Consider the following 62,733-nt stretch of genomic DNA (forward strand, 5'->3'; position numbering starts at 1 on the left):
CTATGGGGTTATGATAAGTATAATAAAAAGAGCTGAGAATCTTATGCCAAATCCACACATTGTTCTATTGTTTTTTAACTTGTTTTAACTTTTCACTGGAATAATTGTTTTCTGGAGGATCTTATAGTGTAAAGTCAATGAAAATATGAATCATCAGTATAGTCTAATCAGATGCAATTGTAACACCCTAATTAATTTGGAATAATTTCATAATTTACAACAGCATAATTGGAAGGACAAGGGTCCCTCCCCTTTTTTCATAAAGTGGTTTGCATACCAGCTTCAGTCATACTAAAGAATGATTTACCAGAATAAGGAAAAATCACACAGAGAGATAAGTTCTATTTGCATAAAACAAAGTTATTCCAAAGAGCCTTCAAAATAAGGAGGCACCTTTTATTCCAACTATTTTATTTAGTGCATGTTACTGTAAACAATTTCAACAGTAGACAAATTTATAAAGTGTAAAGTGTAAGTCCCAGGTAATCCCCTGCTAGTAGCTACTGTTAATGGTTTGAAACCCCTTGAACTTTAAAATACATATTCATGTATGTGTGTGTATATAATATATATTTGTGTGTATATATACAGATATAAATAAATATACTGAAGTGATAAAGATTAAAATAAAATATAGATGATCATCCAAAAAGAGATTTGAAAACTGGGCTTCTTTCTATACTCTATGACCCATTTTTCTGAGTGTGTAAGCTCTGAATGGCAGCTGTCATTCTGACGTACTTTTCATTTTCTTTTGGCAACAAGACCTCAATTTTGTTGGCCTTAAAATTCTCACTTCTTGACAGGTGCCCGTCAGAACTACATACCTTCCCCTCACATTTCCTACATTTTTAACTGCTTCAAGCTTGTCAGGACAGATCTGCTTAGTCCAGCTATCTGCTAAACTTCATTTTGATAACCCAACTCATTAAAAAGTACTACTGAAGCCTCATATTTATTTATTATTTGAACATGACTCATGAAGGCATCATTCAAATATCTGATTGTACTCACTAATGTATTTCATAACACACATAAATCCATACCTAGGCTTTTTTATGTTCTCATAATGTCTCCATGTGCTCAGCCACCTATATTTAATGAAAACCTATCTTCCCACCCCCCTGGCAAATTTCAAACATATGTGGAGCTATGTAATGCACAGGCACAGACTTTCTGTGTGACCTTGGACAATCTTGCTCTATCTCCTGATTGTATAAATCCATAGAATGGAGAACCTTGTCATGCAGATTGCTTTTCAAAAATATTAGAATAATTAGAAATAGTGCAGTGATTTGGATTTATCAACCTAAGTTGTACTATTTTAGAGATGCCAATCATGCATCATGTTCATGAACTCTGTTAAGCCATTAAGGAATCACTCAGCATGTATCACAGGCTGCCTTACTGACCTGAAGGAGTAGGATATACTCTTTCCTGGTCTCTGCCTGTCTCCTCTGCTCTTGACTTCCCCAGATCTCTGCAGACTGGTATGTGGAAGGTCACAGACTTGGGGCAGGGAAGCCCTTAGCCAGCTTTGGGTACTGTCACAACTGATTCACTTGGTTTGAATCTATCTCCCTGTTGGACTATCCTGAGACATACACCTCCTGGGCTAACCATAGGATTCCTGCATTTGTACCTGAATTATTCTTACTAAAGCTGACCTTCTTCATATCCAAAGCCAATTAGTGAATGCCCTTGTTTCTGGATTTGTGCTTTGTGGTCAATCAGGGCATCCTTGCTGCTTTTCTCTCCATCCTCCGCACTGTTTTTGCTCTAACAGGGGGTGCCTGCACATAAATCTCCAGTACTGAGATCCCTTCTCTCTCTCTTTCTCTGGAGGCCCCAGCTAATACAAATGGGCATCTACTTTGCCCATGGTTCCATGTTCCTGCTTAGGTGATCTACACAGTTCCCTTTTGAGCCTGGGGCTTCTATCCTCCTGACCAGTTATCCCATCTTAGGTCCAAAGCTCAACCCCTCAAAACTGCCACACAGCTGGGCTCTCTTCTTTTGAATGAATTTCCAGTCCTGTGTCCCACCTAATTCTTGAATGAATCCTTCTAACTCTTTGTTGTCCTCTCTTCCCTACATGAACCTGAGACTTCTACTCCCTTGAGCTCTCAGTCTGTGGGTATCCACGCCTGCTTCCTACAACCTGTTACCCTGCTAATGGGTAGTGCTGAACAAAAAGTTCTCTGGCCAAATAGCTTTAGAAAAAGCTCTGTTAAAATGGTTACTCAGGCTCACTTTTTTGTAGGACTTACCTAAGCCTTTAATATACTAATATGAATCCATGAAGGTGAAAATAATAGTTCTTCTAAATATATCTGTTGAAGGAGCATTTTTTCTACAAATTTTCTTAAAGGCCTGGTGTTTTATGAAACACATTTTGAAATGCTTTTTTAGATTAGACTATGGTCTCTTTCAGTTTTACAGATTCTGATTCAATAATTGTTCACAAGAAATATTTGGGGGGAAAGTGATTGAAGTGGAAAAATCTGTGTTTAGTCAACCCCATTCAAAGAATAAAGAAGCACTGTATTTTGATTACTTGGAGGTTGTTTTCTATAATAGAGCAAGGAGAAAGCAGAAGATTAACATTATTTTATTTATTCCATCCTTGTGAGAATATTTATTGAGACTTAACAGCATGCCAGACATTACTGTCGATGCTGGGGTTTTCATGATGGATTAGATCAGTACTCTCCCTGCCCCCAAGAATCTTAGAGAAATCAGCAAGAGTAAGATATCCTGCATGTCATTTAATATTTTGTGCTGAGTCTGTGCGTCAGAGGTCTCATTTTTAAGTTTTCCTTCAAGTTCTTAAAGTTTGTGTACATCCCCTTTTGTAGTAAACTGGATTCAGGCTCGTCATCCTTCTATAATTAAAGAAAACTGGGGGGATCCATGAGCAAATATGCATAGGCACACAATATGCAGCAAATATATGTACACCAAAACACATACAAACCGTACTCACAGATCCTGCCGAGATCATCTTTATCTGAGTAAAGGTAAAAATAAAACACACCATTGACATATACATGCTGTTTTTAGAGCACTGTCCAGAACACCTATATTTTAAAATAACCAGGGGAACTTGTGAAAATTCAGATTCCTGGGCTCTGCTCCAAATATTCCGATTCAGTAGGGCTCAGGAATATGCATGCTAAAGTAGTGCCACTTAACATACTTATACACGCCAACATTTAGGAACTTCAGATTACTGGTTGTGCACTGAGAGCGGGAGCTTGTTGCCAAGCGGCCCTAGATTGGACAGAGGGACTTACCTCACCCTGGTTGCAGTGAGGGTTGTCAGGATAGAAGGCAGGCACCAGGTCTCCCAGTGCGACCAGGTAAAGAAGGCGCCTGCAACATAGCAATGTTCAAAAAGCACCAATCCCTTTTCCTCCATGGTGCCTCAAAGAAAACACAGCTAACAGCTGTGCACACCTGGGCTTCTCACTGTTTCCTCCCTACTGTCAGATGTTTTACTTTGTTTCCATGTGAACTCACTTATGAGGAGATCCCTGGATTCTCTCCAAAGAGTGGGAGATCCACCCCCAGGCTTTGCTTTCACTATTATTTTTAAATTAGATTCAGGTATTGATAGAAATCCAAATACCAGAATGCAGAGGCTTGTGAGATTGGTCTTGTCACGTAACACAAAAATTCAAGAGCGTACTGGTTTCAGATCAAAACTCTAGAAGCCTCCATCACCACATTTCCTGTTTGTAACTGAACAAAGTACACACGAAAGATTTCAAGACACAGAAGAGAGAGAAAACTGAGGTACAGTTAAAGACAAGTTTTACTGGCACACTACTTCTAAAGCGACAGAGCAACATTACTGAGGAAAAAAAGTTTGTGGGAGCATTTTTAATCCATATATTTGCCTTATGGTTACATAAGGATTTCTCTGAGAAAAGAAGCATGCCAGGTAAGCGGTATTTTTAATTCTTTTGTTCTATTCCTATGCCTATAAATTCACTAAATAATTTCCATGTCCCCATCCAAAAAACACCTAACATTTGGGAAGTAAATCAGTTTACATGTTATTTTTAAAGTGTGAGATAGCCTTTAGTATAATTAGAAAATACTTTGAAATATTTTACTGAATATAAGTTGATTATTTTCTCTTAAAAGAAAAAAATGGGAGGTTTTATAATATAAAGCTAGTTGTAGCTTTCACTGGTGTTCACTGATAACTATGCCATTTAAAGTATCTGTTATTTTTAAAGAAACTTGTTGATCATGCGTATTCCTCTTTAGTTTAGTTATAAAGCTGGTTAGTACTAACCACATTCTAATTCCTTTGAGTTTAGGGATTTTATTACCTTCCCAGACATTAATCCAATTGTCAATATCAGAGAGCTGACCATTCTGCAAAGGCCAGTGAAAATTCGATTGCTTGCAACATGGATTACAAGGGTTGAATCCCCATCGATTAGCTGGATGTCTGTTCCATGTTGATAGTTCATTCCTCTTTCATTGTTTTACATACTTTTTATTTCTTTAATAAAAATCTTTTTGTTGTAAAAGAAACCACACATATAAAGTGGGAGAACTATGAAATATACATGAAAAAGAAAAAAATTTCCACAGCTCCCATCACCTTAAAAATCATAAGATATTATGTTGTATTCCCTTCCTACTTTTATTTCTATACATTCTATATGGTTTGCTTTTCCTACATGAAATAATAATGAACATAAAATCATATGTCTAGATTTTTTGCTAACATTAGAACGTAATGATTTCCCTTTTTATGAAAACTTCTGCCTAATCATTTTAGATGAATGTAGACTATGACATTCATTGGGTTAATAACAGCTTCCTTAGTTGTTTTTTTATTGTTTGACATCTGTGTTGTATCCAGTTGTATTATATTTAAAATGACAGAAAGTTGAAAATCTCTATAGCTTTTTCTATATTAAAGATTATTTTCTTGGAAATTCTAGAGTTGAAATTACTGAGCAAGAGGTTATGAACACTTTAAGTCTCATTATTACCAAAATACTTTTCTAAGACTGCTACCAAGTAACTTTGATCCTAGCGTGTGTCTCCTGAACAGTTTGGTATCATCTAAAAAAAAAAAAAATCTTTACTGAAAAAGTGTAATATGCTAGCCTATTGATAATACTTACTTTGATTATAATAAGGCTGAACACTTTCACATGGGTTTTTAAACTATAATCATACAATTTGTGCATTGTCTGATTACATCTTTTGCTTAATTATTGTGCTTTATCATACTTTTAAGATCAATTTGTATGAGCCACTTATAGGGTAAAGATATTATATATAATCCGTGAATTTGCTTTCCAATGTTTGGTTTGCCAAATTTTAAAAACAATTAATTGGATTAATCACACAGCTGATTAATCGCATGATACCTACGTAGGATACATACGATTTTTGCACCTGTCTTCACTTTTTTCCAGGTTCATAGATTAGCAAAGAACAAAATCAATTGTTGCAGTTTTGCTATGCCCTGGAAAAAATAGACATGGCAGTACTATTTACAGTGGCCATGAGCTGATGGTGTTGGGGAACTCAGGAAGTGTGGGAAGGTCAAAGGCAGTGAATATGGCATTCAACTATTTCCAGGATTACTTAATTCTAATTTTACGATAGATGTGATAAAATTTCATACCATTTCCAAGTTTAGATTTTCCCTTTCGAGGTAACATAGGAGTTCCTCCATGGTCGGTTGAGAGCTTCTGCGATTCCACAGAAGAGATAAAAATACCAAATGTTTGCTGTTAAAGACTCAGATCTTAAAAGGAGAGGGGGAGAACAATGTGAAAGAAGAGAGTCAGATTACAATATGTTTTACATTTAGACAGGCGAGGTTAAAAAAGAAAATAAGTGTGAAAGAGTGAAATTATTCCTGGTTAAGTAAAACGAGGTATGAAAAGAAAAAATGCAAATCTTTCCTTTTCTTCTACCTACATGCTTTATATTCGCTGCATCAATCAATGGGCCAGTATCATAATTCCTACTGTGTTTCTGCATGCTCATAAAATCAATATTAGCTGAATCAAATGGCAAAAACAATTCTTGTGGGCTACCCTTAGTGTAAAGAGTGTGCCACGATTTAGTTACACATTGCTGTTTTTCAAAAAAAGAATTTTCATTGTTTTTACTCGGTTTTCTTTTCCCTTGAGCCTCAATCTCCTTTTTTGAGGACAGTAAGCCTTTCCTTTAGAGACTAGGTAGGACTAAATTATGAATCATCTTTTAAACTGAGATGTTCTTTAAATTAAAGATGGGTCAAAGACAACGTGTTTCATCATTTAATTTAGTTAATGTTTGCAGTGATTTTAAGGAAAGTCAATTCGGGAAAGATTGTCACTTACTAATCATAACTCTGAGAAATAACTGTGCACAAATTGCTAGTTGATAATAAATATCATTACCCTCAACCCAAGGGTTTGTAAAATTAAAAAACAAAATAATCATCATCATTGTCATTATCATCAGCATCATTACTGGTCACATTTCTGGGCATTTTAAATTTCATTTAATTTTCTCAGTGTTCCCCAACTAGAAAGAAGAGATAAAAAATTAACAGGCCTTCTTAAAACATTAAAGTAACATAGTAGTTAAAATTTTGTTGGATGAAAATTCCCAACAACCAGGGCATCTTCCGAGGATATCACTAAGGTGCTTCTCCAACAGAAAACAGTAAGTACAGAAATAAAATGAAGGAGTAAATACAGGAAAAGAAAGACTCATCAACAGCAGGGATTTTGGCAACACTTCAATCTTAATAGGATTTCTCAAGTTGACCAATCCTAATTAGAGTTTAATTATAAAAGTGCCAAGTAGCCCAGTATTGGAGGAATTATACAGTCTTAAAATCTGCCCCCACCTCACTCCACATGTATGCTAACAAATTCAGTAAGTGTTGCTGAAGAGCAACCATGATGTACTAGAAAGAGGGACCTTGATGTCACACAGATGGGGATCGGACCTCCAACTTTACAATTGGTTTAGTGAGGTTCAGTGATATGTAAGAAGTCACACAGCTCATAAATGACTACACTCTTTCTTTCTCTACACTTCAAAGCAGACATTCCAATGCCCTGTATTGCTGTTGTCTGTCTTTCCATCATAGTCCTTCCTCGACATACACCACCCACTTTTCAAATAACCCTCTGGTCACAAAAGACACGTATTTAAGGTTGACAGATTTCAAATTTGGCATTAAAAACAATATTTTATTTACTCAAAAGCCTGGGAGTAGATTTGAGAATCCCTTCCAGTGCTTCTATCTATGACTCTAATGCCTTTTATTGATGGGGTGATTGTGATGTAAGTGGTGGGGGAGGGGGGTGGGATTTGTGGATACTGACAACGTGTCACAAAGAGTCATCAAGAATGCATCTAGTTCCACACCAAACTATCATCACGGCAAGAAAGTTGCTGTATAGGTAGAATCCATGGGGATTGTTATATCAGAACTTTTTCTTTGAACTTTCTGGGGTGTCTAAAGTAGATATACACATTCATGGGATGCAAAAAGGAGAAGGTCACTGCTCTGACAGAGTTTGCAAGCAAGAAAGAGAAACTGTCATGAAAAGCCGTATCTTATATACTATAAACGTATGCACTGGTCTCAGTTACAGACTCCCTGAAGGAGAAACAATTAAGGCATTATATGTATTGCTTTTCTGTTGTTAATTGTTTAAATAAAGGCTTCTGTAGGAGTCATATCTGTCAGCAGAAAGACAATACATTTGCTTTAGCTAGGCTTCCCTCCAGAGTACATGCAAGTGTGAATTCTAAATACAGTGGCTGCCAAGTACTCTTGGCTTTAAGGGAGTCAGAGGTCTTATAATTAAAGCTACTACTATTAACCCTTGGCAGTTGAATGCTATATAGAAACTTAAATTATGGTTTTCCTAGCTGTCATTGCCTCACTAATAACTTCTTGAGGCCTTTGGCTTTTTAACAGTGTAATAGCTAAATTCAAATTGTGTGGGAGGTCTTTTTAAATTGATAAAAGCTTTTTAAGTGAAAGTAACTATAATTATGGAATAATAATAGTAAAGATTCCGTTTGTTGGGCAAGAATTTTTGAGCACTTTGTGAATCCAGCATTGTAAGAAGCATTATCTGTACCGAATAGATATCCACATGCATATGGAGATATACTGAATATGGATAAAGGGAGGTATGAAAGTGCGTGTGCATGTGTATTCGCATCTATATGGATCTGCCATTCAAGTTGAAAATCTCCACCATGTAGCTACTCAATACCTTCTCATCTGTGTATGTTTTTTTGTTTTTCAAAATGGGGGCATTTGTTGACAATCAAAAAATTATGAAAGCTGGGGTGCCTGGCTGGCTCAGTCATTATAGCATGTGACTCTTGATCTCAGGGTTGTAAGTTTGAGCCCCACATTGGGTATAGAGATTACTTAAAATTAAAATATAAAAAAAACTATTAAAGCTATCAAGAATGTCATGAAATAACAAAGCTTCTAAATGAAAAGCTTCCTGTTTAAAACTCAGATCACATTACACAAGGAAAAAAATCTTGGAAAACAGAAGTCTGGATAGGGAATTGCAGACCCCCAAAATCAATAGGAAAACCAGAAACTATGCTAAGTATACCCTACCCTTCAGAATTTGGCCTGTGTTTTGGCCTTACTGTTCCTGACACATTTTATGAAAATTACCAGGACTTTCCTTAAACCCTTTATGTAAAATGTAGGCACATGACATTGATTTGGTTGTTTCTTTGTAGTTGAAAACAAATTATCTTCTTGTCCCAATTAATGGACTGATAGAACTTTTTCAGTGCTCCTTTTAATTACAAAGAATAAAGGGAAACTTCTAATTGAAATACAATTTTGTGCAAATGATAGGATATTTTATAGCTAGAATCAGTGTAATTATAAAAATAAGATTAAGGGTTTTGCCTTGAAGTATACCTTTTTACACTGTGCTCTACTTTATTTACCCAAACCATAACCATTTATTGAATCTATACTAAATACTAGACGCTATGAGAACTAGAAAGAAAAAAAACACTAAAGAGAAGGTAAATTGTTAGTTCTCTCAAGGATAAGTTTTAGAAATCTATTATTCTTTTTATTTATTTATTTGCTTTCTCGCCTCTCCCCTAGAAAGAGAGGTAATAGATGTATATAGCACAGTATAAAGGGTAACCAAATAGATCAAGACAAAGGAAAACAAGGAGCAAGGGATACGATTAAGTCATAAAAAATAAGTATATCATATTATCCAAGAGATTTTCTTAAGATAGATTGTGTATCAAACGATACATATAGACAGATGGCCAATAGCAATTTTCACATGAACTAGAAGAGCAAAAATGTGACAGTCCTTGAGGAGATCCTCAGCTTCTTCTACCTGAGATACTGAATGACATATTAAATAATATCTTCCAGTCCATAAAATTCTTATAATTAATTAATTCAGTAGCAAGTTTTATACAGCTGGTTCTTTTTCTTAAAACAAGATTTATTTTGCCCTGATAACGTAGACAGAAAATGTACAAAATGTAAGAGAACAAACAGAGTGACAGTGTTTAAATTTTTATTTTCTGACTATAACCTGAAGTTCAGTATTCTGTTGCCATTTTAGGGCAGATTGTCAGCTGAGAGGGAAACCACTTTGATATTCTCTTAAAACATTTTGGGAACATAACTGGGACATGTTCCCAGAATAGAAAGCCATCAAAGCCCATTCCGCTTTCATTCAGAGGTAGATCCAGGGACAACCTATAGGCAGGGTCAAAATTTCCTTCCAAAATCAGTTTTGCATCCTTTCAGCATGTGCATGATTGAATGATCAAGGTTCCAAAGTGTATGTCATAGGATTTGATGCAATAATTCTAGACTGGACAATTTCTTCTTCTTCTTCTTTTTTTAATTACAAATTTTCTAAAGTAAATGTTCTTTAAAGTTTTTACTTAAATTCAAGTTAGTTAACATACACTGTAATATTAATCTCAGGTATAGAATTTAGTGAGTCATCACTTACATACAACACCCAGTGCTCATCACAAGCGCTCTGCTTTATACTCATCACCCATTTTGCCCATCCCCCCACCCATCTCCCCTCCAGCAACCCCCAGTTTGTTCTCTGTAGTTAAGAGTCTTTTATGGCTTGCCTCCCTCTTCCCCCCGCCCCATCTTCATCTGTTTATTTCTTAAATTGCACATATACATGAAATAATATGGTATTTGTCTTTCTCTGACTTATTTCGTTTAGCATAATACTTTCTAGCTACATCCACATCGCTGCAAATGGCAAGATTTCATTCTTTTTTTGATGGCTGAGTACACACACACACACACACACACACACACCAAATCTTTATATCCATTCATCAGTTGATGGACATTTGGGCTCTTTCCATAATTTGGCTATTGATGCTGCTATAAACATTGGGGTGCATGTGTCCCTTCCAATTAGTATTTTTGTGTCCTTTGGGTAAATACCTCTAAATACCTAGTAGTGCAATTGCTGGGTCATAGGGTAGTTCTATTTTTAACTTTTTGAGGAACATCCATACTGTTTTCCAGAGTGGCTGCACCAGCTTGCATTCCTACCAACAGTGTAAGAGGGATCCCCTGTCTCTGTATCCTCACCAACATCTGTTGTTTCCTGTGTTGTTCATTTTAGCCACTCTGACAGGTGTGAGGTGGTATCTCATTATGGTTTTGATTTGTATTTCCCTGATGATGAGTGATGTTGAGCATCTTTTCATGTGTCTGCTGGCCATCTGTATTTCTTTTCTGGAAAAATTAGACTGGATGATTTCTCTTTTTTTTTAAGTTTATTTATTTATTTTGAGAGAGAGAGCACACACATATGAGCAGGGGAGGAGCAGAAAGAGAGGGAGAGAGAGAATCCCAAGTAGGCTCCATGCTGTCAGCACAGAGCCCGATGCATGGCTTGATCTCAAACTGTGAGATCATGACCTGAGCTGAAATCAAGAGTCAGCCACTTACCCAACTCAGCCACTCAGGACCCCCTGGACTATTTCTAACACAAGACTACAAGTCACCCAATTTAGCCAAAGGTAAATTGTTAATACATCTATCAAATGCTTCATTTAAAACAATGCAACTTTCAGGTCAACTCTAAAATAAACTAGCTGTGATATGTGTTCTTAGGTAAACTGTGCTATATTGTGGCATATAACTAGTAGGCTGAAAAAAATAATAACAAATATTTGCCTAAAACAATAATTATAAATAGTTATACTTTGCCCATTCTTTTGCTAACAATAACCAGAAAAAACAACTATTTCATGAGGCCATTCTTGATTTATGAAGGTAGAACCATGTTTTCAGCATAAAGAAAACCCTTATTTTTCTCTTCTCATAGTAGGACAGTGTGCATTTTTAATAAGTAAAAGTAAAGATATTGATGGGTCTTCAAGGCAAAAGTTGAGGAATGAAGGCATATCCCACTTCATGCTTCTGAAAGTTATTGTGTGTTCTGTGAGGAGATTATTTCTATTCATCCTGACTCTTAAGTCATTAACATCCCAGTTTTATGCAGGCATATATTTCCTAGGGTTGTAGCTGGCTCATACAGCTTACCTCAACTAGTGGTATTGTTTAAATTCCTTTCCCAGAGAATTCGCTGACACTAACCAAACTCCCCAAAGACTGATTTTTAAACAAGAAAATAAAATTTTATGTTTATAGTGGTGTACACCCCATAAATTTAATTAGATACCTAGCTGTTAGCACCAACTTCCTTGTATCAAGTTCTTAGAAAAAATATAATAATCTGTAGGTTTTTTGGTAAATGTAGGTTCAGGGCAGAGAGAATTAGGATGTTGTTCATGAGTACTTTCACCAAGATTACAGCGGCCTAATGTGTTACTCTTCTTTTCACAAGGATCTATCTCATAGCTGCTGGGAGGTAGGTCTTTTCTCAACAGCACTAGAGACAAATGTACTATGATCTTCAACTTGTCTTTCCTAGATTGTGAGTGTGCCTAGACCTCATATTTGATCAGAACTTTTCTGTTGGCCCTAGTCATTACATTGTCTGTCTTTATTCCACTTGTCTTTTATTTAGTCAGTTGACACGTGTTCAGTGAGAACCTACTTTGTGCTGAATAGGTTACAGAAATAATAACAGGAGTCTCACTAGTAGGGAGATGAGAATAAGAATAACGATAGTTTCCAGTTACGAGTTGACTAAGTCATGGGAATAAAAGGTACAACATAGATAATACGGTCAATGGTATTGCAATAGTGTTGTGTGGGGACAGAAGGTAGATACACTTGTGGTGACCGTATAATGAATAGAAACATACATCTGAAACTAATGTAACCTTGTGTGTCAACTACACTAAAAATTTTTGAAAACGATGCAATAGCTAACATTTATGGGGCATCTTACTGGCGAGGAACACTCTTCTACAAATCTCCTTACATGTCTTAACTCACTTAATCCCCACAAAAATAGGTAAAATGAGGAAATTGAGGCATGAAGACCAGGATGAATATGGCGTTCTTTCTGTCCTTTGGGAAGTTCACAGTCAAGTAGGAAGAGATTTTTACACATAGATGGTCATCTCAATATTTGTTGAAACGTAGGGGGGTGTAAAAGATGTCACTTGGTGGGGGACAGGCAGCATAGAGCAAATGCTTCAAAGAAAAGGTAGTCTTGAAGGATGACTATGAATCTGTCAAACAGCTGAGGAGAAAGGCATTTCAGGCAAAGGAGCAAATATACAGAGACATAAGGACATGAAATGTAAGTATGGTATCTATTGAGCATCATAAGTGCTTCAGAACGATTGGAGCAGGGTATATTATTGGGTAAGTATAGCAGATAAGTCCTAAAATTAGAAAACTTAAAGCAACATTTTGTGGAAACAGTTCATGGTAAGGAAAGAAAAGTGTTGTGATGTTCTCTATGCTTAGGGCAGAGATAAGAGCAGGTGCCTTCTCATGAAGTACCCATGTCACAGGCTCCAGAGAAAAGACAAAGGGACAACTTCCTCCACAAACCACGAAGGAGGAGACTACATGAGACAGTGTGTGGGAAGATAGTAGCTATCAGGATGGGGGTTGATGTAGTGTGGCTGAACCAAAAGAGCCATAAACATAAAGTCAGGGCCAATTAACTAATAGGATCACAGGCCAGACCAGCCTGAGAAGGATCTTCTTAATATTGTGTTTAAAAAATTTTTTTAATTTTTTTAATGTTTATTTCTTTTTGAGAGAGAGAAAGAGAGAGAGAGAGAGAGAGAGAGAGAGAGAGAGAGAGCCCTGCAGGGGAGGGGCAGAGAGAGAGGGAGACAGAGAATCTGAAGCAGGCTTCAGGCTCTGAGCTGTCAGCACAGAGCCCGATGTGGGGCTTGAACCGACAAACCGTGAAATCATGACCTGAGCCCAAGTCTGCTGGTTAACTGAATGAGCCACGCAGATGCCCCTTAAAAATTTTGTTTTAATGTTTATTTTTGAGAGAGAGACACAGAGCAAAAGCAGGGGAGGGGCAAAGAGAGAGGGAGACATAGAATCCGAAGCAGGCTCCAGGCTCTGAGCTGCCAGCACAGAGTCCAACAGGGGGCTCAAACCCACCAACAGCAAGATCATGACCTGAGCCCAGCTCAGATGCTTAACTGATTGAGCCACCCAGGCACCCCTTAATATTGTGTTTTAAAACCTGGGCCATCAACGGGGCATCTGGGTGGCTTAGTTGGTTGAATGTCTGACTTCAGCTCAGGTCATGATCTCAGGGTTCATGAGTTTGGGCCCCTTGCTGGGCTCTGTGCTGACAGCTCAGAGCCTGGAGCCTGCTTCAGATTCGGTGTCTCCTTCTCTCTGCTCCTCTCCCACTCACACTCTGTCTCTCTTTCAAAAAATAATAAAATAAACATTAAAAAAATTAAAACCTGGGCCATCAAGATATCAAAATCCTTTCAGATGTGTATATCTTTTGACCTCACAAATCAAGAATTTTTACCTGAGGGGTGCCTGGGTGGCTCAGTTGGTTGAGTGTCTGACTCTTAGTTTTGACTCAGGTCATGATCTCATGGTTTGAGAGTTTGAGCCCCACATTGGGCTCCATGCTGACAGCATGGAGCCTGCTTGACATTCTCTCTCTCCCTCTCTATCTGACCCTCCCCCGCTCACCCTCTCTGTCTCTCAAAAATAAACTTTAAAAAAAGAATTTTTACCTGAAATAAAAAATTAAGGTTGGATATATAGTTTTAGCTACAGATATTCATCACAATACTGCTTATATAACTAAAAATCACAAGCAACTTACATGTCTAATGATAAGGGATTGTTTAAATAAATTATAGAAAATTCATTCAGTGGAATATAAGGCCGCTAAAAGAAAGGAAAGCATATTTTATTTATAGGAAAAGAAGCACACTATAAATTGTTGGGGTGAAAGGAGATAACAGTATATTCAGTATAATTGAATCTTATGTCTCTGTCCATAATCATTTCTATACAGAGAAAAATAATTCGAAGTATATGAACCAAGGTTTTCACAGTGATTGTCTCTTGATAATAGGATTATGGTTGATTCTTAGCTTTCTTTTTTTGCTTGTCTAAGTTCACTAATAGTTTTTAATATTGAACACGGATGATATATATAAGTCTGGCCTCTGGGTAGCAACTAAAGTTCATTTGTTTGTCACCAAATACAGTGACTGCAAAGGGTGAGTGATTAGAATGTACTAGACTGAATAACCTGAAATGATAATTGTGAGCTATCTTGATAGAAAACATAGTGTGTGCCCTCAAATTACCTTAAAATGTGAAAGAATCTAGAACTAGGACTTTTTCTTTACTAGAAGAAAAGAAGTCTTTAATAACAGAATTCATGTATATAACCATTAATTTGATAACAAAGCAGAAATTAATACCTCTGTGTTGTGATATAGCAAAGAAGGAAACTGAGACCCATCTGGGAACTAAGATGGCTTGTTGGCCTCATTCTTCACAATTCTGGTTACATTAACCACCTGAAAAGGACTATTATCAATGGGAGGTAGAGAACAATCTTTCTTTGAAAGCATGCCTTAAAAATTCCCTTTAACCCAGCAATTGTATTCCCAGGATCCTCTTTCTACAGATAAGCTCACATATGTGTTAAATTCCTGTCCAATGAAGTTTGTTGCATTATTGTTTGTAAGAGAAAAACGTTTTAAAAAATCAGAATATCCATCTTAGAAAAATGGGTAGATGAATTATATTACAACAGCACTGTGTTATTCCATGCCACCACTACAGATAACATAACATGGTAAAAATCCTCCAGACGCACTGGTAAGTTTTTTTAAAAGGCTAATTAGTATAATATTAGTGACCCATTTATGCTCTAGTGGAGAACCTTATATGTTATTCTATATTTTGCTATTGCTAGAATTTTTAAAATTTAGACTTAGTATGAACTTGTGTTTTTTTCATAAACAGTTAAACATAAAAACCAAATAAACAATTCTAGGAATGTAGGCAGTATCGTGCGATACCTAGAATTAGTAGTACATTTTAAATAGTTAATGATTACTGTGTTGTAGAATTCTCATAAATATTTATGGGATTATATTCATAATGAATAAATAAGGCCTTTCCAAACCTTAGTGTTTTTAACCAAATTAATTTGTAGGTTTATTGGAGGATAAAAGACTATTCAAGTCTTCTCAATTTTCTAAGACTCTATGAAACATAAAAATTCCCTTAAAGAAAATAAACCACCCATTTCACCACCACCATCAGTTAACTTGTCCCATTTACTAATTAATTATTTTAAAATGTTTGTAAATTATGTACATTATATATGATACTACAGAGCAGAAGACAGAAATGGTCCTATTCTCTGTGGAGTTTATGGTATTCTGAACATTTAAATAACATGGTGCAAAAATAGAGACGAGGTAGCAGACATTAGTGAATAGATTTGCTGGTGTTTAAAGAGCCACAGACGGGGCGCCTGGGTGGCTCAGTCGGTTAAGCGTCCGACTTCAGCTCAGGTCAGGATCTCGCGGTCCGCGAGTTCGAGCCCCGCATCGGGCTCTGGGCTGATGGCTCAGAGCCTGGAGCCTGCTTCCGATTCTGTGCCTCCCTCTCTCTCTGCCCCTCCCCTGTTCATGCTCTGTCTCTGTCTCAAAAATAAATAAACGTTAAAAAAAAAAAATTAAAAAAAAAAAGAGCCACAGACTAGTTCAAACAAAAGCAAAGTATATATAAATAAACAATATGCAAATTATATGCATATATGTATATGTACATCTATATCATAAATGCATATATATTTTATATATTTAATTATATATATGCCTATATTCATTTAAAAATAAATATGGAAAGAAAGAAAGAAAGAAAGAAAGAAAGAAAGAAAGAAAGAAAAAAAGAAAGAAAGAGGGGCGCCTGGGTGGCTCAGTCGGTTGAGCATCCGACTTCGGCTCGGGTCATGATCTCGCGGTCCGTGAGTTCGAGCCCCACGTCAGGCTCTGTGCTGACAGCTCAGAGCCTGGAGCCTGTTTGGGATTCTGTGTCTCCCTCTCTCTGACCCTCCCCAATTCATGCTCTGTCTCTCTCTGTCTCAAAAATAAATAAACGTTAAAAAAAATATTTAAAAAAAAAGAGAAAGAAAGAAAGAAAAAAGAAAGAGAAAAAAGGAAAGAAAAAAGAAAAGGAAAGAAAAAAGAAAGCAAGCAAGAAAGGAAGAAAGAAAATGAAAGATCTATTCAAAAACACAGGACCACTGAGGGCAGTTCAACAACCACTACAATGCCAACAAGTACTCAAAGAAAACAATTATAATTCCATTTGGATTGAATCTGGATGTTCTTGATTTTGAACCAAAGTTTTTATAATCAGTCACCAGTTGTCAAATTTTAGCAGCAACACTAAAAATGTCTTTCATCAACACTAAGAATGTGGGAAACTTGCTTCCTTTTGTTCATGCTGAATGCAGGGACTTACCACCAATACCCATTTGAAATCTATAAGAAACCTTTGTCTGTCAATGGTAATTAATTTTGTGGCAGAGGATTTGTTCTTCATTATGAATAAATACTATGGTTTCAATTGTGGGAATACCCAATTCAAAACAAATTGGTAAGCAGCTAATATATTATAGCTATGTTTGTTTGTTTGTTTTCCAGAAAACCCTGGATGCCACTATTATGTCTGGGTAATTCTAGCCTTTTTGGGATTAGCTCTGATTGTATCACTGATCTTCAATATTTCCCACTATGTGGAAAAGCAGCGACAAGGTAAGACATTTTGAGAAATAGCCACACATCTACTCCCGCATGAATGGAGACTGAGTCACTGGAAAATCTACAGAAGAAGACAATTTTATGAAATGAGATGCAATAGGATATTTTTATATGTAGAAAATCTATTTGATACTTTTTTTCCACTCTAAAGTTTTCTTTTTATTTTAAAAATACAATCATATTAGAATATGAACAGACTCCCAATCTTTGCTTTATCTCCGCCCTGAGATACAGAGTAAGAAAGAATTGTCCTGGTAAAATGTAGTTTTTCTTCTCCAATTCAACAGTAGTTGAGAAATTGTAATTTATTCTGTAGCAGCCATAAAGATTCTCACTGATACGTGATGGGAAGAGTGAAGACTAAATTTTCAAGCTTCTACTCATGCCTACTCAAACCCCTCAGCATCAAGTCAGAGCCTCTAATGTGCAGTAGGACTGTATTGGGATCAGGAGAGAACTAGAAAAGCAACAGGCTGACCCACAGGCATTATCTAACACTCCCAGGGTCAGCTTTTCCTTTCAACAGCTGGTGAGCAGTTTTAACCATGTGGTTTTCATCCTCATGGGCATGACTGAAATAGTGTAGTGTGCAGCAATTGGCACAGTATTTGCACACTATTGGCATTCAGCACAAGCGTGTCAGGTGGATGGATGGATGGATGGATGGATGGATGGATGGATGGATGGTTATGCAAGTTCACCTATTTCTGGGAAAGGTCTTAATATGCTAGAGCCAAAATTCTATTGGGGGCAGGACATTTCTGTGGTAATAATGAATAGAAAACAAAATGTCAATGCTTTTTAACAGATGAAAATAAATAAAATGAAGTTAATAAAATTACATTAGAAACATGTGACCCAGAAAAACTGCAGGGCGCTAATTTAGAACAATAGTCAGATTCTGGGGAGAGTCCTTGATCCTCTTATGAGTGTCTTCTTCAGTGTTGCTAACACAAATATAAAATATAAAGAAGAAGACATTATTGTCACGCCTCTCAAAAAAGATAAGAAGCACTAGAAAGTGAAGTGGCATAGTTGAGGTCACACATCTACTCAATAGCAAAGCCAAGGATAAGGGCCCAGTCTCTCTAATTCTCTGTCCAAATTGGTTTCCACGAGCACATTCTGTTTTTACACTGTTGATCAAATGTCCTTGGCCAGAAAGCCAACACTCTTTTAGGATCTCTATTTATCATTTCTATGCCTGAAACTCCAGGCAGGCAATGCTTTTTCATTAGCAATGATTTCAGCAATTAATTTTTTTATCAAATATTTTTTCAAATACATTTTATAAGTCAGATACATCAATGACCCACCATCCAACATCTTCGAAAAAAGTTTTCTTCATAAAAAAATGAGCTAACATTAGAATTCTTTTTTTTATAATAGCTTAACATGACTATACTTTAATTTCTTCACTAAAATGTTTTACGAATTCAGATAATATTGTCATTTGAGTTGGAAAAAGGTGAACGTAGAGCCATAGAGGTGAAATGTCTGCAAGTGGAAGCCAGGGCAAGAATAACCATCATGAACTGGTATTTCACTCTCCCACTGATTTCAGTGACAATCATCCAGAGATCTGTGTGGGACCAGGGAACAAGTGGGCTTTTTAGTTCTCAGTTTTGATGGTTTGTCCATTGGAATTTATTTATCCATGTTCATACCATTTGCCATCATATGAACTCCTTTTGAGAGTTGTTTTCTTATAATGATTAGTTGACCACTACTAAAAGACTGTAGACTAATTTTTTAGAAAGAAAGAAAGAAAGAAAGAAAGAAAGAAAGAAAGAAAGAAAGAAAGACTTTTTCCTTAAAAAAAAAAAAACAGACTTATTTTATTTTTTTTTCTTTTCAATTGTACAAACCCTTACTGCCTCAGGCATGCCATAAATTACTTTGTCTAAAAGCAGTATGGTAGGAAATAACAGTTTTTTAAAAGCAGGAAATAGTAAATTACACTTATTGTTGTATTTTTAAAATCAATTTCAGTTCTCTCAATTTGTTTTTAGCATCATGGCTTTTGAAGTCAATCTGTCATGAATTAGAACCCTGCTTTCAATATTTACCTGGGAGATCTCTTATACAAGAAGCATAACTTCTCATAGTCTCAGTTCCCTTGTCTACAAAATGTGGAGAATATCATCTATACCATAGGGCTCTTGCCAGAATTATACAGATACCTCGGCACAGTGCTGGGGACTGAGGAGGTCATTCCTGCATGGCGTGTAGCCCACATCACCACTATTGGTTGCCCTGGTGCTTCCTTCCCTCCTTCCACAAACATTTGTTAAAGGCCCGCTATGACTATGTATTATCCCATTTAACTTTAGTGTTGGTTATTTCAGGGAATGTTAGTTCCTCTGGCTTCTCACTGCTCCCACCAACTCTATATTCTCTAGGTCCTCTCCAGCTCCTGTGTCACTTCCTGCCCCACCTCTATATTATCTAACACGATTATGCAATAACCTCTATTGCTGTGTTCTTTTAAGTAACATACAGGCTCATTTTAGAGAGTTTTCCACAGGCTCTCATGGAATCAGTTCTAACCATTAGCCTACTGCAAATTACTTTATTTGAGCAAAACCTGCCCTTTGTAGGTAAGCACACAACCCTGGGTCATGCATTTTATTAGCGTACAAACCTCAAATTAGCTTTGCACAGTGCTCACTGATGCCAAAATGCCTTTCATTCTCATCCCACCTCCCTTTTTCTGTTTGCAGCCCTCTCCCGAACATCTCCGCTTCTCCTGACGGTTTCCCCCAAGCATCAGTAGTAACTGCCACCCTTGCTAGTCCACGTGAGCAAATAGCGCTTTCTCACACAGGGGTTCCAGCGGGCTCTGGGATTAGTTCTGCCAACTGACTTCCTCCCAGTCCTGCTAAAGACTCCTCCGGCTTTGTTTCTCCTAGCCAGACAGACCAGAGGAGATTCAATTATGTTTGCCAGCTTTTCTGCCACGTGGTCTGGGAATACAGTGCCTCTGTATCCGTGTCCCCATGGAACTTTTTATTTTTGCATCTTTGTGCTACTCTTTGTGGCTAAGAAACTTGCAAGATATGACTCCACCTAAGGCGAAGAGTCAGTGAATGAGTTTTGCTGGTGTATTAAACAGCTTACAAAAGAAAATCTCCACCCCGGCAACAATACAGTATCTACACATTCAATCAGGAGGACATGATAAGCCTCTCCTTGATGTTTTCTGTAGCAGTGCTAGGTAGAGGCTTTGTAATGGAGTTATCCCTTCCTCCCAAAATAAACCCTACATTTTATGTGATTCTTTGTCTGTTCTTTGGGAGGATTATATTTATTTCTTTTTCTGCTAGGAATGTATTAGCTTTGTCTTCCTTTAAAACCAAAAAATATCCTTTATCCAACCTTTCTTCTCTGTTCTGAGAAGAAGGATAAATAAGTTCATAGTTTGCTCATACATCAAAGTCCTATCAGTATATTTCCTATACGCTTGAAAATTATGGCACATTTTTCACATTTTCACATGAAGAATGTATCAAAAAATGCTATTATGGAGTTTAAGTCATGTGCTGTTTTTTCTTGTTATGTATTGCATATGGAAGAGTAAACACTATAAAGGGGAAAACATAAAAGCAAATGTTTGCTTACATCCTCTCAACCATGAACCTGACCGCAAGTTGTCTATATCTGAATCATAGAAAGGATTATGAAAACTCACCCAGTTCTTCTCACACAGAATCTTGCAAATGCAACTGCTTCATAGCAACATAAAAACTGCTTTTTATTTGACTGAATATCACTGAGATAATTGGGTAGCTTTTAAATCATGTCATTTATTTTTATTAAAAACATTTTTTTAAGTTTATTTTGAGAGAGAGAGAGGCAGAGGGGACAGAAAGAGAGGGAGGGGAGAGAGAGAGGAGAGAGAGGAGGGAGGGAGGGAGGGAGGGAGGGAGGGAGGGAGAGGGAGAGAGAGAGAGAGAGAGAGAGAGAGAGAGAGAGAGAGAGAGAAATCCCAAGCAGGCTCCAAACTGTCAGCACAGAGCCAGATGTGGGGCTCAGACTCATGAACTGTGAGACCATGACCTGAGCCAAAATCAAGAGTTGGTCACTTAACTGACTGAGCCACCCAGGCACCCCTATTTTTAACTAAACTTATAAGCCTTCATGACGGAGCAAACTCTATTCAGGAGCCTGAGCTTGCTGACCTTTCTCCTTAGCTCCAACCTCTAAACTTTTGATTACCACTCCTCTATTTATTTTTTTTAATGTTTATTCATTTTTGAGAGAGAGAGAGAGAGAGTGTGTGTGTGTGAGGAGGGGAGGAGCAGAGAGAGAGGGAGACACAGGATCTGAAGCAGGCCCCAGGTTCTGAGCTGTCAGCACAGACCCCGACTTGGGGCTTGAACTCACACAACGTGAGATCATGACCTGAGCTGAAGTCGGATGCTTAACCAACTGAGCCACCCAGGCACCCCTACCACTCCCCTATTTAAAGAAATCATATACTACCATACTTCTTATATTAAGGATGTAAAACTAAAACCACACAAGTACAGATCTCCAGCTCCGGATTACACATCTAAATTCCAAGAGGAGTGGAGAAGGTGGTGTCCTTGACCTTTTGAAGGACCATTTCTGGGTGCTTCTTCAATATGATTGGTCTTGATGTATCATGTCCTTTACCCAGTACTTACTTTTTTCCCCACATTGTTTTAATTTCCTTTCCTTCCATGTAAGCATCACATTGTTATATTGTATCCTTCATATAGTGGCTTCTGTTTTCTTTTTCCCACAAATCTTTTTGGTCCAAACCTAGTTTTCCTTTTCTCTACTGATAATCCATCCAACATTTTCTTTCCATAGAGCTATCCTTTCACACATCACGTTGGTATAGTTTCCAGGTACCAACATTCATACTCCAAGCACCTCCAACTGGAAAATCCACATTATCTTTTAAAAATATTAGTCTGAGAGCTCCTGGGTGGCTCAGTCAGTTAAGCATCTGACTTCAGCTGGGTCATGACCTCAGAAGTTGTGAGTTTGAGCCCTACGTTGGGCTCTCTGCTGTCAGCTTGGATCTTCTGTCTCCCTCTCTCTGTCCCTCCTCTCCTCTCTCTCTCTCTCTCAAAAATAAAAATAAAAAAATAAAAATAAAAAACATTTAAAACTATTAGTCTGTGTGGGGTAACCTTTGACCCCATGCCTATGTTTTCTTATTCTATTTAAGTAATGTCACTCTTTATTTTTGCCTTCAAATTCTTTGTTTATTTTTAATTTTTTCTTTCAATTTAACACTTACTTGATGACAATCCTCTTGCCAGAAGTGAGATTCGGTCATTTCACTACAAATCAAGCTTTACTTGCAATTAAAATTTCATTTTAATTATACCAACTTGTTTTCAGCTAATCCATTTAATGAAGAGATTGAATTCAAATCAGCACAGTCAAGTTGTGGCTTATTATATGATTGGATTTAGAATGTACAATATTGAAAATCAACTGTCATTTTCTAAAATGTTTTTAACAAAAATTATTTCATTTATCTTCTACATCTACTCACATGCTGTTGGCATTATTATCTCTATGGATAAAGAGAATCACAGGTATTTTGTTGTTTTTTTTTTTAATGAAGAGTGGTTTGGTTTTTTTTTTTTAAGTTTATTTATTTTGAGAGAGAGAATGACAGAGCATGAGTGGGGTAGGGGCAGAGAGAGAGGGAGAGAGAATTCCAAACAGGATCTGTGATGACACAACACAAAGCCCGACATGGAGCTTGAACTCATGAACTGTGAGATGATGACCTGAGATGAGATCAAGAGTCGGATGTTCAACCGACTGAGCCACGCAGGTGCCCCAAGAATCAGAGTTTTAAAAGTGATTTGCATGTTGGCACATGGCAAATGCACTGAAGAACTGCTACCCATATCCACTCTTCTGATTTCTCACCTTGAATTTTTCTGTGTTACATCAGGCTAACTAAATTCTTGTATATGCATTTTAATTCCAGGCAAATATGAACAATAATTAATGACCTGAGTATAAACATTTCTGTCATTTAAAAAGAACTCAACACATACTTTGTATTTTCCAGTTTTCAATATTCTCGTCTATACTAGCTAATTTTTCTTATGTTTATTGATATTATTTATGTTTCTGAAGCTTTCCGATCTTGTGTTTCCATTAACTTGTGGCTCTGTGCAACAGTAGACTTCTCTAGCCTCCCTCAACATCCATCTGTGTTCATGTTCACAAGACTAATCTGAAGGTAGTCGAAATGACTGCATCTTTTATATGCAGGTCATGTTAGGGCATTGCCTGTGGGCTAGAAGAGGAGCCTTTCAGATATATCCTAAGTGGATCACACTAATCATTTTTGGCCCCATAGATGCTACGTATACATGCTCTGCAAAACTTCCTACATTTGGTCCTTCACAGAATTCTTCCAAACACACTGACATGTGACAGGTCCATTTCATCCCCCAACGTGATGATTTTAATAATTTGTCCCAATAATGTTTCTCTAACAGTTAATGACCTCTCTGAAGAATAACTTAGCTTTGTCACACATAAATCTAACTAAAAATAATCTACCTAGTTGTTTGGTGACTTACTCAGTCATTTGAAAATATTTTTGCCAGTTCCCTACCAATATGGTGTTTTTTTTGTGTGTTGAAACTGAAAGATCACCCTTTGGTCACTATTTTCTCTGTGATATTGCCAGACACTCAGATAATGATGGGCTTCATTTTTATAGAAATAGCTTTCACAAGATTTTGCTATTTAATGTCAGGTTGAATAACATACAGTCAAAATATACCACATATCACAGTATTTGCTATATCCATTCAATTAAACATCTAAGAAAATTTACTGATGAACAGATAATACAGACTTGTTCATAATATTAATCTTAATTATTAAAACTGTGTCCTAATTTTCCCTTAATTTCTCTCAATAATTCTTTATGAGTCTATTGCTTTTCACCAAAAAAATTCTTAAAACTATTTTTTTTCCAGTTTAAACATACATATTTAATTTGAAGTAAGAATACTTCCTTTTATTTGCATTTGAGCTACCATCTTCAAGGTTTTAACAGTGGGTTCCTTTTGGAAACTTGGCACATAATTTTTTCATGGTTTTTATAAGCCTACATCAGATCTCTGGTCAGTATTGTCACTGCAGACCAGTATACTGTTTTTCTTTCTTTCTTTCTTTCTTTTTTTTTAACGTTTATTTATTTTTGAGACAAAGAGAGACAGAGCATGAACAGGGGAGGGGAAGAGAGAGAGGGAGACACAGAATCGGAAGCAGGCTCCAGGCTCTGAACCATCAGCCCAGAGCCCGACGCGGGGCTCGAACTCACGGACCGTGAGATCGTGACCTGAGCTGAAGTCGGACGCTTAACCGACTGCGCCACCCAGGCGCCCCTATACTGTTTTCCCTAAAAACCCACTCTACTGTTTTGGTTACTTTTAGACTGTGTTCCCAACTTTTTACAGTTCTCTTCTCCTTAGAATCTTCATCTGCCCTTACTTGCATTTGCCCTGAATCACATCCAGAGCAACTTCCTGAACATAATTTTTATGTTCCTGTTCATGTGACAAGAAGTGTTAACAGACACTTCAGAAATAAATACATAAGTCTTCTAGGATTTGTTTTGTTTCATATTTTTTTGTTTGTTTTTGGTAGGGAAGAAAAGCTTATTCAAATCACCAAGGGCAAAGAGGGAAATATGACAGAAGGAGGCAGAGCTGTTTCATGGAATGTGAAGACAGAAGGGACAGTGTGCCCCCACCTACCTTGTATTGCCCACCGGAAAGGCAGGGGTAGAGGTCCCCATGTTCATCACTTGGTGTTCCCCTGCATAAAATGGCCACACATGAAGGCTCTATATCACTTCCAGACTGTGTTGTGTTTCCACCTCAAATTTCCAAGAGAGAAGAATGGCCCAAATGAGATAAGATCATTATATCTGGTAGTGGTGGCCAACTGTCTTGATTTAAGATATTAACTGATACTGAGGACAATGAGGCTAAGCTCCCCTTACAATATTCTCAAGAAGATTTAACAAATGTAATGTCAACTTCTTTAATTTATCTATTTTTAATATCTTTCAGGTAAAATGTACAGATGCACTGAAGACTACATTCCCAGGTATGTAGAAAATAAGTTCCATATTATGATTCCCAACTAATAAGGGGAAGTAATAAATGCTATATTGCTTTTAGGTTTGGCTTGGGGTTGTCACATTTGGGTAAAAATAAAATGAAAAGTGAGTTTTAATTATTTTTACTCCTATCTGAAGATCAAGAACTATACTGTTATTATTTTCCCTAGTTACTCATCCTGAGTCAATAACAGAGCTGGTTAAGGGACGAAGTGAGACTCTAACCTGGTATCTACAGAATTCTTGTCAATTTCAAAAGGCTATATCCTAGATTATGATTCAAATCAGATTGTAAGAATTCAGTCTGATTATATATAGAATTGTGTGGCCCTTAAGAAACCAGGGTGGAAAAGGAATCTAGCAATACCTAATAAAATTTAAGATATACAGGGGTGCCTGGGTGGTTCAGTTTAAGCATCCCACTTTGGCTCAGGTCATGATCTCATGGTGCATGAGTTTGAGCCCTGCATCAGACTCCGGGTTAACAGCTCAGATTCTTTGCCTCCCTCTCTCTGCCCCTCACCCGCTCACACTCTCTCCCTCTCAAAAATGAATAAATGTTTTAAAAAATTAAAAAAAGATATACATACATACACAAATACATGAAGATGCTTCGTGGTGTGCTCCTTTGAAAAGTAATGTCAATCAATAGGGAACTGTGATAAATCAACCCTAAAATTATATATGGTTATAGATATAACTTATTCTCTTTAACACCTGTTGAATTAGTTGCAGGGAAGTTTGTATGATTTTTCCTTATAAAAAAAGGTTTATGGTATAAACAATAGTAAAGAATTTTCATTTTCTTGCACAGTATATTCTGGCCCAACTGTGTTATTACATTGGAAATTTCTCCTTTAGGTTAAAAAAAAACATCTAAATATAGAGAATTTCCTAGAGGACTCTTCAAGACCTTTCTGAAATAGTAGACTGAAAGGCAGAAAGGTCTTTCACAAACACAGAGCTTTCTCACTGGGTAGGATAAGATTATAAGCTTTTTGTTAGCCTTTAAAAGGACCTTTTTAAAATTTTTCTCCATGTGGAAATATCTCTGGCAGATTCAGGATCTAAGCTGCAGGCAGATTCACACTAAGAAGAAAATCTTTATTTTTACAGTTTAACATTGGTTCTATCACATGAGATAATTTTCAATTCATTATCTCATATCAAGATTGATTTGCTGATTTGGTTACAGCAAACAACATGACAAAGAAAATCCTATATAACCATGTAGAAGTTAATCTCTTAGACGATTTATATGATAATTATCATTTGAGAGGTAATTAAGATTTAATGTGATAGAACATCTAGTGATTTGATCATTCTGCTAAAGACTGGGTAGGTACTCTTGGATCAGGATGCTGAGTCAGAAGGGAAAATTGGTAAAATACCCATCTCAAAGTAAGTAGGCCCTTACCTATAGGGCAAATGCGAAAAAGAGGCTGGTTCTTTTATAACACTTACTCATTCATACATTGAACAAATATTGGTTCAACAAATAGGAATTGTGGTAGACAAGAGATGCAAAGATGGAAAGATGTAGATCCTTCCCTCACGGATTTAATCTGTTATCTATTGTAACAAGTCTCAATTTAAGCATAATTTGAATATGTGATGCAGACTTTATCTATGAAAAGTGGGTGGCGTGTTAATTCACAAGTTTATGTCTGTACTTCACAGCTTGTCTATTTCTGATTATGTAGTCTGGGAGCCAAAATCACCACTGTAGGAAGGGCATGGAGGCTCCAGGAAAAACAAAATATGTGAAATTATCTCTAGCCATTAAAACTTCAGCATGAAAACAGCAAGTGGAAATAAAAGCTATCTTTCTTAGGTAGAAGTAAAATTAGTGATGCCTCCTCAGTTCTTAGATGGTTTAAGGCTAGGGCTCCCCCACTGCACCCTCTTTCCACCAACAGTGGTTTGGGTGGGAAGCCATGCTTGAAGGGAAAGAACTTTGCTTCTCTGATCTTGTCTTCCTGCTTCCCCAAATCCCTGCCCTTCCTGCACTAGTAGGTCAAAAATGTGATCACTTTAAAGACAATGTAGCATCTATATTTAACAGAAAGTCATATACACACATCCTGGCATTTACCTCTGGGCCACTTTATTTTTCCTTTAAAATAGAATTCTACACAATTCTGGTCTTTTGATCTGTGTTAGAAGTATTATACAGTGGGTATATCATGGATTTGAGATCTAGACAATTCTGGATTTTAATCAAACTCTTGTAATTACTAGGCTTGTAGTCTTAGGAAAATGAGCATTGGTGAACTTCAGCTGTATCATCTGAAAAATACAGATTATAATATAATGCTTTCCATACAAAGCAGAGTTGATTTAAAAACAAAGGTACTGCTTTATCAGATGAAAATTAAGGTCTAAGAAAATTCCTGCCTGTTTATGGTAGATTTACCCTCTAATTTCAGAAATCAGTTCAGGTTTATGACTACTTTAAACACATCATGACTCCTTAGTTTCAGAGTCTGTTGCAAAAAACTTAGGACAGATTCTCAGCAGCTTTTTGCACGGTCTGCTTCTGGGTGACACTGAAACATGATTTTATGACAAAACAGGTCTCATCTCAGCCATTCTTCCATCTTAAGATGACTTCTTGGATTTCTGGGGCTCTGTAGGCTCCATTCACTTCCCCTCTTTACTAAATACACTAACCTAGTGCCCGGGACCAGACTTCTGGTTTTAGCTGTCCTCATCCATTCTCAAGAGGGAGGATCCTTGTGACAAGAGAACTTCTGAGTAGCCTTCCCAGACATCAAAGTGGATAGGGAGTTGAGGCCCTCACCGTGATCACTGCCACACTTGTAACCAAAATAGCTCCACATTTTCCAGCCTTCTGTTTGTTAGTTTTAATGTACAAATAACTGTAAGCCATGCTTTAACCCTTAAGAATTTCTTCCTAAGAATTCTTGAGGGGCGCCTGGGTGGCTCAGTCCATTAAGCACCCAACTCTTGGTTTCAGCTCAGTTCCTGATCTCACAATTTCGTGAGTTTGAGCCCCACATTGGGCTCTGCACTGACAGCAGGAAGACTGCTTGGGATTCTCTCTCTCCCTCTCTCTTTGCCCCTCCCCTACTCATGCTGTCTCTATCTCTCTTTCCAAAGAAATAAAAAAACTTAATAAAAAAAATCCTTGAGAAGTACAGATAGGTTTCAAAAGTCTTATTCTTTTTTTTATTAATTTTTAAAATATTTTTATTTACTTTTGAGAGAGAGAGAGAGAGACAGAGTGCGACCAGGGGAGGGGCAGAGAGAGAGAGGGAGAGAGGGAGACACAGAATCTGATGCAGGCTCCAGGCTCTGAACTGTCAGCACAGAGCCTGACGTGGGGTTCGAACTCACAAGCTGTGAGATCATGACCTGAGCTGAAGTCGGACGCTCAACCAACTGAGCCACCCAGCTCCCCCCCCCCCAAAATCAAATCTTATTCTTGATTGTCCTTTTGTCACACTTAGCTCTGTGTCACTGCTCTAGGTGTCTTTCCCCATATCTTTAGAATTCTTCATGCTGGCAGATCTTTCTATTGTCCATTCCCCAAAAACGTGGTGAAAGATCCTTCTTTTCAAGTGCTCCAAAGCACTGGCAATACAAGTGCCTTATCTTTAATAGGCTACAAAGAATGGATATTTTAGAAGAAAATTGGAACACTGAGCAAGAGAATAAAAATTTAGTATTAGATATCACTGCTCTGAGAATCCATTGACCATCCCCTTCACAGGGAATACCACTGGATTCACTTCTTAGTCTCTAACTGTACAAAGCCACTGCTAAGGTTTATACTCTTCCCCAGGACCAGGGGTCTATGCTTGGTCCTCTCACCCCAAGTTCAAGACAGCTACAGCCATGGCACAGTCCCTGGCAAAGAAAGTAAAAATTCAGTAAGCATGTACTCAGGACCCATCCCTTCAGCAACTTTCCCTTTTTCCTCCTGTATCATTGCTTCTTCTTGTTGTATTATTCCTTTCAATATATAAAGAGTATTGTCTCATTCAAAAAAAACAAAAGGAAAGAAAAGAAAACAAGAAAAGCTTCCTTGATACTAGATACTAGATACTTGATACTAGATTGCTACATCCCCATTGCTCTGCACCTTTTACGGCAAAACATGAAAGTTCCATCTATGTTCTGTCTGCATTTTCTGGCTTCTCCTCCTCTTCTCTTCTTTCCTGAACCTACTCTATTCAATTTTCTGCCCTCATGAGAAAAAATGAAATATGGCCTTTTGTAGCAACGTGGATGGAACTGGAGAGTGTGATGCTAAGTGAAATAAGCCATACAGAGAAAGACAGATACCATATGGTTTCACTCTTATGTGGATCCTGAGAAACGTAACAGAAACCCATGGGGGAGGGGAAGGAAAAAAAAAAAAAAAAGAGGTTAGAGTGGGAGAGAGCCAAAGCATAAGAGACTTAAAAACTGAGAACAAACTGAGGGTTGATGAGGGGTGGGAGGGAGGGCAGGGTGGGTGATGGGTATTGAGGAGGGCACCTTTTGGGATGAGCACTGGGTGTTGTATGGAAACCAATTTGACAGTAAATTTCATATATTAAAAAATTTAAAAAAATAATAAAAAAATAAAATTAAAAAAAAAATTTTCTGCCCTCAGTAATCTACCAACTCAGCTCTTGTCAAGGTCACCATTGAAATCCACATGGCGAAATGTTAGTGTCATTGTATACAGTCCATCTGTAGCATTTGATACATCGATGCTCTCTACTTCTTGAGACACTTCTCTAGGCTCTGGGTGCCCCCCCACCTCCATCTTTGATTTTCCTTCTTACCAGCGGCTCCTTCTCCTCTGCTGATTCCTGAACCTTTGACATCAGAGTGTTCAAGGCTAATCTCATGAAACTCTATCTATACTCATTCCATAAAGTAGTTTTATCTCCTCTTATGGCTTTAAAAAACGTTACACACTAATGGAGCCTAACATATATATCTGACAATTTGAAGAAATGCCTACTAAGCAAATCAAGGTAACACTTACCAGAATTCCTGATAGACCCCTAAGCTTGCTCTTTTTGCAACCTCACAACTTTCTGGCCCCTTAAAATAGCTTTATTTAGTTTTATAGAAATATCTTCCATTTTTATTTGGATGTTGGAATCCTACATTCATATCATAGAATTTCAGAGCTGAAAAGAAAAATAGTGATTAAATAGTTTAATAAACTTGTTTTATAAATAAGGAAATTGAAACTTAGAGAATTTATGTCCAAAGTCACTCGGATGGAAGTACTGATTTTTTTAAAAACTGAATTTACTTATTTAATCTACTTAGATAATAAAGTATTCAACCACTTTTCTAAAAGGACTTCTTCATAATAAAATAATGATGAAATTAAAACTTTAAAAATAGGGAATACAGAAAATATATGCTAAAGTAGAAAATTTGGCCCCCAGTAAAAGATATAATTAACATTATTTTAGACGTTGGAGTGTCAGTAAATGGGCTTTTTGGTCAGAGGACCATTTCAGACATGTTCAGAACAATGGACTAGCCTCTAGGATATGACTTTATTTATTAATCTATTTTTAATAGTAGTTGATCTTCTACATAAAACACTGCCAAATATTTGTGCTTAGAGTTTATTAGATATTTGCAATAGGCTGGAGCTATTTGGCATTGCCAAGTAAAAATATATTTTTTAATTTGTTGGTTAGGCAACTGTTCCTTTGTAATAGTTTATTTCGGATGATTAATCATTTGAGACCTGCCTGTAGACATAGGGCACTGCATTATAAATCACATCTTATTTTCATTCATAGGGAATGAAATGATATTCATTTTTTGGACATGATTTATCATTTGCAGGTTGTATCTGCTATCTATGTAAGCTAGGAAAATGGATGGATTGTCTTATTAAAAATTCTTCACCTTTTGCTATTATATTCTCTGCATAGCCAGAGAAAAACCATGAACAGGGACTACTCCATATCCCAATATTAAGCTGTATTGAATTACTGATGGAAAGAAAGGTTACAGATGAGTTCCTTTGTTATCAGATAAGAGAAAAACATGCCAACATCTGGACTTTTCAAACCATTTCATACAGGTATCATTTGATTTTTTTTTTTTTAGGACACCTACTTACTATTTACATATACTGCGCCTTCTTTCAGAAGCATAGGGAGTAACATAGGTGTTATGCCTTGAGATCAGTTAAGTGTTCTTTTTTCTTTTCATGCAGTTCCCTCCAGCTCATGATGATATGTAATCTCAAAGTTAAAGCAGTTGCTACTATTTTATGAAATGCCACTCTCACTGCCTGATATGTTCCTCTGTTCCCAGCCTGCCATTGTGAAAGCTGGTCACCAGGACCATTGTCACTGTCTGGTGACAATGGTAAGATGTCTACTCTAATCCTAAAAGGATTACTCAGATGAAGCTGTAAGGAAATTTAATCAAACATCAAGAGCAAATAATATTTAGGGCTTTTGGACCAGACTTACATTACAATCCTAGCACTGCGAGTTACTATCCTTGTCTTTGGCCACTTTAACTCTAGGAGTTGCAAATTCCTTGTATGCACAGTGGGGATTTAAAAAGAAAAAGCATCTCAGAATTGTTCTGAGGGTTGAATGAGCACTGGCATAAAGAAAAGCTTTCCGAACTGGTACTTATTGCTGGCATTACACATAAGGCTAAGGAAAATAATGTTAATCTAGCTGATTCTCAGACTTCCCGTCTGTAAAGTGGGAAATAATATTTCTGCAGAATTTCCCTAGAACTTTGGTATAATGTATATAAAACATTTAGCACAACATCTGGATAGAATAGGTGATCAGTCATTTTGCTACACCTTCCAACCTGACTCTACAATATTTCTTCGGCCTTTTATTTCCTAAGCATCACTGTCAATTAGTATTTAGTAAACACAGTTTCAGCAGATGATTCAGAGTAATAGTCTGGGGATGTAAACAGGCAGTATAATGTATAATTAAGACCATAGATAACCTAGGTTCTAGTCACAGCTCTGACACTGACTAGTCTTCTCACCTTCACATTATAGGACTTCTTTGTGCCTCAAGTTCCTTATCTATTAAATGGGAATGCTATAGTGCCTATCTGGTCAGATTGTTTTGAGAATGGAATAAATGAATAAATGAACTTGCAGTTCCAGTAACATCTGACAACCATTAAGTGCTAAATAAGTATTTGCTGTTATTATCTGAACAGTCCAAACAAACCCTATTCAAATGAACACACACACAGGCACACAGGCACACATGTGCTCTACCTTGGTTGGCTGCGGTTAAACAAGAACATATAATCGTATATTGAATTTAGCTGAGAAACCAGGTAAGAACTGTGTATAAAGTGGATTCTAATAAGATAAATTATTTTTCATTATTATAGGGAGGATGAGTATTATATTGAAGACACACCAATTTATGGTAACTTAGATGATGTGGTCCCAGGTAAGTTTTATGTTTCCAGAAATTATATTTATCTACAAATTAATATCCCTCCCCTTACTCCCACAGCATTTTGAGGTGGCTTATTTTTGGTTGCAATCACATTTAAACTTCCCAAATGGTAACCATAAATTCAACAATATTTAGCATTTTATTTAGTATATATTTCCAAAGCTACATATTGTAAATTGTGTTGAAATACTCAGTGTAAGTCAACATCCTGTTTTTCTATATTCTCTTTGTTTTACTCTAGAAGAAATGTGAATACAGGAAGACCCTGTTACTATGAATTTTGACACACACAATTCTATGAAATAAAGCTATTTCTAGAACAGAAAATAGCTCAGGGAAACAGTGCTTGGCACTGTCTACAAAAGCAAATCTACACTGAATAATCTGGAACAATGAACACGTACTCTGGTTTCCTGTATTTTATCTGCTCAGGTTAAGTAGAGAATCTAGGGCTACGTTAAGGGCAAATGGGGAAAGAAAAGAGCTACATCGACACTGAGTGGGTTACATTTTTTTGTTCTTAGGTAACAAGTACTTTTCAATTCCCAGCTTCCCGTATTCCTTGGAACATCCCAACCACTCCAAAACAAAATGCCACTAAACTCCTTAAAACAGATAACAATGATCTGATCCCAGAGCTCTGATTAGAGAAGCCATAAGGGTAAATGCTAGTACTTAACGCCATCCTGGCCCTACAAGTCCTTCACTTAATTCCTGATAGGAAAGTTAGGGGTTAACAGAGATTTCCAGGAATGGACTAAACTCTCTGAATCTCTGTGTATCAAAACACCATGCAATTCTCCTAAAGTTAGGAATGTGAGACTATTAAAGGCTTCAAAATATTATTTAATCTTTGTCTTTCCCTTCTTTGTAAAGTGTCTTCTAGTCTCTATACTCTGAGAAATCAAAACTACTTTTTAGGACTATCTTATAATTTGCCCTCCTGTTTCACCTTGCAGAATCGTGGTACCCACCTATAATATCTGAGGTTTCAATTCTTACGTACTCTCGTGGTGCAAAACCCACCATATCTGCAATTTCTGTATCTAAGGGAACACAGGTGCCACCCCACAGGCTCTGATTTAGTAGGGCCAGAATATGGTTTAGGAATTTGCTAGTTGACAAATCTCCAGGTGATTGTCATGCATGTTTTCCATGGACCATTCTTTGAGAAACATCACTCCTCTGTGTTACTTTTCAGAAATGGTTGAATGATTATAAGATAACTTGCATTATATTAGTAAATGTATCTTTCTTTATGTGGGATCAAAGTGGTGCAATCCACATTTCTGTCAGTTGACAGGCCATCCTACAAGTCACTCTTTCTCTCTTTCTTTTCCCTTTCATATAGGCCTGTCTGGGGGGAAAGAAAGGGATGGATAATTTATTATGCATGTCCCTACAGGATGAAATGAGCACAGGTCTGCTGGCTGTTGCACAAAAGCTCTAAGTACTTAGGACCAGCATTTCATAGTTCCATACCCTCAAAACAGCCTGGCTGAACTGTCACTGATATATGGGACAAAAGTCATAATCTAAACATTCTTTTTCAAAAATAGGACATAGATTTCGAAGGGGCACATGCACCCCAACGTTTATAGCAGCACTATCAACAATAGCCAAAGTAAGGAAAGAGCCCAAATGTCCATCAATGGATGAATGGATAAAGACGTGGTGTATGTATATATACAGTGGAGTATTACTCGGCAATCAAAAAGAATGAAATCTTGCCGTTTGCAACTACGTGGATGGAACTGGAGGGTATTATGCTAAGTGAAATTAGTCAGAGAAAGACAAATATCATATGACTGCACTCATATGAAGACTTTAAGATACAAAACAGATGAGCATAAGGGAAGCAAGAATAATATAAAAACATGGAGAGGGACAAAAACATAAGAGACTCTTAAATACGGAGAACAAATGGGGTTACTAGAGGGGTTGTGGGAGGGGGGATGGGCTAAGGGGCATTAAGGAATCTACTCCTGAAATCATTGTTGCGCTAGATGCTAACTAACTTGGATATAAATTAAAAAAAATAAATTAAAGGGGTGCCTGGGTGGCTCAGTTGGTTAAGCGTCCAACTCTTGGTTTCGGCTCAGGTCATGATCTCATGGTTTATGGGTTCAAGCCCCACGTCAGGCTCTGTGCTGACAGCACGGAGCCTGCCTGGGATTCTGTCTCCCTCTCTCTCTGCCCCTCCCCTGCTCGCTCTCTCTCTCTCTCTCTCTCTCTCTCTCTCACTCTCTCTCTCCCTCTCTCAAAAAATAAATAAATAAACATTTTTTAAAAAGTTGAAAAAATAAATTAAATAAGAATTTAAAAAAACATAAAAAAATAGGACATAGGTTTTAAAATGATTCTGAGTATGGGGTGCCTGGGTGGCTCAGTCCATTAAGCATCTGACTTTGACTCAGGTCATAATTTCACAGCTCCTGAGTTTGAGCCTCGCGTCATGCTCTGCACTGACAGTGTAGTGCCTGCTTGAGATTCTCTCTCTCTTCCTCTCTGCCCCACCACTCCAAAATAAATAAACTTAAAAAAAATAATAAATAAATAAAATGCCTTTAAGTAAAACTTCTCACTTATGGAAAGAATTGCCAAATTTCAATCATCAGTGCATGTGTACTATACTGTGCCACCACCGTGCACCATTTGCAATCATGGCTAAATAGAACACATGGGATCTCTAACATCTAAATGGTAGTTTAAGTTGAGCCTGTCATGTCCTGAAATGGCATAAATTAATATGATCTAGTCCTTATCCTAAGTGACCTTCTTTTGTCTTATTGGTAATGCTGCAGGGCAAAAGACTTCTCCACATTCTGAAGCATAAAATGGTTTGTGCTTCCTTATTTTTTTGCATCTCCAAAAAATGACAAATCAAATGACTCTTGGGGGTTTCACATTTACAGCTATATGATGTTTGGGTTGTGTATTTTTATTGGCACCAGCATTTTTCATTTTTCCACTGTAAATCATGATCTTTTCAACTCATCAGAACCAGTGGATGAAAATTGTTATGAACAAATGAAAGCACGACCTGAGAGATCTGCAAATGAACTGCAAAAAGCCACTGCACCTGCACAGGTGAGCTTTGTTTTCTGTATTATGGATCAAGCTCAGCCTAGATCACAGCACAGCTACATGTTTCAAGAACACAAAAGCAGCACATGCTGATTCACACCTGAAGCAGCCCAAGATTTTACAGGCTGAATCAACGTCAAATTCTGGGACCTGAGCTCTAAAGGGAACCTCAAAGGCAAAGCAAACAGTGCTCGGAAACACACTTGAAAAGTCAGAATTGTGTACCATTACAAAGGCAATAGATTGAAAGGAAAAGTGGTTCTCTTCTTAGTCAATGAAGCTTTTTCTTTCAGGTTGAAAAAAAATTATGTGCATCACAAAGATAAATACAAAAGTTGGCACATATATAATGCTCAAAAGACCTAGATGTCAGGAATTTATGGGGGCAAGGGGAGAAGAGGAGGGGATAGGGAGAGAGAGGCGGGAGGACGGAGGGAGAGAGAAAGAGAGAGGGCTTTACTTAAAAGATAAATGAGCTGGATATAAAAGGCCATACTTCTATTTTATAAGGCAAATGAGTATAAATTTTGGTATATTTTCTATGGGCGTGGGCTAATGGCAAGAGATTTTCACATAGCTTGTATAGGGTTAGGCAGGACAAAGTGTAAGCAGGAACATATGAAAACCCAAGAAGAAATGGATAGTTTTTCCCTTTTGTACCACAATCAGTTCAACCTCCTCAGACATAGCACTGACTTCATCAAAAGCCATTCACAATTCTTAGTCTACATGCTGTTGACATGTCATAAATTTCAGTTAAAAGAGTTCTTTTTCCTCCCAGATTTTCTCTCTTCAATTTTGTGCTCTCTTGCTACTCTCTAGAAATTGTCATAGGCCCAGCACTTCCAATGCAGCTATTATGTGTCAGACCTTATCATATGTGCTTTACATGCATTATCTTCTTGGTCTTATGAGGGAAGCAGCATTATTTCTCCCATTTGACAGAGGCGTGAGAAGGATGAAAAACATGTTCTAAAGTGCTCAGATACTACATACAAAGAGGATCTAAACTTAGTCCTGTATAACAGAATGTATTCTCCTCCTTAAGATGGGTCATATCTTGTAAACCTCCCATTAATACAGAGTTTTTCTCTTTTTCCTTTTATGAATTAGTTAAGAAATCAGAATTCTTGGAGTTTTTAAGAAACCAAGATGTGGTAAGGTTTAAGCAAAATGTGAAATCATCTTCTGATGCAAAACCTGTTACCCGATGCTAAATTAAGGGTAAATTTTTTTTTAATAAAAGGTAGGAAGAAGTGCATATTGGGGTACCTGGGTGGCTCAATTGGTTAAGCACCTGACTCTTGATTTTGGCTCAGGTCACGATCTCACAGTTGTGAGTTCGAGCCCCAAGTCAGGCGCTACGCTGACGGTGCAGAGCCTGCTTGGAATTCTCTCTCTCTCCCTCTCTCTCTGCCCCTCCCCAACTCATGCTTTCTGTCTCACTCAAAATAAATAAACTTAAAAAAAAACTTCATGTTATAATAGGATCTGCTAAATCCATAATAAAAAGAAAATCTCTCAAAGGTTAAAATATAACCACACCATCATAAATGTAGAGATTCAAAGCACCATAACTATAAAAGAACTAAAAATTCTTTTTTAAGTGTATTTATTTTGGGAGAGGAAGAATGTGTGTGTGCATGAGCAGGGGAGGGGCAGAGAGAGGGATAGGGAGAATCCCAAACAGGCTCCCCTCTGTCAGCATGGAGCCTGATGTGAAGCCTGATCCCATTAAATGGGAGATCATTAATGATGGCTCAACTGACAGAGCCACCCAGGTGCCCCCAAAGAACAGAAAATTCTTAATAAAAGTTGCTATTTAGTACATATGAATTGTGCCTCATCTGGCTTTTACTCAAGTGGAAATTGTGGCAAGTTTAAAATGCCTTTAACAGTCTGCTATTTTGTAAATGATATATTTAAAGACAGTTCTAAAGAGGTTAGCCTTTATTCTATTATGCCCTTCTCATAAATTTGGTTTCACACATTAAATATAATTTCTTTATATTTGCTCAATTCTATTTTATTAGAATGATCATTATCATCAAAACCATTACCCAATTTGCTACGACAATACTTGCTTTGTTAACTTTGTTCAATTACAAAAGCATAAGGAGCCTACAATACTATGCAGAAAGCGTTACGGATAAAGTGTCTGTTGGAAAAAGAAACAAGCTCCTCGCCCTTTAAAATGATGTATACAGTTCAGATGTTGTAATTTTAATACCCAAGTCTACCATTAACTAGGAAGAGATCATCAGGAAACCTAATAGTAAAAAGAGTCCACACAGTTCCCATATCCTAAAACACATTGAGGACCACAGTGTGAGCTTGCGCCTCTTCTCTTCATGTCACAGTTTCCCACTGATGTTGCCTTTCCCTCCTACGTCAGAAGTACCTACTTTCCTTTCCAAAGCCAATACCTTATTTATGCTCATGACCATTTCTCCTTTCAAGATCTTGCATCTTCAATTATTTAATTTGTCTCCATTTTTTCTTTAAAGGATCATTATTATTTACCTACTAATATGCACAAATCACCCCAATATTTAAAAACAAACAAACCAACAAAATTTGCTATCAACCTGTGTTTCTCTATAATCCCTAAACTGATTCTTACTCTCCTCTGCTGTGTCTATAGATACACATTCTTTTACTCCTGGCTATATAATTCCCACCCATCCGCTCACCTGAAACCACACTCTGGAAGTCAAGTGAATCATTTTTAATTTTTTTAAAGTTTATTTATTTACTTAGAGACAGAGAGAGAGCACAAGTGGGGGAGGAACAGAGAAAGAGGGAGACAGAATCCCAAGAAGGCTCCACCTTGTCAACACAGAGCCCAATGTGGGGCTCAAACTCACAAACTCATGAACCGCGATATTATGACCTGAACCGAAATCAAGAGTCAGATGCTTAACCAACTGAGCCAACCAGGCACCCCCAGAAGTGACTCTTCATGTACAATCTGTGATCCTTTCTTGGGACTCCCATTTTCTGAATTCTGTAGTGCTTGATAAAGTTGACCAACTGTTGACCGGACATACATTATTTGGAATGCTTTCAGTTAAAAGTACAGAAACCAGATTCAAATGACTTTAGCATAAAAGGGAAATAACTGCCTCATGTAACTGGGACATGTAGGGTGTATTTTGTTTTTGAGATGACTGAATATGAGGACTCTCTCCATTTCTCTTCCCTGCTTCTCTTGGTTAATGACTTCCTTCTCTTCTATTACCAGTGGACTCTTCCATGGACTGGGCAAGCCATGGGGAGATCCAGATTTTCTTCCTCCCAGTCTCAAGGAAAAAAACACATTTTCTGTTCCTACATCTGTACATAAATCCCAAAGATGCCATATAATTAGCTCTGCTTAAATCACATGTCCATTCTTGGACCAACTTCTGTTGCCAACTTCTGTTCTGTGGTATGATTGGTTCCAGCCTGGGTCACATGCTTAGTCTTGCACTAGGAGTGGGGTACAGCACTGTAATTGACAGCCTCTCTCAGACCAGACAGAGGAAAAGAGTTTCCCAAAGGACAATGGGGAATTTATCAAAGAAAAATGATAGAACAAAGGGCTGGACAGACAAAAAAGATATCCATCCCTTTGTATCACTGAGTGCCTTCTAGTTATTTTTGAACATCACTGATGTCTCCTTCTCTGTTTGGGCAAAGGCAAAGGAAGTAGAAGTACAGGGTGTGTGCAGAAAGCAGTAAATTGTTCACTTTCCCTGGAATACACTTTTGGGGAGGGGGCAGGTAGTGAGAATCAAAATGAAAAGGTGAAGTACAAACATGGAAGACCTTGAATGTCAGAATATGAAATTCAGATTTTATAGGCTAAAATTTTGGAGACAGAATGGGAAAAATATGAAAGTTGCACCTGAAGAAGACAATCTGAAGATAGCACACAGGCTAACTGGCAAAGGGAAGAGACTAGAACCAGGATACCAGTGAGGCAGTCATTGCAATTTCCCAGGAATTACTATTTTAGGAATAAAAAGTCAAAGATACTAGAGAGGTTGCAAAGAGAACCATCTCTTCCACCTGGTAACAAAGATAAAACATATAATTCTTAGCATGAAAATGGGTGCAACAGGGACATGCTTACCGATACATTCAAAGGTCTGTTAATCTGAGTGTCGCTTCCTTACTCCATGCCCCACAAATTGATATAATTTTGGCCTACTCTTAAAGGTGAATCCTTAATACAGAAATTTGTGGTTTACTCAATGGCTGTCCTGCAGTTTTAGCCTACAACTTCGAATAACTATAATCCCCCAATTTATCTTTGGACAGTGATTATAGCTTCCATATATATTATCTCTATTCCTAACCCTGTAAGATAGGTACTCTCAATTTATAAGCAAGAAAATTGAGGCTCAAATAGTTTTTTAAAACTGCCCAAAGTCTCATGATCAGTATGTTATAGAGCAGGGATTCAAGCCTAGGCCTTCCAACACCAAATTCAAGGTTTTGCCTTCAGCCTGTTTGTTCCCCCAAGTTTCTGCAGTCTTCTGTCCTTCTTATTCTAGTATTGACCCAGGTCTAGGCCAGAGAGGACCTCTTGGATGCAAATGAATACTCCAAGGACAACTTAAAATGAGCTCAAAGGAAATCTGGGGAAAGGCAGGCAAAGAGGAAATAAAAGGGGGAAGTTGGAAAATGTAATTCTTGCCAGACGCCACTCACATAAATGGATACTCTTATCTTTATACTTCTGAATCTTTATACTCCTGAATCTCAAAAGTAGAAAAATTGGGGACTTTTATGGGTACCGTCAAATGACCAGTTATTAAACATGGGTAAAGTACATTTTGAGATTCATTAAATTCCTTCCTATCATGCTCGTTCCCGGTTTAACAAATTAGAGTATTGTCACTTGGTAAAAGCAACACAGAGCAAGAGCTACATAAGGTAAAGGCAGGGGGAGATGCACATAAAGGTCCATCTAAAATGTTCATGTCTATTTTGTGTATAAGAAAGAAATAAAAATATACATACAAAAATCTCATCTCAAAAGTCTTGAGGCTTGAGTTGACTATTGTTTTTTGTTTTCATCCTAACTGCCAAATTTGGCAAAACAAGGTAGCCAGAGCCCAGAAAACAAGCTGCTTGTTTTTCATAGACCTTAGAAATCCCCAGAAGTCATCAAAGTTAAAGAATGAGCTAACAATAAAAAATTAACATGCCTTTCTTTTTAGACAACCGAGGAAGCACAGGTATTCTATTCCTTCGTGGATCACAACTCTGAGGGGAAGCGCAGAAAGCCCAAGAAACAGAAGACTGATCTGTCACACAAGGACGAGGAAACCCAGTTATGTGCTGCAGATGCCGTCCTTTCTAACACCACTTCAGTAGACAACTTCCCATTTGAGAGCCAGGAAGTAGAGGAAAATGTTCATGATGACCCCATCAGACTATTTGGATTGATTCGTGCAAAGAGAGAACCTATAAACTCGCTGGACTATGATATAGCTCAGTAATCTGGCTCTTACTGGAAATGTTAAAGAAAATAACATGATTTGGGAGGGTGACAATCTAAATCATTTGCTAGTCGGATGGTGGCTTACCTCTTATCCACAGCTTATGTTCATGCACACCAAATGTAGTGCCATGAAAATTAGTTATTTGAATTGGCTTAACAAATGCCTAAGTAGTAAAATGTAAAACAAAATCAAGTTCGCCAACTGAGCCTAATAACAAAGTCACAATTTCACCAACAATGCTTAATACTCAGTGAAACAAAATTAAAAAAAAAAAATTTTTAAGCATAAGTATATTCTAGAACATGTTGAAAGAAAAGTAAAAGTCACTTTTTAAAAGGCATTTTTACTGTCTCATCAATATGAAATACCCCTTAATTGAAAGAAATTTCTGATTGAAAGCCATGGGACATCAAATATATTCCTAATAGAAGTAGAAGAATCTTCTTAAAAAGTATTTTCCCCAGAGGAACTACCTTTATTACTTTTAAAAATTATTATAAATTTAATGCATGTCCCTTATAACAATAAACAACTATAACAAAGAATTTAGATATTTCACTAGCCAGAGATAATCACTATGAGCAACATTCTATATCCCCTTCTAGAAATTTTTCTGGACATGCCTATGTGCATACATCCATTGTTTTGTTCTTTCTTTTATACCAAAAAAGGGAGTGATTATTTTATACATATTATTTAAACTTTTTTCACTTAATATATTGGGGGTTTATTTTTCTTGTTTTTTTTTAAACTATAACTAAATACAGTTACATATTATAATTTTAATGCCTGCATAGCAATTCACTGATGACATTAGAATTTATTTAAATAATTTGAAAGTGTATTCAGCTATTTTCCGAGTTCTGTTTTTCATTTTTACATATAATTATTGTAATGAGAATGCATCTCCACACGTGTTTAAGTACTTACCTGACTTCGTCTTGAGGCTACATGCCTAGAAAAGGAATTGCTGCTCTAAAAGGTATGCATAGTGAGTCTCCATAGAACATACTTCTAAAAGGTCAAGAGTTTGTTCAAAGTATGTGTCCAATTTAAATTCCTGTAAGGCCCTCCAAAAAGTTATTTAAAAAACTTTCTGTTATCTTTCTCCATTTGGAATAGGAGTTTAACTGGGTTTCAAATCATCACTGACCAAGAAAAGTGTACATATGAGCTGTCAGTCCTGCCCTCTGACCAGAGCTTCATGGATTTTATTCATTCTTTCTTCAATTCTATTGGGCTCCTACTGGTGTATAGGTACCAAGTTAGACATTGGTGTACAATGAGAGAAACAGAGACCCTGCCTCCATGGAACTTACAGATGAGTAGGAAAGATGAGTATCAGCTTAACAAAGTATAGCTACTAGTAAAAAACAAATATTATTAAGAAAATAGAAGAATGAGAAATGATAATAGAGAGAGAGCATCTCTGAAGAGAATGTTTTAATTCTGAGAACTGAACAATGAGGAGCCGCCAATGTAAAGAGAGAGGAAGGAAGAGCATGTTGTATAAGAATTCTATCCATATTTGGAAGTAACAGCTTCTGTCAATAACTATTCCTATTATGAACTGGTAAAAAACTAAATGCCAATGCCAAAGTAAAATATTTGAAAGTTGTCCATAATGCCATAAAAAATCCAAAAAATATTAGTGTCTAAGGACAAAAGAAAAAAGAATCAGGTTTCTGACTTTAGAGAACCACAGAAACATAGGAAATAATAATTAACAATGATATATTGACTTTAAATTTAATTTCCAAAATAAAATAAAATCTTTGTTATTGTATATGTTTATGTTACATTTCTGTACATAGCATGGTTCAGTAAAAATAAAGTTTGATTGTATTTTGGCAGTTAGTTTTTCCTACATCATTCACCTACATTATTCACTTAACCCCTAAACATATTTGAATTTTTTGCCTCTAGTTTATATCATTTGCATTCCACTCTATTTTGAGTTTTATGCATCAAATATACTTGATGACTGATAATTTGGAAGGTTTTTAGCTATGAATTCAAATTCCCTAATAGATAAAAGATTATTCAAGTTTATCTATTTCCTGTTGAGTGAATGTGGTAATTTGTGTCTTTTGAGGAATGTGTCCCTCTCATCTAAGTTGTTAAATTTACGGCATAAAGTTGATCAAAATATTCCCATATTATCCTTTTAATATCTTAAATCTAGTGATTTAACCTCTCTTTGATACTAGGAATTTGCTTCTTTTTTTCCTCTTATCTCTCCAGTTAGAGATTTATCAATTTTATTGATTTCCTCAAAGAACCAGTTACTGTTGACATAATTTTTCCATTGTTTTTATATTTTGTGTTTCATTGGTGGGTCCTCTGATCTGTATTATATTATTTCTTCTGTTTATTGGGTTTCATTTGTTCTTTTTTTAGCTTTTCAAGGTGGAAGCTGAGCTCAGTAATGAGACTTTCTTCTTGTCTAGAATAGGCATTTAGTTTCATAAATTTCCCATAAATTTTGATATATTGTGTTTTTATTTTTATTTATTTCAAATATTTCTACTTTCCCTTTGATTTCTTCTGTGATCCATAGGTTATTTAGAAGTGTGTTATTTAGTTTCCAAGTATTTGAAGAGTTTCCAGATCTCTTTCTTATTGATTTCTAATTTAACTCCATCGTAGTAAGAAAACATATGACTTGAATCCTTTTAAGTTTATTGAGCTTTTCTTTAATGCTCAGAATATAGTCTATCTTGGTAAATGATGATATGCACTTGAAAAGAGTGCATAGTCTATTTTTGTTGGATAGAATGTTCTCTAAATGCCAATTAGATTAATTTGGTTGATAGAGCTTTTCAAGCTTTCTATGTCCTCTATATTTAAAATTCATTTTTATAGGCAGCATGTAGTTTGTTTGCTTTTTTAATCCAATCTGAAAATCTCTGCCATTTAATTGGGGTATTTAGACCATTCTCATTTAATGCAGTTACTGGTATGGTTAGGTTCAAAGCAACAGTCTTGATTATCTGTTTTCTATTTGTCTCATCTATTCTTCATTCATCTTTTTCCTCTTTTTGTGACTTCCTCTATATTACAGTTGACATTTAAACAATACAGGGGTTAGGAATACGACCTCCTCAATAGTAAAAAAAAACCCACATATAACTTTTGACCCCCTTCCAAAAACTTAACTACTAATAGCCTCCCGTTGACCAACAGCCTTACCAATAAACATAAACAGTTGATTAACACATTAGTTTGTATGTTATATGTATTATATACTGTATTCTTATGACAAAGTATGTATGAAAAATAAAATATTATTAAGAAAATCACAAGTAAAAGAAAATACATTTACAGGACTATACTGTATTTATATTTTTTAAAAAATCTGCATATAAACAAACCATGTAGTTCAAACCCATGTTGTTCAAGAGCCAACTATACATTTGTATATTTTATGACTCTTTTTTATCTTTATTGTTGGATTAGTAGTTATAAGTGTGCTGTGTTATTTTAGCGGTTGCTTAGAGTTTATAATAAACATCTTTAACCTATCACAGTCTACACTTAAATGATATACTACTACTTTGGTATAGTATAAGAACCTTAAAACAGTGTACTTCCATTTCTGCCCTTCTGGCTTTTGTGCTCTGGGTTTTATTTATTTTATACATTGTTATTAATTTTTCCTTTAATAAGGAATTCTCCTTGCTATGTCCTTTAATAAAGTCAATTCTTATTTTCAGAGATTTAAGTAGCAATAATAAGCGCCTTCATGGTTATCTCGGTAGTTAATATTTCCAGAACACTTCAATACTTTTGTAGAGCCAGGCTTCTATCTAATACCATCATTCTTGTGCTAAAAGGACTTTCTTAAACTTTTTTTTTTTTTTTTTTTTAGAACAGGTCTGCTGGTGATGAATTCCTCCAGCTTTTATGTATCAGAAAAAGTCTCTTTTTGCCTTCATTTTTGAGAGCTATTTTCTCTGGGTAAAAAATTTTAAGGTTTAGTTTGGCTATATATTTCTCTCAGTAATTTAAAGATACTGCTTTACTATTTTCTCAGTTACATTGTTTCCAAAGAAATAATCTAGTGTCATATTTGTCTTGGTCCCTGTGTTATTTGTTAATTTTCTCTGATTGTTTTAAGATTTTCTTTATCACTAGTTTTAAACAATATTCCTTTGAGTAGTTTTTGTTTGTTTTTATGTGTCTTGTAGTAGGAGACTGCTTAGCATCTTGAATCTGTGTAATTATAGTTTTTACCAATGTGGACAAAAATGACTAATATTTCTTTAAATACTTTTTCTGTGCCCTCTCACCCACCCATTTTCAAGTTCTTCAATCACTTGCAAATTATCCCACATTTCACTGATATGTTTATTTCAGTCTTTTCTCTGAGTTTCATTTTGGATAGTTTCTTTTGCTATGTCTTCAAAGTCATTAATCTTTGCTTCTAAAATGTTTATCTGCTAGTAATCTAAGATAGATATTTTTTAATCTCAGACAATTTAGTTTTTATCTCTGTAAATTCAGTTTGAGGTTTTTTTTCTCATTTTTCACATCTCTATCAAACATGATTAATCTTTCTTCTCACTTCTTGGATGTATTGAATGCAGCTATAACAACTGTTTTAATGTTTTTATCTACTAATTCTATCATCTCTGTCATTCTGAGTTTCAACAGACTGATTTTCCTCATTATGGATTGTATTTTCCTACTTTTAAAAATTCCTAGTGATTTTTTACTGGGAGAAGATATTCTGAATTTTATTCTGTTTGGAGATTCATATTTTACAATCACATATATACTCTTGAGCTTTGTTCTGGAAAGTGGTCATGTTACTTGGATACAACCTGATCCTTTAGAGTCTTGCTTTTGAACTTTGTTAGGCAGGGGGCATCTGGGTGGCTCAGTTGGTTAAGCATCTGACTATTGATTTCCGCTAAGGTCGTGATCTCACAGTTCGTGAGGTAGAGTTCCACGTTGGGCTCTGTGCTGACAGTGGAAAGCCTGCTTGAGATTCTCTCTCCTTCTCGCTCTACCTTTCCCCTGCTTTCTTTCTCTAACTCAAAATAAATAAACAAACTTTAAACTAACTAACTAACTTTGTTAGATAGGACCAGAGCAGGGTCTTGCCTCAGTAGTAGACTAACTTTAACTTAGATTAAAAGCTACTCTGGCCCTCAGGAATTTTGAGGTGTTCAACTCTGGCTATGGAAAACAGGTACTCTGCCCAGTCTCTTATGAGCCCTGGGCACTGTTTTTTCTAATCTTTTTTAGGTGGGTCTTTCCCCCAGGCTTTTGGTAGCTTCCTTACATGCATGCACTAATCCATATTCAGCTGAATACTCAAAGGGGACTCTGCATATTTTCAGAACCCTGTGTACAGTTCTCTCACCTCCAGTATTGCCACTTCTTGGCTTCTCTTGACATGAAGCTTCATCTTCTAAGTTCTGGCGATCAATGGAATATCTACATGGAATATCTACATGGAATATCAAGATGTAATTTCATCTTGACCAGAAGCAAAACTCCAAGTACCTCATATCACTTTAGTGTAATTCTACAATATATTTTTAGTGGGATTTAGTGTATTCTATAACCTAACCTGTAGTCTTTTAAATGTTAATTAGTAAGTTATGAATTACTGATCATTATGCAATTATTAAGGGAACATATATGTTTTACCTGTGGCAGTTCTCAGGGCTTATATCCCAGGGGAGTCTCATTATAAGCTTTCACATTTCAACTGAAAAAAAAAAAAAAGATGTACAGATGGAAATAAAGAGAAAATTTGTGACTAGAAAACAGATGAATTCCAAACTCTTGAGATTTTCACTGAGAATGTTAAAGCTTGAACAAGTTTAATTCGAATCTCAAGAAAAAGAGCAATAACTCATTTCCCTTTGGTATTAAAGGGCTTATTTCTGACAAAGTAAAGGTAGGGTGAATAGTTTTAAAATATGCTCTAAATCTCCTTTGAGGTTTTGTCTTCACTTGATTAACAGAACAGACAATTTATATTAAGACACTAAAACCAGGAAAAATCAAAATTTAGAGAAGGGAACAAGAAAGAATACAAAGCCAAGAGAGGTACTCTCTTCATGCTGCTTGTTGTTCCTTTAACCTGTTCTGTGGGAAAACACCCTAAACTACTTTCCACTACCTACAAAATCATGGCTGCCTGGATCAAAGGCAGATAACTGAATTAAGACAGCTAACTCATCTTCTGAAACAATCAGTATGCAACAGATTGAACAGTGATCACAGAAGGCAGAGCCATAAGGGTGCCATAAGGTAGAAATGGGGCATAATTACAGAGGACAGAAACCAAGAGTAAGCACAAGATGATAATTGCTAAAGAGTGAAGTTTAAGACTTCATAACTAATCAGACTAACCAGATAACCTTCATAACAGTAACTGATATTTATTAAAAATTTGCTAAGTGAAATACACTGGGCTAATAAGTGCACTTAATTTAATCACATACAACCCTAAAAGATTGATGTTATTAAAATCTCAATGCTACATATGGGAAAACCAAGATTGATGAAGATTAACTTACTAATACTACACAAATAAATTGTAGATTCAAGATTTGAACAGATGGTCTAAGTCCAAAGCTGGCTCTATAGAGTAGTGATCTCTTATTGATCTCTTCAGTTGGTTCTAAGTATTTTGAGCCCTATTTTGGGGTTGGCCTTATGCTTTACCTATTTGGTCATAATAATCTCTACTTCAAATAGACTAGGTGTCCATTATTTAAAATAAAAAGACCGTGAATGGGTTTCTATAACTTAAAGTCAAAACTATTACTAAAACAAATTTAAAAAAAATATTTCTTTAAAATGTTGAAAAATAATGACAGTAGCTTTCACACACAAAGAGCCTCTCTAGGTCAGGATGAATCCAAATATAAGTCAACTTAAATGACAGTCTGTTGCTCTCAATAAACACTAAGACATCTACCACAAAATATTCATATTAAAGTGTTTTTCCAGGAAAGTATTTTTATTAATGTCACTTGCTTTTAAATGACTTAAAAGATAGAAGTCATTGCTTCGATGATATTAGATACAAAGTTCACGCTCATACCTCATAAAAGACTAAACTTAGAACTTAAAAAAAAAATCAGCGTTAAGGCTAAAACCTAATTTTATGCTCAATTTTGTCTAATTTTATCTGTGGGGGGTTAAAGTTATCTCATTTAAAATTAGAGAATTCTTTGTTGTTGAATCCAAAATGAAAAGCAAATGGAGTGTTTCTTATTTATTTATTTAATCTATTATTTTTTTAAATTTTATTTAAATCCAAGTTAGTTAACATATAGTATAATGATTCAGGAGTAAAATTTAGTGATTCATTACTTACATATAACACCCAGTGGGAGTAAGTGTTTCAATCAGTAATATCCTTGGCCACCTCTGACGCAATGGACAACTTCTCTTAACATGTCAGTATCCATCATAAAACATGACAGTTAGTAGGGCTTTTATTTCGTTCTGTTTTCATACCAATTGATTGAAACAGTAATTAGTAGATTAATTTTTAAAATTGATCCAAATACTGAATAATGAAAATGTACCATAAACATTTTAACTTCAAATGTAATAAGCTTTTCTTGGTTAGCCTTTTGACATAGGGCCAAAGCTTTTGCTTGAGTATGTCTGTGATGGGAATTTCATGCCATCTTTTTTGTATAAATCTCACTGACTGTTAAACACTCTCTATAACCCCAGTTTAAGTTTCCTCAAAGCAGAATAAAACTTTAAAACATTTGTGATGAAATCTAGGTGCAGAATGTCTCCAGATTTTTGGTCTTTCTTCCAAGACTTTTATAAGTATTGCTACCATCTAAATTGACTGTGATTTTTAAGCCATCATGTTTACTGATTCTTTACAAAGCCTGACCTTAATTATCATAGAAAATGCTCTATCCACCTCCATATTTCATTAGGATACGTAACAATTAATTATCTCATGTAATTACAATAACAAGCATAGCTAGGAGAATCAACTTTAGAGAGGAACACCACTGACTCCTGGAAAGCATACCATGCTGAGGCTGGAAGAAATTCAGCAGGTTATAAGAGAGTGTCTACTGGTCTGAGCATTTTTCATGCTGTGGTCAAAAGTCAGTCTGTCGATAGAAGGAAGAGAGAGTGGCTCATGTAAGAGGAGGTCACTTAACAAATGTTTTACTACAAATCCAAGTCAACTTTACAGAAAGAATTTTTAGAACACTGAAAGGGTCTCCCACACCCACAAAATCTTTGCCATACAAATCATAATAGCACATGAAATTCCACAAATAAGATTAATTTTGAATTAAATATGATTGTGTTTTTGTAGTCTTTCTTCAAATAACTGAAAGAGAAAAAATTATGAAGCCAACTGGTGCAGATTGCGAGTTGTCCTCCAATGTCCATTCTCCCATTCATCTTTAGTACAGAATCTTGAGTTTACTGGGTCACCAGGGCACCTTAAATGTGCTTGGCTTGACAAACTTTAGCCAGATTTCTTCCTCACTATAGGCCCCTGAACCCCCTTTTCTTAGAGTATTTCCTTTAAAACACTTGTAATTGCAGATTATTCCTCTGCCTCCTTTGAAATGTATCCAAGTTCTTTAAAAGCCTCTTGGGCGTTTGATGACCCAATGTCTTTCTTTCTCAAGGACCTGGGAACCATCTCTTTGCAATGTGAACATTAAAGGAAGATAGGGCCAGAAATTCCCAGTATCCATGGGAGAGTAGAGGCCTGATTTCAGTGGTTACCTTGCTCCGATTTGTAAAACTACCTCTTGTCATAAAGACAGGAGGTCTACTTTTACCTCTGGGTAAGGTCAATTAGTAAACATAAGTGGCCTAAGATTACCTCCACCCAGCTTTTCAAATCTCTCCACATTTTTAGTTCAGTAAAGTTCAGTTTCCCTTCTCTACTCTTATAGTCTCGAATAAAGTCTTCCTTACCTGTTTAACTTTGTCTAATGCAATTGACACTGAATATATAGCTGCAGGAACAATGTTCCCCCCGTAGCTCCATGTGGCCTTCTTTGGCCCTCATTTCCTCTAGCTGGAAGAAAGATATGGAGGCTGAATTTATGCAGCCATATTAGATCACAGGAAAGAAGCCATGGGCTGAGGATGGCAGAGAAACAAGATAAGAAGAACCTAACTCCCTCACACGTGAAACACACTCCAACCCTGGACCAAGGATCTCCTGCTTCTACCACATGAGAGAGAAGTTTCTGTTTGATTTAAGCCATTGTTATTTGTGTTTTCTGTTACTTGTGCATGGACCTAATTTAACTAATTTTCTTACAAATACCTTGGTTTCATTTTTTTAGTTAACCTTTTTCCAAAGGGTAATAAGGAATGTTAAGATGGTGCCATTTGGGGTGAGGTGGGGTTGGCAGAATGAGATCCACAGTATTTTCTTACAGACTAAATCTACTGCCCACCACTCAGAATATTCTTAGAGGTTTTGTAAAAGCTAGTTTTCAAGAAGGTGAATAATGAAATTCCTTATGAATGCATAAACTTATTCCCCTCCATTAAAATTTATAATACTTTATATATGACTTTGGAAACTAAATTTGCATAGTTATAATTATTATATTCACAAATTCAGAGGAAACACAACCAAAAGAATAAAATGGTGCCTTTAGAAGATCACTTAAAAGAAAATATTCAGCAAGACTTAGAGATATCTTAAGTGAATATTAAACAACCTATTTTTAAGAAACTAACAATGAATCCCTTGGTTATTTATACTTCATTCACTCTCTAAATCTCACTATCAAATTGTTAAGGACAACATCTCTTGCCGTATTTTCAATTAGGCAGTTGATTTTAGTCTGACCTAATTCATTCAACCTAGCAGGCCCTGGAAGATAAGGTTCCAACCGAGATATAAATTAAGTAGCCTGCCAAGTTCACCTCAGCTACAGGTTGGAGGAAAGGAATGGGACAGTTAGATCCTAACCAAGAGACCCGTCTGCAGTCTCTTGTTGTAGGGGACTTTGGTGGGCAGTGAAACTTGCCTTTCTCACCAAGAGTGCTGCAGTGCCCACTGCTCTCTACGTTTTAAACTTTGATTACCTTAAGAAGAAAAAACCATTGTTTGTCCATTCTGCCATTCTTGCATTCACTGCATTCAGTGAAGAATAACACATTCCTCATTTGCAAAATCAGAATGTGGGGGGATAATGCTATATGCACCTTCTTTCACTGTTAATAAATAAAATCCTATTCATCCTTTATTCCACTTCTACAAATAAAAATGAGATCTTGGGCCTGGTTTTTTCTTTCTATGCTGAGTAAGTAATGAAGTTAACAGAGCCTCACCTTAAAAAGAGTAGAAGTCTTTACAATTAACAAAAAAAAGTCTAAAAGAGACAAAGAGATATCCCCTCTCCTGAAGCTACAGAGAGAAAGAGCTTTCTGCATCATAAAACATGTTCAAATAGTCTGATTTGATAAGGTATTAAATTGAGAACATTCACAAGAATATCAATCTTGTTTCCTTTGTAATAAGGAGACTTGTGTGAATATTCATAACTGTTACCAACTTGTACTGTTCTTTCTATTAATATAAATTTGTCCTTGGAAGTATCAGAAAAGGTTCTGTAACACTCTGAAGACTCTAGAGATTGTTGCCAGGCCCCGTAACAATACCAAAAGAAACTTGCAATTCTGATTGGTTATCTTGCTTGACCTGGTAATATTATTACAACTGATAACTCAGTGTTTCTAAACAACATAAATACTTGGAAGATCATCATGTCATATCAGAAAAGAATCACTGGCATGTTAGAAGTTACAGCACATGACTGCAATTTTTCTTGTTTTAACAAGATACTGAGTCTACTAACTTATCAGGAACAACATTTCACAAATATTATGAAAATGGAGGAATAATCCACCTCCATGCTGCCTACCAGCAATATATCTAAAACATAAGGATACAAAAATTGAAAATAAGAAGATGAAAAAATACACTAAGCAAATAACGTACAAGAAAGTTGGCATAGTTATATCAATGTTAGTCAAATGGACATGAAAACAGAAAGCAATACTAGATTAAAAGGGTCACTGTAATTAATGAAGCTGACATTTACTAGAAATATGTAAGAATTCTGATTTGTATGTACCTAATACCATATATAAAGCAAAAATTTATAGAACTATGAGGAGAAAGTATAAAAATAATAGACTTACACAAAACTTTCTCTGTAATTATAGATTAATAGACAAAAGAATCAGTAAGGATTTGGAAGATTTGGAAAACATAGTTGACATTGACCTAATGCAAAACTTATAAGCTGCTGTGCTGTGGCAAACTGTTATAGTGTGAAAGGGTTGCAAGTCAGACCAAACCTTAATTGCCTCTATTCTTGGGATAGCTGGCAGTGACCTTCACCCTCGCAGATCTGTCTCATCTGTCCTCAACAAATCTCATTCATTTGTCCCAATAAGACATGATCAGAAAAGTTTGAGAAGAACGGGGATAAAGGACTTGTGCAGAAGACTATATTCAGCAACTGGATGTCATTTTCAACAACACTTGGAACATTTATGGAAATTATTGACCACATTCTAAGCCATAAGTAAATCTCAATATACTCCAAAGCATCAGAATTACACAGACATATTCCTTGACAATTAAACAGAGTTAGAAATTGTTAAAAAATAAGTTTAAAAATCCACAAATTTGGAAACTATAAAAACATATTTTTAAATAACCCATGGATACAAGAGGAAATCATTAAAGTCAAAACTGAAAGCTAAAACCATACTATAATTCCGCTTACTCGTGGGTTGTAGGTAAATGAAGAGTCTAGAATGCTTATGTTAGGGGAAAGATAGGATGAAAACTAAAGGGTTCAATACTAATCATAAAAAGTTGGAAAGTAAACATCAATAAGTCTAAACAGAATGAAAACACACAAAGGTAAGTAGAGCAGCCAAAAGGAAAAATAGAATTAACAAAACCAAAGTTCATTCTTCAAAAAGGCTCAATACTGCAAAACTTCTAGATCAGTGGTTTGCATCTAAGAGTTCTGCTCCCCTCTCCCCAATCTTTCTTTCCCAGGGGACATTTGACAAAGTGTGCAGACTTACTGCGATTGGAAATACAACCTGGGGTGGGCAGTGTCACTGGCACATAGTGGGTGGAGGCCAGAGATGTTACCAACCGTCCTACAGTGCACAGGACAAGCCCCAAAGCAAAGAGTCATCTGACCCAAAATGTCAAGGTTGAGAAGCCCTGTCTAGCTGGATAGATTAAGAATAGAGAAAAGCCTTTGATTTCCTTTTGTTGTCTGATTGCTGATGCTAGAACTTCCAACACTATGTTAAACAACAGTGATGAGACTGGACATCCCTGTCGTGCTCCTGATCTCAGGGGGAAAGCTCTCAGTTTTTCCCCATTGAGGATGATATTAGCTGTGGGCTTTTCACAAATGGCTTTTATGATGTTTAAGTATGTTCCTTCTATCCCGACTTTCTCGAGGGTTTTTATTAAGAAAGGATGCTGAATTTTGTCAAATGCTTTTTCTGCATCGATTGACAGAATCATATGGTTTTTATCTTTTCTTTTATTAATGTGATGTATCACATTGATTGATTTGTGAGTGTTGAACCAGCCCTGCAACCCAGGAATGAATCCCACTTGATCGTGGTGAATAATTCTTTTTATAGGCTGTTGAATTCGACTTGAGAATTTTTGCATCCATATTCATCAGGGATATTGGCCTGTAGTCTCTGTCTGGTTTGGGAATCAAAGTAATGCTGGCTTCATAGAATGAGTCTGGAAGATGAAGTCAAGCTTTCACTTTTTGCAGATGACATGATATTACACGTGGAAAACCCGATAGACTCCACCAAAAGTCTGCTAGAACTGATACATGAATTCAGCAAAGTCGCAAGATACAAAATCAATGTACAGAAATCAGTTGCATTCTTATACTCCAATAATGAAGCAACAGAAAGACAAATAAGAAACTGATCCCATTCACAATTGCACCCAGAATCATAAAATACCTAGGAATAAACCTAACCAAAGATGTGAAAGATCTGTATGCTGAAAACTATAGAAAGCTTATGAAGGAAATTGAAAAACATAAAGAAATGGAAAAACATTCCGTGCTCATGGATTGGAAGAATAAATATTGTTAAAATGTCAATACTACCCAAAGCAATCTACACATTCAATGCAATCCCAATCAAAATTGCCCCAGTATTCTTCTCGAAGCTAGAACAAGCAATCCTAAAATTCGTATGGAACCACAAAAGACCCCAAATAGCCAAAGTAATATTGAAGAAGAAGACCAAAGTAGAAGGCACCACAATCACAGACTTTAGCCTCTACTATAAAGATGTAATCATCAAGACAGCATGGTATTGGCACAAAAACAGACACATAGACCAATGGAATAGAATAGACTCCAGAATTGGATCCACAAAAGTAGGGCCAACTAATCTTTGACAAAGCAGGAAAGAATATCCAATGGAAAAAAGACAGCCTCTTTAGCAAATGGTGCTGGGAGAACTAGACAGCAACATGCAGAAGAATGAAACTAGACCACTTTCTTACACCATTCACAAAAATAAACTCAAAATGGATAAAGGACCTGAATGTGAGACAGGAAACCATCAAAACCCTAGAGGAGAAAGCAGGAAAAAAACCTCTCTTAGCCGCAGCAATTTACCTGCCCCTCCCCACTTGTGCTCTGTCTCTCTCTCTCAAAAATAAATAAACATTTAAAAAAATTTTTTAAAAAAGAAAAAACAGAAAAGTAAAATATTTCATGTAACTTTTAAAGAAATTGACTCAATAGTTTACAATCTTCCTGTTGAAAGCAGGCATTCTTCCACGCTGCTGCTAAAGAGTGTGATTTGGTACACACCGGAGGGAATTTGGCAATGCTTTCAAAAATTACAAAGTCCTTTGCTCTTTGACACAGTACTCTGATATTTTAGGGTTTATTCTGTGGATATGTTGGTACATACAAAATGATATTTCCACACAGCATATATTGATTGCAGCATTATTTGTAATAGCGAAAGTTTGAAAACAATAGGAATCTTGTTAAATGAACTCAGGTACTACCACTAAATGGAACACCATGAAGGTTCCGGAGAGATACAAGGACATGTTCTGTACGTGGAAACATCTCAGGACATATGTTAGAAATATTTAAAAAGCACTGTGTATAAGAATGCATAACGTACACCCCTTTTTGTGTAAGAAAGTCAGGGCGAAGAAATACGAACATACATACATTTGCATTCACTTATATTTGCAGGAATATGAATATGAAAGACTCCCTCTAGGGAGGCGGAGGATCCTCCAAAAACAGAGTCAGAATTCAATTTCACACAGCCTTGACAAGCAAAGGCATAGAGCCAGGATTAATTTGATTTACACGAATAAAGCAATACACCTTTTCTTGTCCCAGAGTGTTGTAGAACACATCCATACCTTCCATACTACAACGGCACATTAACGTCTTCAATAATTGATTGATTTTTACATTATTTTATTTCAAAACCAGCCCTCCTATGGACTATGCCAATAAAAAACTTAAGAGTGAAAGAGGTTCATATTTTATCCAAGATCATGTAGTTATTACCACTGCCTGCAAAGACCCATATTAAGACCATCTGATCTACTCAAAAATATTAACCCAAATGAATAGGGCTTCTCGTAGAAATAAATCACACCATGCACTTTCTTACAACTATTAGCCAGCAGTTCCCTATTTTCCAGCAGTGCGATTTTATACTAGAGAGTTGACATTAAGTAAGCCTTTCTTGATGGAGGAAAGCTGTCAAAAGAGAGAGCTGTGTATTATAATATGGAATGAGAAAGAGAATTTGTTCCTATGTATTCGCTTTAGCCCAAACTGAAGCACTTGCCTACAATGTGACAGGCACAGTTCTAGACACTAGGGTTACTAAGAGTGAATCTCACATTTTCTGCCCTCAAGAAGCTCCAGTTCAATGCAGTACCGTCCATGGGGCGTGGCAGATGCTCTAAGCCTCAGATGCTTCATTAGCAGAAGTGGGAAGAGTTCCATTCTTCTGTCTGTCTTCTGGGCAACTTGGTGTTTCATTTCTCAGGAATTTATAGCCTTGAAGTATTATCAGAGCCAGAAGGAAGGAGGAGAGGCAAAAGTATGGAGCACGAACTCTGTCAAGGCTTTTGTTTAACGATTGCCCCAGATTCACCATCCCTCAGATGGCTCTGACAGCATGCTAAATAGTAACAAAGCAATATAATAAACCTGACTTTCTCAGTGTTGACATTGTTGTGGCCTGATTATTTTATTTGGCTGCTGTTTATCAGTATAAGCTATACTAAAATGATACAAATTTCTGTCTTGAAAATTTTATTGGCCTCATTTTCTATCCAGGATAATTAAAGAAATAAAGATAATTGGGCAAATAAAGATAAAAAAAAGAATGGTAATCACTTGTCATTCTATTCTCATCTGCAGATAATTCATCTAGCTCAGGCATGCTACTATTTAATCTCCCTCCTTTCAATTTGGATAATGTTGCACTCTAATCAGGGGAATTAAAAGCATACTCAATTATAAAGGAATGTTCCATAAGGTAGAGCAGAAAAGGCTGAGCTATCTGTATGTGCATTTTGCATAACAGCATCTGCTTTCGTGTCACCAACAAAAGGCAAACTCTTCGGCTCTGCTTTTGGTGGTGTTCAGTGAAAAGTGAATAAACGTTTGTTTAATAATCGATACTTTGTGTTCAATAAGGAAAAGGACAAGATTCTGATGAAAAGTGAAAACAAAGGCTTCTGCTGAAATTTGAAATTGGTCCCATTTCTCCAAAAGTAAATGTACTTATACAAAGGCATTCCACTGGTTCTTTGGGTTTTAGTAATTTTATCACAGTTTATCCATAATAGCTTTTTCCTTTCATCTCTAGATATGGGGGGAGAAAAACCCACCAAACAACATAATAACAAACGGCTGTTAGGTGTGATAGGAATTTTCTAGGGAAGAAAATCTGCTTAATATTATTTTTTTCATCTTTTTGTTGTTGTGTTTTGAAAGCTGCTTGTCACGGAACAGTTTCTTTATAACGTATTTATCATGTCATATAAAAAGTGAGAGATTATACAGTAAGCCTAATTATGCCCTGTATGTTAGAAACAGATTTTTCCCGAGTAGGGCCAGAAAAGAATTCTCACAAAAAATCTAAATCCACACCGATTCCAAACTGCTGTTCCTTACCTGTCATGCTGGGCAGGAGTTGGTTCTGATGTTTCTCTTTGTTTTTGTACTTTTCAAAGGGCCATAATATGTGAGCCATAGCACCCATGAACTTGCAAGGATTTCGTGGGTCCTCTCCAGGATATGCTGCAAAGCAAAGGTGTATTTTTTTTGTCTTTTTTTCTGACAATGTATAAACCTAAAAGGAAAGCATCTCAGTCTGTCTGTGTTGAAATTCAATTTCAATTCAAAAATAAAAGTTGACTTAAATCAAACTATTTGATATTTATTGCATAGATTCTTAAGTTCTTCAAGGAGATCAGTCCTCTACTGGACAGAAAGTCAAAAAGGCCAGGGATACCTTTGATAAATGGTGAGTCATGATTTTGTTTCCATTTTTCTAAGGTGTAGGCTGAGTAGCTTGTATACGGATATAACAGTCAAAAAAACAATGGGAGGATTTTATTTTTAAATCTATAAAAATTTTGCAAATCTACAGAGTTGCCTAGCATATTAGAGAAGAATCTACTCTCTGGATCTCTACCTGATCCATTTGCTGCTTTTTTGCTTGTGTTTGTTGTTTTTATTTATTTTTATTGGTTTGAAGAGTAGAACTTAGTGATTCATCACTTACATGTAACACCCAGTGCTGATCACAAGTGCCCTCCTTTAATTCCCATCACCCATTTAGCCCATCCCCCGGCCCACCTCCCCTCCAGCAACCCTCAGATTGTTCTCCATAGTTAAGAGTCTCTTATGGTTAGCCTCCTTCTCTGTTTTTATCTTATTTTATTTTTCCTTCCCTTCTCCTATGTTCACCTGTTTTGTTTCTTAAATTCCACATATGAGTGAAATCATATGGTATTTGTCTTTCTTGAACTGACTTATTTCACATAGCATAATACACTCTAATTCATCCATGTTGCTGCAGATGGCAAGATTTCATTCTTAATGTCTGGGTAATATTCCATTGTGTGTGTGTGTGTGTGTGTGTGTGTGTATACACTTCTTCTTTATTCATTCATCAGTCTCTGGACAGTTGGGCTCTTTCCATAATTTGATTATTGTTTATAGTGCCACTATAAACATTAAGATGCATTTGCTCCTTTGAATCAGCACTCCTGTATCCTTTGGATAAATACCTAGAAGTGCAATTGCTGGGTTGTAGGGTAGTTCTGTTTTTAACCTTTTGAGGAAACTCCATACTGTTTTCCAGAGTGGCTGCACCGGTTTGCAGTCCCACCAACAGTGTAAGACGGTTCCCCTTTCTCTGCATCCTCACCAACATCTGTTGTTTCCTGAGTTGTTAATTTTAGCCACTCTGACAGGTGTGAGGTGGTATCTCATTTCCACTTGTTGCTTTTGAGAAAGCTGCCCTGGGTGATTTATCCAGCAGAGGTAATCATACACTGTTCCCTGGGACCCATGGCTGACCTAAAGGTACTCCACAACTGTTGGCCTATAATGTGATCCATTATAATGTGATTTTGCAAAGACAGGATAACAATTCAATGGAGCAATCAGATTCGATCTTGTTATTTTTAAAGAAATGTTGAGAAAACCATGTAATTGGTAGTGAGTCTAGAATGAGAAAGGCAGAAAGAAGCAGAAGGGCAAAGAATATTAAAGAAATACAGTGACACGACAGAACAGAGATGGGTGTATAAATGCACCTGAAGGAACATGGGCTAGAATTTATCTTGTATCACCAGAGCTGCTGACAATCAGACCATCCAAGCTATTGCTGTGTCATGAAGCTGTTTCTGTCTCAATAAAGTCCAGATATATATGTCATTTATTCATTCAACAAATATTTATTGAGTACTTAGTGTATGCCAGGCACTGTTCATGATATAGAAAAGAAATAGCAAACAAGACGTCATGTCCCACATGGGGCTTATATTTTAATAAAGACAGGCAAAAAATAAACAAAATAAATGAGTAAATTGTAATGGTATAACAGAAAGAAAATCGCTATAGAGAAAATAAAGCAGGAGACGATGGTATGTGGGGTGAAGGAAGTGACGGATAGTTGCACTTTTATCTTTTTTTGAGTATAGTTGACATGCAATGTTACATTAATTTCAGGTGTAAAACTAAGTGATTCAACAAATTTAAACATTATGCTATGTTCACAAGTATAGCTACTACCTATCCCATTATATCACTATTATAATATCATTGACTGTATTCCTTATGCTGTGCTTTTAATTCCTATGACTTATTCATCTCATAATTGAAAGCCTGTATCCCCCACTCCCCTTCACCTACTTTGCCCAACCCCTCCTCCCCTCTGGCAACCATCAGTTTGTTCTCTGTATTTATAGGTCTGATTCTGCTTTTTGTTTGTTTCTCCATTTGGTGTGGTGTTGTTGTTATTAAGATTCCATTTATGAATGAAATCATATGATATTTGCCTTTCTCAGCCTTACTTATTTCACGTAGCATAATACCCTCTAGTTCCATCCATGTTGGAATGATCTCACCCCTTTTATGGCTATATTATATTCCATCATTTATATGCCACATTTCCTTATCTGTTCATCTACTGATGAACACTTAGGTTGCTTCCATAACTTGACCATTATAAATAATGCTGCAATATATAGAGAGGTTCTATATCTATTAGAATTAATGTTTTCACTCTCTTTGGGTAAAGACCCAGTAGTGGAATTATTGGATCATGTGGCATTTCTATTTTTAATTTTTTGAGAAACCTCCATACGGTTTTCCACAGTAGCTGTACCAATTTATATTCCCACCAGCAGTGCATGAGGATTCCTTTTCTCCATATCCTCACCAACATGTTATTTCTTGTAATTTTGATTTTAGCTACTCTAACTTGTGTAAGGTGATATCTCATTGTGGTTTTTATTTGCATTTCTCTGTTGATTAGTGATGTTGAGAATCTTGCCATGTGTCCGTTGACCACCTGTATACCTTCATTGGAAAAATGTCTATTCGCGTCCTCTGACCATTTTTTAATTGGATTGGTTTTTGGTATTGAGTTGTGTAGGTTATTTATATATTTTGGATATTAACTATTCATTGGATATGTCATTTTCAAATATCTTCTCCCATTCAGTAGGCTTCTTGTTCTGTTGGTGGTTTCCTTTGCTGTGCAAAGCTTTTTATCTTGATGTAGTCCCAACAGTTTACTTTTGCTTTTGTTTCCTTTGCCTCAGGAGACACATCTAAAAAAAAAGTGCTGCTATGGCTGATGTCCAAGAAATTACTGCCTCTGCTCTCCTCAAGGGTTTTTATGGTTTCAGTCTCACATTTAGGTATTTAATCCATGTTCAGTTTATCTTTGCATATGATGTTACAAAGTGGTCCAATTTCATTCTTTGACATGGAGCTGACCATTTATCGAAGAAACTGTCTTTTCCCCACAGTTGCAGTTTTAAATATGGTAATAAGGGAAGGCCTGAGGAGGTAACATTTGAGAAAAGATTTACAGGAGGTGTAAAAGCTATCCATGAGGTTATCTTGGGCAAAATGTTCCAGATGAAAGAAACAGCAACTGCAATAGTCCCAAGATGGGAATAGTCCTGAGATGAGAATACGCCTAGGTGAGACTAGGTGAGACTAGGTGAGAACAGCACAGAGGCCACCATGGCTCCACCAGAGTGAGTGAGGGGAGAATAGGAGAAAATGAGTCAAAGAGGTAAAGGGGATGTAGAATGTATAAGGTTTCGTAGGCCACTGTATGGATTTTGGTTCTAGTGATACAGAGCCCTTGAAAGATTTTGAGCACAGTAATTAACCTATAGCTTTAATAGAGCTTCTCTGGATACTGTAATTAATATAAATCGTGGGAGACCAAGGGGAGAAGCAATTATAATATTATTGCAATAATTCATATGGGAGATGGTGATAGTTTGAGCCATAATGGTAGCAGTGATGAAGATGAGAAGTGTTTGGATTCTGGGTATATATTTTGAGTGTGCCCATGTTCCTTTCTGAGTTAGACTCTTATTTATGGAAATCAATAAGAGAATTTGTTAAATAAAAATGTACTAATCAAAACAATTTATTGACTTATGCTTCCAGGAAGATGGAATAGACATAGTTTTCCCTATTCCTCCACTAAGTACAGTTAACCTCTGGGCCTTATACATAAAACAAACATAAGAATATTTGAAAGGTGAAGAGAAGAAGCAGGCCTGCTAGGGACTGAGAGTCCCAAGAAACAACCAAGTAGTGAGTCTTCTGGGTTTTCTTTTTACCTCATATATCCCATACTGGGAACTGAAGAAGCCAGCAGCCTGTAAATATCAGCAAACACACACACACACACACACACACACACACACACACACACATCTGCTTTCTTTAGCCAAAAGAGCAGGAAAGGGGCACCCTTGGGGCAGAGAAAATTTTTAGACACTAACTGCTCAACTCCAGTGTAACCATAGAGAAAACTGTGGCCCATCTCCACTCATGCAATCAAACGCTGAGTGAGAGGTCTATACTTGTATACTCATGAGGCTATAAGAGATATCCTCAAATCCCCATCAAAGTGGTATCCAAAAAAAGCCAAGTAGGGTGCTTTTGTCTCCCTACCATCCCAGATGATAATGATGTACACCCCCCCAACCCATTGTGTCAGTGAAGATTACATGGGGAACCTGGACTTCCATTTCTCACCCAGCCATCATGGGGCATTACTTCCCCTCACCACCTGGAGGTGGCTGGGTTTCTGAAGAGGCCTGTCAGAGACTCAAGACATTCAACATCACCCTGCAATAATGAGACTAATCTCACCCTACTTTCAGTGGAGACTCCAAGGGGAGCCAAAATCTCACCTAACCCAGCAGCAAGAAGGGCTCTCCACCCACTCTCAGGTGTTAATGAAGGCCAAGTTAGAACCTAGACTTCTACCTCCAGCTAGTGGTAACCAGACAATGCCCCCAATCCACCAGCGCATGGAGAGAGAAAAACAGCTAATCTTCAGAAGGTTGAAATGAGATCCAGAGTCTCACAACATAATACAAAAATATCCAGGTTTCATTAAAAAATCACCATCACACCAAGAGCCAGGATGATTTCAACTGAATAAAGTAAGACAAACAATAGATGCCAAC

At 36.6% G+C, this 62,733-nt stretch overlaps 1 protein-coding gene across 3 annotated transcripts; it reads left to right on the top strand.

Annotated features, from left to right (window-relative positions):
* The first annotated feature begins 3,661 nt into the window (after positions 1-3,661).
* Positions 3,662-42,146, top strand: LOC122229658 (T-cell receptor-associated transmembrane adapter 1). Of its 3 annotated transcripts, none has more exons than XM_042955002.1 (7): positions 3,662-3,946; positions 17,143-17,253; positions 19,983-20,059; positions 25,353-25,389; positions 32,780-32,841; positions 35,852-35,940; positions 41,148-42,146. In XM_042955002.1, exons 2-7 carry the CDS (start codon positions 17,153-17,155, stop codon positions 41,427-41,429), a joined length of 648 nt encoding a protein of 215 aa, XP_042810936.1. In that variant the 5' UTR covers positions 3,662-3,946; positions 17,143-17,152; the 3' UTR covers positions 41,430-42,146. The 3 variants fall into 3 exon arrangements, with proteins under 3 accessions (XP_042810936.1, XP_042810938.1, XP_042810937.1); XM_042955003.1 differs by lacking the exon at positions 3,662-3,946 and adding an exon at positions 7,347-7,425; XM_042955004.1 differs by lacking the exon at positions 19,983-20,059 and having other exon boundaries at positions 3,667-3,946.
* The last annotated feature ends 20,587 nt before the right edge of the window (positions 42,147-62,733 follow it).

This window comes from Panthera leo, chromosome C2 (genome assembly GCF_018350215.1).
Source record: "Panthera leo isolate Ple1 chromosome C2, P.leo_Ple1_pat1.1, whole genome shotgun sequence".
NCBI lineage: Eukaryota > Metazoa > Chordata > Mammalia > Carnivora > Felidae > Panthera > Panthera leo.

Coding starts and splice junctions, on each gene's coding strand:
- LOC122229658 (XM_042955002.1), top strand. CDS start 17,153: ATGCCACTATTATGTCTGGGTAATTCTAGCCTTTTTGGGATTAGCTCT. Junction 20,060..25,352: donor TGCCACCCTTGCTAGTCCAC/GTGAGCAAATAG, acceptor AATATCTTTCAG/GTAAAATGTACAGATGCACT. Junction 25,390..32,779: donor ACTGAAGACTACATTCCCAG/GTATGTAGAAAA, acceptor TCATTATTATAG/GGAGGATGAGTATTATATTG.